We start from the raw sequence: 52,017 nt of genomic DNA, 5'->3' as shown, positions 1-52,017 counted from the left end.
TCCTGCAGCAGTGGGGACACACGTGTGCTGCATGAACCATTAGGCCGATCTGACGAGGGCTTCTATTAGGCACAGAGGGCATGTGGGATGATGTATTGAACGTGGAAGGGGAGGAAGAAGGCAGAGCAGACGATGTCTCCTGGCTTCCTATCTGGGTTTCTTCCTTGGGTTCCTAAGTGCAACCGGCAGGAGTTTCCTTGGGAGCTAATTATATTGAGCGATTATGGAAGTTTGAATTTAATCATATTATTTCCCAGTTCTCCTCCCACCCGCCACACGATAGCCTCTCCCTTATTTCCATGGAGGTAAAACCACATCATAGTCAATTGAAAAATATACCTGAAGGATAAAAAAATTTCAAGAACAATCAAGAGTGGAGGTGGAAGAGAAAGGATAAGAACTAATTTTATAGAAGGATTGGGAAAGTCCCCCCAAATTGCACCCACTTCCCTTTTGCTTAATCAAGATTATAGGTTCCTGGGTCCCTTCACTGCACAGGAATGTACCTGCTGGTTGATTTCAGACTGAAACAAAGAGTAGAGCTTCTGGTTCTTGTTCTAAATCTTGTTATTAAACTCTTCTCCTGGGCCTAAATTTTTCTCAAGCTCTTTGCGTTGTAGGTATGTAGAATATATTTTTCTCTACAATTTCCACAGCTTAAAGTCTTTTTGTTTAAGTTTAGCAGGCAGAATTTCTTAAATAAACTTTAAGCTGACACTATTGCCTGTGTAGGTAAGAACCTCCATCCATCATCTACTGTCCGGCCCCAAACCACTGACGTGTTTCTAGCACCACCACCTGGGAACTGGTGGTATCAAAAGATCAGAGCTACCTGGGCTATGCCTTGGCAAGGAGCACAAGGTGCGTCCTTTGTGAGGCACACACTAGGACTAGGTTTCCATTTCTTTATTTTGAGAGATTAGGTAAACCTTCTCCTCTCCTGCTGACCAGCCCAGGAGGTCTTGCTGTTGAAGAGAAGAAAAGGATGTAGTATCCATAAACAAATGCAGCTAGAGAACAAAAGACTGGGTAAACTGCCACAGGAGGGTCGATATGCATTGACCTAGAAAGAGACAGAATCCCCTCTACATCATCCCTGGAGGTGACAGCTCCCCAGTAGGTTTTCTGTGACCCACTCACCCCCACCTATCATCCAAATGGATTTCCACAGCACACTGATCAAACTTCAGCCATATTTCCCCACACTTAGCTCTGTGCCTCAACATCAGTGACCACGCTCACTCTTGCCTAGACTACAGGGTATTCGTCCAGGTTGCTCTGTATCTTCATCCCCTATGCTGCCCTCAAACATGTGCATGCACACACGCTTACACGCACACACATGCACGCATGAGGACACAGGCATGCATACACACACACAGGGTCTAGCCTCTGGGAGAGGCTCAATGACTTTAAACTTCGTTTAATCCTAAAGAGCAGAGCTAGAGGTGGTGTGAGTTAATGTTAAGTGATTTCATTTCAAGTCTCCGAAAGAGATGGTGGGATTGGGATGGGGGCATATAAAAGATGCTAAACACCCAGCCCAGGAATCCTTGTAGAAGAACTGTTTCCTGGAGATGAGTTCAGCAAGTCCATTCTGCTTGTCTCCTCTCAGACACCAGGAAGTCCCAAAGACCTGGGTCTGGGTGCTGCTGAGTAAATTAGACCTGCCTCCATATCCCTTTCTCTCACTCCCACACCTCCATCCAGGGCAGCTATCAAACTGGAACCCCACTGGGGGCTTAGAGCAATAATACCTCCACAGGTCTATGAGGGCTGCATGGTCACCAGAGCCCCTTGCACACTGCCTGGCCAACATGCTCCAGCCCACAAGATGACAGCTGTAGATGAAGAAACCAAAGACACAGATCACAGACATGATTCTCTTAGACCTGAGCTGGAACTTAACTTTCTTGGATGCCATGCTTTGCTCCTCCTTCTGCATCATCTTGAGCTTGTACCCAGGCTAGGGTAACAAAGGCCTGGGAATTTTACTCTTTCTGATGTTCAATTCTGATTCTTTAGTTGGCCAACTCAAACTGACATGTATTAACCTCCTGAAAAAAAAAGAGAGATCAGATTTTAAAGTAACTAGGAATAGCATAGATGAAGTAGAGAAACAGTCAATAATAGGAGAAAAGACAAAATGTCTGCATAACTATTAATAGAACATATCAAAACACAGGAAAATTTGCATGACATTCTAAAAGTCATCTAGTCCTGCCTCCCATCAAATTATTCTCCACCAAAAGGCCTTCAAAAGATTAGTTGGCACTTAATTAAACACTTGCTGGGCCAGACAGTTGATAAACTTAGGAAGTGCTGCTACTGGCCTGAGAAGAGTGTGTTAGCAACTTCTTCCTTACCTCCTGCCACTTCCACCCACACGTGCTGCTCCCACTCTCTGGAACATTTGGGAGCATGTCTTCATGAGGGACAGCCTTGAATTATGTGCAGGCTTGTGCTCCCTCCTCCAAACTTTTCCTTCCTCAGACTAAAACTCCCCTACTCGATTTTCCATTTTTTAACAGGCACTCTATCTTGGTGCTTCCCAAAGTTTTTGCTTTTTTTCTGAATCATTGCAATGTGAGAATGATTGTCTTAGACAGCAGCATCCATAACTGGCCCCAGCCCTCTGAGTTTGGAGTAGACATGGGCAGGCATCGGCTCCTTGGTGCAGCCCCAGAGACACTCCCCTTGGCTGAGTGCTGTGCTCCAATGGAGGCAACCGTGGCTTTGATCATGGCAGTGAGTGAGTGGGAGTGAAGGTCTTAGTCCCCGAGGATGGAGAATCAGGGAGAGGAGAGGGAATGTCTCACATGTGAACATTCAGGAAGAAGCTCCTCCACTGCTGTCACTGAAGCATAAAAGTTTATCTCCTGTTTCTTGCAGTGTATCATCAACACAGGAAAGATGACCTAGCAGCAGCTGCAGCAGTGCCAGATCCCCTGCCAGTCCCCTCCTGGGCCCCCAATCCCTGCTCTGTATCCCACAGCTGGCAGAAGTGGACTTCCTCCCCATGCTAACAGGAATACCACCAAAGCCAAAGAGGCTCTTCTGAAGCCTCCCTTCCCCCCAGCATCTAGGCAGTACGTTGCTCCCTGCACCCTCTCCAATCTCTTTCTTCCAGAATCACAAAGCCCAGAAATTACCTATCATCTACTGAAAGAGAAAGATACCTTATAGACCAACAATCTGAGAGCAGTTCATCAACTGTCTCCTCCCTGCTCCTCCTCCAGACAACAGCAAGGATTGTACACGTGGGCCATGTTTCAGGCATCTTTCCTGAACAGCAGACCTGCTCTCCATTCTCTATTTTGACACTGTGTAGTCAGGACCAGTCAGTTCATCTAACTGTTGCCTCCACCACCACTACTGCCACCTGCTGGCTCAAGAAGGCATCTCAAGTATGGAGTTTTCCTTCTTTAGCTCTCTGTACCCCTGGGTTCCACTATTTTGGGGGTCTTAAGTAGCAAGGATGATCAAAATTCTAAGAAAGAAAAACTGCTTTAGACAATGGTAAAGTCTTAAGAATTTTCTCTCTCCAATCCTTCAGCTTCAATCAAGACAATTACAATATTTATCACCTCCTCTCCTAAGAAAGCTGACCCCTCAGTCGGCTCCTAAGCCTGTTTTGAACATGCTGAGATGACTCTTCCTTTCCTCTAGAGGCATGGGGACTCTATCTCACTCATCACACACACCTCCTTCCCTCGTGCTCCCACCCTGAGCACCCCACAGCCCACAAGACTCCAACTCTCATGAGCAACAAGGAGAAGACCTTCCCAGGCCACTGGGCCTACACAGGTGGTGAGTGACTCCTCCCAGATCCTTCCCAGAAAACAGCAGGAATTAGACAAAAGTACACTCAGGACCATCCTGGGGGCCAGGTGTGCCGTCCTTCCCCTTCCTTATCCTCTTTTTAAATTTATTTATATTTTTGTGGTAAGAACACTTAACATGAGCTCTATCCTCTTAACAAATTGTAAGTGTATTAATACAATGCAAAATTGTTGACTATGGGTGCAAAGTTGTTCAGCAGATCTCTAGAGCTTATTCATCCTACTTAATTATTTTATGCCTTTTGATTAATAACTCATTTCATCCTCCCCCTGTCCCTGGTAACCACTGTTACAGCCTTTGATTTAATGAATTTGACTGTTTTTAGATACTTGATGTAAGTGGAGTGATGCAGTATTTGTCTTTCTGTATTTGACTTATTTCACTGCATAATGTCCTCAAGGGCCATTTATGTTGTTGAATAAGGCAGAATTTTCTTCCTTTTTAAGGCTGGATAGTGTTCTATCATGTGTATATACCACATTTTCTTCATTCATCTGTTGATGGACATTTAGGTTATTTTCACATCTTAGCTAAAGTTTGATTAGATAAAGCTGCTTATTCTAGCTGCTACTGTTCCAGCCCATGCTGCCTCCTGTGGCAAAAGAAGATCATTAGGGAAACACAGTGCTGCCTCCCACTTTATTAAAAAATATGAAGACCTTGTAAAGCTGGTTAAGAAGTTGACAAGAACTACTTCAAATCATCCGAAAATGTCCCCCAAATTTCCTGACTTTGTGATCCCACACTCAGTGAAGGAAATGGGTCTTTGCTTTTCACTGCCCTCCTTACCTGTGCAAAGAGTTCTCACTTTGTGCCCTGAGCCTGCAGAAGGAACTGTCAACCTGTTAAGGGATTTTCTCTTCATCTCTGCTCTCTCTATTAAGACATATGCCCCAGTGGGCCCCCAGTTTATTGCCCTTGCTGGTAGCTGGGAAGGTGATGGTGTCACAGGACGAACAAGGAAACAGAAGCCTGGTGGGCACCTTAGGAGGAGCCCTCAGGTAGAACGTGGACTCCACAGCGGAGTCCGGTAGAGCTTCACTCAAGAGAATGACTCCCATCTACCCACAGGATCCTCCCCTACTGTGCCTTGCCCAGCTACCTCCCTGCCAAGTCCACTCCATCCCGTGTCCTCCTCAGTGCTCCTGAAGCGGGTCTCACCAGGCAGAGAATGTGTGTGTGTGTGTGTGTGTGCGCACGCGTGCGTGTGTGCATGTTGGAGGGTGAAGAGGAGATGCAGGGCAAGAGAAACCCCAGCTGCAGGGAAGGGGAAATGGACACTCGCTGAAGCTTGAGTCCATCTCTGCTTGGGAGCCTGGATCAGATGGCAGCTGTATCCTGGACAAATCCAACATGATCTGGGATTTTCAGCCTACACAGCCCAGCAGTACCTGCCTCCTGGAATCTCTGGGCCTCATACAGATATATTCATGTTGGAAGCTGACCCTGAGAAACAGATCTCCATCTCCATAAAGCTGGATCTCCCTCCTCTGACAGTTTATTTGATTCTTATCTCCCCTGCTGAACTTTGTCTTGTATATCCATTCATTTATTCCCCAAATATTCACTGCGCATCTATTATATGTCAGGCCCTGGCCCAGCACTAAAGATGCAAAGAATGATAAGAAAGCCCTTTCCTGGATTAGGGCACTGTATGAGACAGAAGACAGCATTGCCCCCTGGCAGAACAGATGGGGAGTCAATCCGTGGGGAGCATGTCAGGCATGTTCAGAGATGGTATCTCTTAACTGCAGCAAGGTGGGGGACCAGAGCAGTCCACGTGGAAGGTGGAATTTTCAGATTGTATCTAGAAGATAAAAAATAAATAAATATCAATAAGGCAAAAAGGAGGGGGATACTCCAGTTAGAGAGAAAAGCAATTGCAAAACTATTGAAATAATATTATTCCATCTCCTTATTGACAATAAGCATTAACTATTGCCTGGCCAACATGTGCCAAGCCACACACTGGACACTGCAGAAACAGAGATTTTAAAAAGTAATTGGTTCCTGATCTCTACACTACATCATGTGAGAGAGTAGATCAGGAAATAAATAACTACAAAATACGGGGATAAAAATTTCAGAATGAGCTTGGCTAAGGCAACTAACTGCCTGGGAAGGTGAGAGAAATCATGCCCAAGGAGAATTTCCTATGAGTTCAAGGCTGAGGAGGAGAGAGGGAGGACTCGGCTGGCTGAGCAAAAACTCAGAGTTTAAAAAAATAAAAAAAGTCTAGCATATTTTGGAAACTGCAAGTAGCTTTACCCCAGAATCTATGGTAAAAGTAGAAGACTGAGCTGAAAGTAGACACCAGATTATTAAGAGTTTTGTTGACCCAACCAAAAGCCTTGGGCCTCATCTTAAATTCAGTAGTAAAATTAAGCTTTTGTTTTATAAAATTCACTTTGGCAATGCTGTGGGGGTTGAATTAGTGGTGGGACTCTTTGGAGACAGGGAGACCTGTGATGATGATGCCACAATAAAGGCAGCAACCATGGCTGTGAGAGGATGGGGGACCAACTTGAGAGCAATGTGCCCTGCAGCTCTCAAACATACTCTGGCTTAGAAGCCTGTGGCTCAGGAGGTAGAATCTGCAGGTCCTGATAGCACATTTGGTGTGAGGTTGAGTAGGAAGCAAGAGTCTGGGATGATCCCAGGTTTCTGGTTAAGTCTTGGTGGACAGGATGCTATTCACAGAGTTGGAGCACATAACAGGAGCAAGAGGGGCATGTTAGGAAAAATATGGAAGGTGTTGAACTCTGATTTTGTAAAATCAGCTTGAGGTACCAAAGTACATCCAATGGATGTTAATATTGGGACCTAGAGCTCAGGGAAGAGGGTGGGCTTTGGGATTCTCTATGCAGAGCTAGTACTTCCAGCAATGGTGGATAATAATATCAGCAGCAAGGGTGAAAAATGAAGGTGCAGGTGATGTTGAAAGGATTCAGCAGAGGAGAAAGGGCTCGGGAAGGAGAGTAGATGAGGCTGTAAGTGGGAGGCTACCCATGTCACAGAGGACCAAAAGGGAAGAGGGTTAAAATATAGGACACAACTGTAACAATTACTGCAGTAAAGTCAAATAGGGGCCGGGCGCAGTGGCTTACGCCTGTAATCCCAGCACTTTGGGAGGCCGAGGCGGGCAGATCACAAGGTCAGAAGATCCAGACCATCTTGGCTAACATGGTGAAACCCCGTCTCTACTAAAAATAGAAAAAATTAGCCGGGCGTGGTGGTGGGCGCCTGTAGTCCCAACTACTCGGGAGGCTGAGGCAGGAGAATGGCGAAACCAGGAGGCGGATCTTGCAGTGAGCCGAGATCACGCCACTGCACTCCAGCCTGGACGACAGAGCGAGACTCCGTCTCAAAAAAAAAAAAAAAGTCAAACAGGATAAACCCTGAACCATGTCCATGAGGATTTCATAGAACATTCTTCCCCCTTTATATAGTCAATGAGCAAAAATACACAAATATCAAGAAAAACTTACCCAATGGTGATTGATAAACAGTGAAAGGGGAGGATGTATATCTGGTTCCCATGGGCCAGATATGAGCCACAAGGGAGGGAAAACTGGCTGTCCAGGTGGTCTAAAATCCTGTCCAGGAGGTGAAGATGAGGAATACCAGCCAAGAGAGGCTGTAGGAGAGCTTGCCAATGCCTAGGTGCTACAGGAGCCATGCACAGCTAGACAAAGCAGACATGCCTGTCATACTAAAGAACTGTGGCCAACACCCAGCCAGCAGGGAGGGGAGAGTCTGTGAAGAACACATTCAAGTTCTCCACGGGAGAAAGGTCAGCCCTAAGCACCTGCCAAGCCCAGAAAGCTCCTATGCCAGTTCACAAAGTTTTCAGGTCTTTCTTTCTCGTTCCTTTGCAGCCCTTACCCAAATGGACAAGAGGCAACTGGGTGAGCAAGGGAATAAAATTAAAAACTTCTAGGAGCTAATAAAGAAGATACTCTTCTTTTCTGTGCAGCCTTCCTTCCTGCAGTAGTACCAAGTAGGAAAGAGAAGGAAATTCAACATTCAAGGAAAGACCTTCTGATTACTGAAATAAGATTTTTTTATGTAAATAGAAGTTATTTTTATGTAAATAGAAGTTTTTTCATGTAAATAGAAGTAAGAAATCATGCGATTTCTTAGCATGATTCTAAAAGTCAAGGGCATTTGCCAAAGATTTCATTCCAAGAGAAAGGGAAGAGCCAGCCCCACAGAAAGGGTTTTAAGAGGCATCAAGAGAAGAAATAGAGTTGCTTTCTGACTATCATGCAGGTTCTGCTTGTTCAACAAGAATTATACAGAGAGATAGAAAAAGGCATGGAAAAAAATAGAAATACTTTGCCAAAAAAGCAGAGAGGGAGATCATAATGGAGCTAAAATTGCTGATACATAGCATGTCCCTGGGCTGATACAATATGCAGATATACAGGGCCTTCAGACACACACAGAGAGGAACCACTGAATGGCCCAGTGACTTTTTTGGCCTAAATTAAGTTACTATCTTTTATCAATAACATTGATATCAACCCTTCCTACTCAAAAGTGAAATCATCCATTAATAGTTAATATTAAAATATCTAATCTTACTGTGAACACTACCAGGAGCTTTGGCTGGAAGGCAGGAAAAAAAAAATGCTATGGAGAAGAGGAAAATATTGAGTTGGAAAAGTGGGATTATAGGGCCAACACCAGAAAATGAGAGAATGAGACAGAAATGGAGACACAGAGAGAGAGGTTCAGCAAACCAATGAAGACACCTGGCCAGCATTGACAAAAACAATAACTAATATGAATAACAAACATTTTTGGGGGGTACTTCATACATGGCATCTCCAGTCTTTACAATTCTATGAGTCTAGTGAGGCACTGTAATGGATAAGGGTGTAGGTTTTGCACTTGCAAATATGCCTGGCATGTTACGAGCAATCGACATAAGTTATACATTATCTTAAGATGACGGTGACATTATATCATTTTATGGATGAGGGAATTGAGACCTGGATTACTAGGAGTTGTTCAGCAAGTAAAGGATGAAAGCAGGACTTTTTTTTTTTTTTTGAGACAGAGTCTCGCTCTATTGCCCAGGCTGGGGTGCAATGGCACGATCTCGGCTCACTGCAACTGCAGCCTCCTGGGTTCAAGCGATTCTCTGCCTCAGCCTCCCAAGTAGCTGGGATTTCAGGAATGCACCACCACGCCCAGGTAATTTTTGTATTTTTAGTAGAGATGGGGTTTCACCATGTTGGCCAGGCTGGTCTCAAACTCCTGACCTCGTGATCCGCCCGCCTCAGCCTCCCAAAGTGCTGAGATTACTGGCATGAGCCACCACGCTTAGCAAAAGCAGGATTTAAAGCCAGAAATCTGACTTCAGGGTCCTCTTCTAACCCTAATCTAGGCAAGCCGAGCTTTGACGTTTATCTCTTCTTCCAGCCTCTCTCATGGAGGCCCAGCAACCTAAGAAGCCTGTTCTGTGTTTCATCTCAGTAGTGGTTCCTTCCAGCCAGCAAAGGAAGTCACTTAGCCACCAAACCCTAAGTGAAAGGTAAGGCTGGTAGCTGGGATACCAAATGTAACACGGCCAGGAGTGCTGACCTTTACAGAGAAGGGTTTTAAAGACTGGAAAGATAATGGGCAAACGGTGTCCTACTGAAAGTCCAGTGACTGATATACTTTCATTCACTGAGAACTTCTTGACCCAGAAATAGGAGAGGGAAGAAAGGAGAACGAGAAAGATAACAATGGCTAGTAGAAATCACTACATTTTTTATATTGCTGTCACAAATGACTGCCATCTCCATATCTAGATTGGTAGCTTTGGTCCAGAGCTGAACATCAGGTGAGGCTGGGTCTCCTAAATTGGGGGTGAGAGCTGCTTCTCAACAGCTTTGAGGAGAGAGAGCTGATGAAAAAAATTATGAAAGAAAGAGGAAATTCTTATGAGAGGAGTGGGCTGCCCCAAGACTATGACTCTATCGTCGATTATTCCAGTGCTGGGGGTTAAATCCCAACCCATTCTCCTCTTTTATTTAGGTTCATTTGAGGTTTAATTGAATATGGCATTATTTATCCTTGTGAATAAACCCTATATGAGGTTTCTCCATCTTCATCTCATGATCTTCTATTCAATAAACACTTGTTAAGCTGAAATGAACTGAAGGCCTCAGGTCTCCCCAGTGACCCAAGGGCCAAAGCCATATTTCCAATAACCACCCAAGAGGGTTCACTCTAACTAAACTCTTCTCAGACTTAAACCCATATTCTTTTAGCACAAATCTGTTCTCCTGTTTCCTCAGCTCTCATTAAAAGTAACACTAACACCCCAAAACCTGGTGAAACATTGTACCAAAGAGTTAAACAAACTAGTGACTAATACAAATTCTTGAGTTTACGTGATGGCAGATTTTAAAAAAAGAACAACTTGCTGAAATGCTGAAACTCTCTCCACTTGTAAGATAACAAAATTGGCTGAAGTCATTGGAGCCAATATGGCAGACTGGAGTCTGCACAGAAAAAGTGTGCTGATGTCACAGCCAAATTTCCACTGCACATTTCATACTCTCCCTCCCCGAAACTGCACACATGACCCATGAGGTAGCATGAAGAGATAACTTCCCATGCCCAAGGACTTTTTCCGGCCCTCCCTTTTCCTTCCACCAATCACCTACTAATCCCAGAATCTAATCCCTAAACCTTTCCAATAAAATTACTGCCTTAAAGCCAGCACAGGGAGACAGATTCCAGCTGGACTCTTATCTCCTTGATGGTCAAGTTGCAGTAAAAAGCTTTTCTTTTCTCAAAAACCTGGTATCATCGTATTGGCTTCTAGTAGATTAGGAAGCAGCCCTCTTGCTCCGGAGTCATCTTCAATTCTTGATTTTCTGCACAGTCAGTAAATAAGTCCCATGAATCTGCCTGTCTAATGAGGCCTTTCTCATGGGCACCCAGACCCATGACTGCCTTCCTTCAGATGTGGATATTTTCATAATTTCTTTAAAACAGTCTCATTCGACTTTTACTTCACCACCCCATTTCCCAATCCATCCTAATATTTAAATACCTTAGGCACAATCATGTCACAATTTTAATCAAAAGTCACTAGAGATTCATTCGTGATGACTGCCAGGATGAACCTCCTAAACCTGAGTTCAGGCACCCTGTGTCTAAGCCTACCCGCCTTTCTCACTCCAGCCTCCCATCGCCACTCCTGACACACCCCAATTCCAACCACAAAGACCCTGGTCAGGCCTTTAAAAAAGGCAAGGAAGGAATTCTGAAAGGCAAATTTTTGTGCCCTAAGACAGGATCTGGGGCTAACCCAATTGTGTGGGGTGGTAAGAAGAGGTTTCAGAATCTCACATTAGAAAAATAAAGAAAAGAAGAATGTCAAAATGGCTGTAATCAATTCAGGGTTGCTCTCCTAGAAAGGTGGGGAAGGGGCAGGTTCAGAGGAATTAAACTTTAGGGGTGGAAGAGGAGCTGGAGACCATGTGTCAACAGTGGGCCAGCTTTTCTGCTCCTAGCAACAATGAGCCTCCCATCCTCAGAGCCCAGGACTCTTCACTGCAGCCTCATTTTACCGGCCTGAATGTTGAGGGGTCTAGGGAGGGGTGGGACAGCCAAAGGGGGTGATTCATCATGGCTCTATTCTGGTGTCCAGGGCTTGTTGTGCTGGGAGCTATGGAGTCACACAACAATGGCCCCTCGATGATGCTGCAATGACCTCATAAGTGGAGGTCATTGCCCCTGCCCCCACCCCCAGCTTCCTCAGATCTGGGCAGAGGAACCAGAGGGAAAATCCACCTTCCCAGGCACAGCCATAACATCCACCTCAGTCAACTGCTTGTCAAGTTCACCACCAACACAGAGGGGTAAGTTGCATTTGTACAGGTGGAAGTGGCCACTCTTTGGCCTCTTCTGTCCTGGGAGTGACTTGAAGTACCCCACGCACTGAGCAGGGTTGGGAAAGTCATGTTTGAATGAAAGTTTCCTGTTATTTTCAGTGGTAAGAACTGGCATGTGCTTCACCTTGGAATACAGTCTCAACAATTTTAGAGTTCAACTTAATAATATGCCTCCCCAGAGAGCTATAGTGATTTTAAAACAAAATTTAAAATGTTATTTTTATATTGTTAAAAGAAATCAAAGAAATATAACCGATTAGATCCAACTTGAAGTATTGTGAGGGACTGAAAATCCCTGTCCATATCTAGGACTTAAACTGTCTGTATAGAAATGCCTAGCTCAGGGCAAAACTCAACAGGGGAGAAAAGGAATTCCCTTCTGAAAATCACATTTTGTGGCTCTATCATTCAGATTTTCAGAAAAATTGGAATTTCATGGTTCATCTCCTGATTTCTTCCCTTACCCTATTATTTATCAGAACCTGGATGGAGGCAAAGGAGTGAGCAGTTCTAGAGTAGCCCATGGGAACGCACTCATGGCAGGGATTAAATTACTTTCCCTCCCATGGCCTCGAGTAAAGAAAGCAATTCTCAAGGTTTGCGGGACTTAGGTGGGACACAAGATTAAAAGCAGTGTCCTAGGCCCCCAAGTCAGCTAATATACCTCCCATCTATCTTCAGAGGAACGAGAATTGGCCTTAGAGGAGCGAAACTTCTATTGTGCCATGAATGCCTTGAGCAATCTAGTCAAACTTAGGGACTCCTTGGAATCACGTTTCTAAATGAATTAAATACAACATATGGGGTTACAGAGACACCAACTCTACTGAAATACAGTTTCAGTGGGGTGGGGGAGGTGGGGGGTCCAAAACCCTAGGTTAAGAACTCCTACTAGAGTCTATGGCATAGAAGCAAGAATAAGTGAAAAGAAAGCAGAGTTAAGGGTGGAGAGATTAAGAAATGCTATCTCAAACTCATACAAGGATGAGGGCAGCCCTAAATGAGAAGATGATCTGGAGCCTGAATGCATCTCAGGGTAAACTTTCTTAAGTACAAGGATAAGCTGTAAGAAGCCTGTAGGTAGCCTCTCCCACCTACAACCCATCTCATATTTCTTTGCAGGGCTCAGATAATCAAGGAACAATGTCGAGTGATGATAAAAGTAAATCAAGTGACCCCAAGACTGAGCCCAAGAACTGTGATCCCAAGTGTGAACAAAAATGTGAGTCCAAATGCCAGCCCAGCTGTTTAAAGAAGCTGCTGCAACGCTGCTCCGAAAAGTACCCACAGGAAAAGTGTCCAGCACCACCCAAGTGCCCGCCCTGCCCCTCACAGTCTCCTTCATCCTGCCCTCCCAAGCCCTGCACCAAGCCCTGTCCTCCTAAATGCCCTTCATCCTGTCCACCTGCTTGCCCACCTCCCTGCCCACCTCCCTGCCCTCCCCCAGAGTGAGGCACTGTGGGCACTACCCAACCCCACCACCACTGCCACCTCCACCATGTACAACGCTGTGGGGCTGGGGACTGAAACCATGAACTGACAAGTAAACGTGTTCCTCTGCTGTGCAAGACTTCTCCTGGTGTTTCTGGTGGGTTTTGATTTGTTTTGTTTGTTGTTTTACAGCACTAAACTACCAACAAGCAATCCCTAAGAAGTGAGGCTAGAACCCTACACTCTCAACAACCTTTGAGAACTGACTTTCCCTCTGACCCCACCTGCTGCTTAGAGGCAGGTGCCCACCTCTAAAGGGTGTACCCAGGTAATGCCAGGCCGTGTTAGAGCAAAGCCTGAGAGATCCATAAATATGGTTGCAGCTGTGAAAGCGTCTAACCCCAGGAAGCAGGAAAGAGATGGTATGAGGGAGAAAGAGGAGTAGAACATTGGTGAAAAGTCCAGGAAGGCTCAGGAAAAGGCATTGTACTACCTTTCTGTTAGTCCTGTTGCATAATGCTTATGCAGAAGGGCTCTCAGTACAGGCTGCATGGGTTTAATGAAACTCTGTCTCTGCTCCCTAACACCTTGTAACCTTAAGCAAGTTGCTTAACTTCTTTGTGTCTCAGTTTTCCTCTCTTTGCAAAAGGAATGATGATGCTAACACTACTGCTGTTATGGAGTTGTTGTGAGGCTAAAGAATTAACAAATGCCAGGCCAGGCGTGGTGGCTCATGCCTGTAATCCTGGCACTTTGGGAGGCTGAGGCAGATGGATCGCCTGAGGTCAGGAGTTCGAGACCAGCCTGGCCAAAATGGCAAAACCCCGTCTCTACTAAAAATACAAAAATTAGCTGGGCATGGCACACGCCTGTAATCCCAGCTACTCGGGAGGCTGAAGAAGGAGAATCACTTGAACCCAGGAGATGGAGGCTGCAGTGAGCCGAGATCGCACCACTGCACTCCAGTCTGCGTGAGAGGAGCGAGACTCCATCTCAAAAAAAAAAAAAAAAAAAAGAGTTAACAAATGCCAAGTTCCTGGTTTACAGGGACATAGTGAGTTGGTGAAGGAGCACCCCACACCCACCGCAGTGTAACACTCATCACACCTGAACCTCATTGCTTTGTGTAATTCTTCTTAGCCTGTAAATCTCCTGACCACAGGAGTCAGGCTTTGACATCTGTAATCATACAGTTAGACATTCTTTTAAAAATATTCAAAAAGGAGTTATGGATTATACCACTATCTGTTACCTGGCTCTAATACTGAACTATAGTTATATAACATGCCACTAGTGGAAGAATCCCAGTGAAGGGTACATGAAACCTCTATTTTTGCAACACTCTGTGAATCTATAAAATTTCAAAATAAAAACTTAAGTACAAAAAACTAGATATTGTACATATCTGGCACCTCAATTAGGAATGAATAGGGAAAGCATTCATAGCTGACGTGTTAGTGGAGATTATTTACAAGTAGCTAGAGAAAGTCCATGTCAAACTAGCTTAATTCACAAAACAGAATGTATCAGCTCATGCTAAGAAGGGTTTGGGAACAGGGCATAGGATTAAAGGGAGAACTGTAGGAATCAAGACTTTCAGGCCTAGGATAAGTGACCAACTCCACCATCTCAGCCACTCTCATCTCTCCAGCCTCTACAATGCCTCAGAATATGACCCATCCTCTCCTAGTGCCCCCCACCCCGCCATTCAGTAAGGTCCTGGGCCAGTTGCATACCCAGCTTGTCGACAGGTTGGGCACAAGGATATTCCCATTTTCACCAAGAGAGGAACCTGATTGCCCAGAAGGCCACGAGCATGCCCCCATGGCCAAGCAGATGAGAGAGCTTTGACGCACAGACAAACCAGTTGTGAATTGTTTCGGTGCACTGCACATAAGCAGCGACACAGTGAACAGCATTTAAGGATTCCCTGCTATCATCGTAATAGATAACCAAAGAGCCAAATCTGGGATGGCTCCCTACGGAACCATTACACAAAACTAGCTCTCATCCTTCTGAGCCTGAAGGATGGTTCAGACAGCGAAGGGTGTGGCAAGTATAGAGAGTCCAAAATGTGTCAAAGAAAAAATGACTGGGACCCCACCAGACTGAGGCTGTACAGTCAGCTGGTGACAGAGCAGGCTTTTAGAATACGTGAAGTAGGCGGAGCATTTAAGGCACCACCCCCTAGTTTTCCAGGTGTGACATGAGAAGACCTTGGGGTCTCAGGGTCTTCTGAGGCACTGAGGTTCCCATACTCTAGATCCCTGCAGAGAGGCACTCACTGGATGCCAGGAGCCTCTGAAAGTCTAGTTTAGAGCACTGGGGACTGTGGTAACAGATGGAAACCCCTTAAGCTGTGGGTAATAGGTCGAAAACCCTTTGCCTCACAGAAAGTCAAAAAGGAGGAGGGACAGAAGAAAGGGAGAGAGACAGAGAGATAATAGAACAATAACGTGGCATCTTCATCCATATTCAACAGACCATCCTCTATTAAATGGTCACTTTTAAATAATAAATCCCGAACCCAGTGCTAAAGAGTGTGCTACAGTTGGTGGGAATATAAATAGACAAAAATCCTTTTAGAAAACAATTCAAGGAATGTGGGAATATGTACCATCAAAAGCATTAGATGATTCAACTCTTTGGCCCAATGGGTCCACTTCATAGAACCTATTCAAAAAAAAAAAATTGCAAAATGGTGGGTAGGGGAGCTATATAAATAAAGGTGATTGTCACAGCATAACTTAGAAACAATTTAAATATCTAACAAGGTTTGATTAAGTAAACTTGAACCTATTATATGATGAAACATTGTTTTAAGACATTAAATTTAATAATACGTTAATAAATTCATCACATTAAATTTAATAATTTTAAAACATTAAAATAAATTTTAATTTAATTTTAATGTATTAATCTATTCAATGTATTAAATTAATTTAATACATTAAAATGAATTAAATAAAGTAAGGCCTCAATTGAAAATATAACATAAAGCCATTATCTTTAACCAAAACCTTCCTTGATAATAATGGTAATAATAATAACAAAAGGAAATTTGTGGATATTTTCATTATTTTAAAACAATGAGGTTATGGGTAACTAGTAGTTTATTTCTATTTTCATCTGGATTTTCACATGTTTTTGTTTTGTGATGAGTTAAAAAAGAAATAATCATGAAATAATCAACAATTTATGAAATAATCATGACTACTTCAGAGACCCCCAAAGTCCTTTATTTTACTCGGTGTACAAAAACAGGGAAGGAAGAATGTTTTAAGGAGTATCCACCACATTGAAGGCACCACATTGAAGGCACCTCGCCGTGGATGCCTTCCCTCCAGGGGCAGGATCTCAGTCCCAGGCCAGGGAGTATGTGTCAGGGGGCTGTGCCCTCCCAGGTGGTTCTGTGAACTCACAGCCTGAAAGGAGGCAGCTCTGGGAGCATGAAACCATTCGTTGCCAATTTAGGTCTCGTTTCTCCCATGTAAATGGAACCAAAGATAGACATCTAATTTTTTTTTGTTTGTTTGTTTGTTTTTTTGAGATGGAGTCTTGCTCTGTCTCCCAGGCTGGAGTGCAGTGGCGCGACCTCGGCTCACTGCAAGCTCCGCCTCCCGGGTGCACGCCATTCTCCTGCCTCAGTCTCTGGAGTAGCTGGGACTACAGGTGCCCACCACCACGCCTGGCTAATTTTTTGTATTTTTAGTAGAGACGGGGTTTCACCATGTTTGCCAGGATGGTCTCGGTCTCCTGACCTCATGATCCGCCCGCCTTGGCCTCCCAAAGTGCTGGGAAAGTCTCGCTTAGTGCATTGGGGACTGTGAGTAACAGGTGGAAAACCCTTCTACCTCACAGGAAGTCAAAAAGGAGGAGGGACAGAAGAGCCACTGCGCCCGGCCAAGATAGACATCTCTTAATGGCTACTTTCCCAACAAAAAGCTGGATCAAAGGCAATTCTGGGGAGATGGCTGGGACATGATGAGGGTGCCACCTCCCTGCAGAATGCCATAATTACTCCCAGCCCCAGCGGCAGTCACCAGGGTTCTTCCCCAAACAGTAGAGGGCTGTATAAATAAGCAACGCCTCAAGAGTGGCATCACAAGAATCTGTGTAGCACCAGGCTCGATGGCTCCCAGATAACAAGACAGGCAGGACCAAGACCTCTCCCTTCATGACAAAGCAGTTCTGAGGATCCATTAAGATGGTCACAAAAGGAGCCTGCACCACAGACCCCTTTGCCTTGTGCTTTCTTGAGAATCAGGCAGAGTACAGCTAGCCTTCTAAAAGGGCTTCTAAGCCCTCCCAAATCAGGCAACTGGCTGTGAGGTGGGCTGGCGCTGTGAGGGCTGGGCACAGAACCTCAGGGATGTCTGGCTTTGAAGCCGAAAGGAATCTTAGAGACCATTTTCCTGCATCCTCCACTTCCACGCATGAATGGCAACTGGGGAGAGGGGAGGAAGTAACCAGTTACCAAACATCCTATTTTTCCTGTCCTGTTCCCACAGGACCAAGATTGCAGCTCAGCACACGAGCACAGGCAAATTCTAGAAGGCTTTATTAGTGATAAGTCATAACTGCTTCCATGTCACAGGGGTTGATGCTCGCAAAGAGATCAGTAAAAACACTAAGCCATTTGCCAAACACGTAAAGATTTTAAGATACAAACTGATCGTAAAACGCATACCAGGATATTTTCAGCTGTACCTGTCTTCCAAGTGCAGGAAATCTCATATGTCTCATCTCCAGAGCTATATGCTCCCTCCCAGGCTCAAAGGAAAGTCTTCTCAGACTAAGGAGTCATGGCTTTTTCCCAGAAATGCGCTCATCATCTCTTACCTACACCATTCAACCCTCCTAACTGGCTTTTGAAGTTCACCTTCCTCCAGTTCTTACTCCAGTGGAAGCCAGCCAAGGCAGTCTTGCTAAAATTCACATTTATACATGATGTCCTTGCTTAAAATCCTTGAGTCTCCCCTTTGCCTAGAGGGCAGCTCAAATAACATTCTGCCATGCAAAAGCCTTCAGGATCAAGCCCCTGCGTCCTTCTCCAGCCATAGGGCCATTTCTCCATCTCCTTCTAGAACTTTACAGCCCAGTAATCGGTAACTGCTGGCATTTCCTGGCACACAACACAGAGTCTCTGGCCTTTGTGACTTTACACCCCCTTCCCTATCGTTTTGCTCTGCCTCCACTGAATCTTCCTCTGAATGATCCACCTGGGCAAATCCTCACCCTTTAAGTCAACTCAGGGGTCACTTGCTCCAAAAATCTTCCCCACATCCGACCCCCAAGCTGGTTAGATGCCCCATTCTGTGGTCTGAGAGCTTCCATGCCTTCCTCTCCTTATCACTCCACATTCTGGCCACGTGTTCATAACCTGACTCTCCCACCAGCCTGCCCTTTGAGAAGGGGCAGCCGGACACACATCGCAGACATGCAGTAATAACCAATGATTGGATGCTCAGAGGCTGCAGAGCCACTTTCCCAAACAAGAGGGGATTGCTCTGGACTGAGCCCCTGTCCACTGTGCTCCTTAACCTCGTGGCATGGAGTCATCCCCAGAATGCGACAGTGGGGAGAGGGGAAGGGGGCTCAGCATGAGTGGCCTGGGGCTGAAAGGCAGCCCTGGCCCTTGTTGCAGTCCTGTCCTTGGCCACTTTCCCCTTCGGCCACAAGATGCAGATCCTGCCAGCCCTCCTCCTGCCTTGCCAGGAAGATGCAGGCTACCTCCGTGTGGGTCTCTCACCTCAGGCAGCAGCAAGGAAAGGGAAAGGGCTTGGCATCCCACAGACATGGGCTCCAAGCAAGCACTGCACCAGCCAGCTGTGGAGCCGGACGAGACGCTTCGCCTCAGTGGGAGAAGGGAGGTCTTCACCTGAGGAATGAGAAGAAAAGTCTCACCAAGGGGCAAAGTGGGGCGATGAAGTGAGATAACTTATGTCAAGCCCCTAGTATGGGCAACTGAACTTTGGAAGCCAAGATGCCAACAGTACTCTAGTTTCTGTGTACACACTTGGAGTCACAACCCATCACCTACTGCAGCAAAAGCTTCCTGCTATCTGCTGTGCAAAGCAGTGCATTTGATGGAGAAACAGGGAGTTCCACAAATGGATGACAAATATCTCTGAAGGCAAGTAGAGTTAGGGGCCACCTCGCCACCCCATTCCCAGGTTGGGCCCACAGTAGGAGCCAGAAGGAGATGCTTGTATTGCTGAATATCAGAGCTGAACGTGGCATTTAAAATATCCTCAGTGTCTACATGAGGAAGCGAAGGTCCAGAGAGGGGAACAACCAAAGTCACAGGGTGTCGGTTGTAGAAAGCATCCAGGATTTCTAATCCTGATTTAGGCCAAGGAGCTCCAGAAATCAAACTCAAAAGGGAAAAAGTTGAAGATCTACAACAAATTTAAGTCACTGGGGAACATCCTTCCTCCCCACCATCTGTGTTGGTGGTCTTTGACCTGGAGTCCCTGAACACCCTATAGATGACGGCATGTACATACGAGTATTTCCTGTGATCCCAAACTGTGAACAGCCACTGGCTGGTCTGCGTCTTTGTTGTCTTCCCAAAGCTTATAAGGAATCCCCAATACACTGGTCTGCTAGGTGTTTTTTATGTGGACCATTGCCCAGACCAGACTTGAGCTGACCACGTAACTTTGAACAAGGCCTTTGACACTTTTGTGCCTCAATTTCCTCATCTAAAAAACGCAGTCAATAAATAGCTCTGTGTCTCCTGTTTAAAGCACGTGCTGGGGCTAAAACTAGGAGATAGAATCAGGTGGCCTCTCAAGTCCCTTCTGGCCCTGAGGGCTTGTGATTTACAGCTCTTTCCTGAATTCACACCTCTGATTCAGACCCCCTGTGTGGGTGACACAGGAGGAAAGGAAGGGAGAGGGGTGGTGGACATCCCCCCAGGAATTCGCAAGCCGCCCAGGGGCACCCGCTCTGCAGGAAACCACATTCTGCACCATTCAGCTCTATCAGAGACATTGCCCTGTAATATGCAGATGAATGGATCAGAGGAGTCTGAGGACTTTTAAGATCTGAACAGAGGAGATAGTTATTTGATGGGAATGGGAGAAAAAAAAAACTGTCTTGCACACACCTGAGACTCTTCTGCTGATCCTGTCTAATTATGCCCTGGCTCCCAATAATGACAGCTCCAGAAGTCTAAAATCTTAAATCTCAGATGTCATTAAATCAGATTAACTCCAATCTTGCTGGAGGGCTGGGGATGGTCACAGAAACAACTTAGTCACCTTATCTTAAGATTTGGGGTGAGACAATTTTTCCAAAGCTTTCTAATCCACAACCCCAGATACTGGGCCACCAAGATTGATTTCTGAGGACTCAGACCCCAAATACTCCCACTCCACACTTAGGAAAAGACAGGTCACCTAAGGTCAATCAGCCACTGGGTGAGCCACTGCCACATGCCGAAGACAGAAGACTGGGTCTTCCTGTGAGTATATTACAACCTGACCAAGGAAAAAGTGCCCACACACATGTGTCCACACACTACATAGTTACCCAGGCTAATCATTCATGATCACACTTACAGTATCACAGAATGTCAGAGACGGGACGGACCTGACTGAAAGTCTAACTTTCATATTTTAAAGACGATGAGGCCAGGCCACTTACTGAGCTGAGGAAGACTGTGGTAGGAGGAGTTTTTGAGGCAAGATCAGGAGTTTGGCTTTGGGCATGTATTATATGTTCTGTGACACACACACGTGGAGAGATAAATATATGGCAGAATTTGAACCTGTTTTAAAGAAAAATGTGCAGTGTCTCACGCTTGTAATCCTAGCACTTTGGGAGGCCGAGGGGGGTGGATCACGAGATCAAGAGATCGAGACCAGCCTGAACAACATGGTGAAGCACTGTCTCTACTAAAAACACAAAAATTACCTGGGTGTGGTGGCACGTGCCTGTAGTCCCAGCTACCTGGGAGGCTAAGGCAGGAGAATCGCTTGAACCTGGGAGGCAGAGGTTGCAGTGCTCCGAGATCACTTGCCACTACACACCAGCCTGGCCGACAGTGCAAGACTCCGTCTCAAAAAAAAAAAAATCAAGTCAAAGACCAAGTATTGGAGGGACAGAGCAAAGGACATAGAACAAGAAGAACCAGGGGAATCAAGGAAGGCTTCATGGAGGAGGTGAGTCCTGAACTGATTCAGATTGCACTAATATTCATAAGTAGCTTGATGGCCCTAAGTTTTGGAGCATACGTTCTCTAATTTATTCCTCACAAGAAATCTGTGAAATAGTATTTTCCTTTCTCAACAAGAGGAAATTGAGATTATGAGAGGTTAAATCAGTCATCCAATATTGCATATACTCTATGTGATAGTCAACCCCAGATGAATGGGATCCTGAGTTCTTTCTCCATGTATCTCAGTGGCTCTTTTTTGTTGTTATTTTGTTTTGTTTCGTTTTTTGAGATGGAGTCTCACTCTTTTTGCCCAGGCTGGAGTGCGATGGCAAAATCTCAGTTCCCTGCAACCTCCACCTCTTGGGTTCAAGCGATTCTCCTGCCTCCGCCTCCCCATTAGCTGGGATTACAGGCACCCGCCACCACGCCCAGCTAATTTTGTATTTTTAGTAGAGACGGGGTTTCACCATGTTGGTCAGGCTGGTCTCAAACTCCTGACCTCAAGTGATCCACCTGCCTCAGTCTCCCAAAGTGCTGGGATTATACGCGTGAGCCACTGTGCCCAGCTCAGTGCCTCTTTATCAAAAGCTAGCCTTTGATTGAGGATGCTGACATGACAAGTAGGAATACATTTAAATGAGGGAATGGTAAATGAGATTTTATTCTTCATCTGAGGCTTCCCTCCTCAAGAGCTCCCAAGAGCCTCTAGCACTGAGAAGGTTATTAGGTTTCTACTGCTTCTGTGACAAGTTACCATAAATTTAGTGGCTTAAAACAACAAAAGTGAATCCTATGACAGTTCTGGAGCTCAGAGGCTGACAGAAGTCTCACCGGACTGAAATTAGAGTGCCCGAGAAGCTGCACCTCTTTCCGGAGGTCCTACTGGAGAATCTGTTTCCAGACTGTAGAGGCCGCCCTCATTTCTGGCTCGTGGACTCCTTCCATATTCAAAATCAGCAATGGCCGGTTAAGTCTTTCTCAGATCACATCACTCTGACAGACTCTTCTTGCTTTTAAGAGCCTTACGCTTATGTTGGCCCCACCTGGATAAGCAAGGATAATCTCCCTATTTTAAAGTCGTCTGATTAGCAACTTTGATTTTATTCACTACTTTCAGTCTCTCTTGCCAAGTAACCTAACGTGTTTACAAATTCTAGCGATTAGGTGGAGAACATATTTAGGAGGCCATTATTCTGCCTACCGCAGAAGGACTTTCGGGTCAATTTCAAGATTGTTCCACTGTAATGAATCAACTCGATGGCAGCAGGCAGGGCATCCAGTGAGAGGAGTCAAACTCTGGGCTCTACCTAACTGGGCTCACCTCCCCTCCATGAGAACATGATCTAGTCTCTTGTTCTGCACATTTCTATTTAGTCTCCTTGTCCTGGGGCTTAACCAAAGTCATAGACATACATGACATGAGCAAGGTCATCTCATGCATCCTGTCACAGGAAACTTCCAGAAATCCCAGCTAAGAAGGTCTCTTTCCAGAGTCTCTTGCTCATTCCCTTCCTAAGTCGGCCTCCATCTCTCCTTTCATTATCTCTGTACTTCAACAGCCTCCCAACAAGGATTCCTTCCTAGAGGCCACCTGGAATGCCCTTGTCCACCCTGCTTGCCTGGGTAATTCCTACTATCCAGTAAGACAAAGCACAGCATCCCCTCCCCGAAGGAGCCTTCCATGACCTTCCACCCAAAACCAAGGAAGGGGCCTTCTTCTGGAGCACAGGGGCTTACCTCTGGCCATATTCTCCATGAAACAGTGAGTCATTTTGGAAGGGAAAGGCATTGACATCACACAGGGGCCATGAGTGACTGAAAGAACATATTATTAAACTCAGTGATGGAGAATTCCTTGTTTTTGAGGACACAGGAGAGTTGCTTTGTCTCTTCAACAGCATTCTAAGAAAAGATAAAAAATACAAAGAGGAAGAGAATTGAAAGGAGGAGATGAAAAAAGGAGAAAAAGAAAGATGAGTCTCCCCACCCTACACCTACTCTCCCAGATGCCCCAAATGACTTTGTCTCTTCAGATATATAGCTGGGTATTCCAAGTCCTTCCACACCCAGGCCTCTGTCTCCTGCCAGGACACCAATGGGGCTCATGGTGATGTCACATTAACCTCTGAGAACCAGTCTCAGAGGTCAAAAATGCTTCCTGGTCTCCCCAGCTTACCTTTTAAAAGCTTTTCAGGTATCAAGCATCCAAAACCTATATAAACATTTGAGACATTTCTGATTTTAGCCAAATATTCTTCTTAGGAAATGACTTAAACCTACCCCTTCAAGTTAAGAGGTTGAACATAACTTTAAATTAAGGAGAAAGGAAGGGAACATCATCATATTTAAAGACCCTTGAATTTGGTCAACTTCAGCAAACAAACACAGAACTACCACTTTAAGGAATTGGGGGCTTCTTTCAAAGTAAATCTTTTCCCATTTTCAATTAAATGAGAGTTTCCTCTACTCCCAGCTCTCCCACATCCACCTTCTTCATTCCTTCATTAATACATTTACCCCATCAATAATCATTTGTCTTCCATCATCTTCCACTTACTATACCAATGGCATAGTACCTATCCTCTAGGAACTTATAACCCAGGAAAAAATAAGACCTATATATAAATATCTGGAAAGTCCTAATTTCAATAGTAAATGTCTCATGAATAGTATAGACAATAGATACCATGGGAATGCATAAAGAGGTGGATTCATTTCTGATTTAGAGTAATCAGGAAAGGCTCTCAGAGGGTGGTAGACATGAGTAAAGCTTTGCAGAATGCTTAGGATTTCCACAGGCACAGGGAGAACACACCAGGTAAAAACTAACAGCCCAAACTAGAAAATAGAGGTAGAGGAAACTGGGTGTGTTTGCTTTGAAACTTTTCCTTTCATCCCCTGACTTTTATTGAGCTGAATTCTAAGAAAACGTTTTCCAGAAGGCAAAGAGACAAGTTAACTTTGTTCCAGCCTGTTCTCCTGGTCACTATGAAAACTCTGTGAGTAACTCCACTTTCAGAAGGGTGTCATAAATAAAGGTTGAGAAAATAAAGATTGTCTGCCTTCTCCTTCCTCTCTCTTCCCCTTCACCCCACTTCACAACCCAAGAGTAACAAATGAACCCCAATTTCCCTCAAGCCCACCATGCAGGAAAATCACCCTCTTCAGCAGGCTGAAAGCCTTTTGTTCCCTTGGAACCACAGGACAAGCCTTCGTTCTTGCATCTGAAGGGTGACTTTCAAGGCTTGATGAAGAACTGTCTGCAACAGGCCATACAAGCCCTTGACCCAGAGAGGCCCCAGGCCTTAGGCATAAAGTCTTCCCATTGGTGAAGATGAGATGAGCAAGGTGGATCTTATCTCTCACCACATCCTGCAGCAGTTTGGGCAGACAAGGAATCCTCGTTGAACAGACTGAGATAACACTTTATGAACATTCTTTTCCTACTGCCTCTGATGAGAGGGATCTGAGGGAAGCCCCTCCCTGCTGAGGTCTGGTGAGGACCCACAGGCCAAAATGCAGTCTGATTAACAGGCATCCCAAGCAGTGACTCAAACCATCGGCAATTTCAGAGGAAGCTTGTTATGGTGACTCCACAATTAGTACCACAGCCCATGTGGCCAGTCAATCCCGCGGGAGGCTGGACTAAGCACCATATAAAAGTCCCGCCTTGCTGGGCTTCACAGTCCACAGCCTTTGTTGAGTCTTGTTGAAGATCAGGTAAGTGGGGCATCTGTGCCCTCTCTCTTCCTGTTACTCTGTCTTTAGGCGGCCACTGTTCTTTTCCTCCTCTGAACCGTACTTTCTACTGATTTTTTAAGTGGTTTGCCATTTCTTGGGCCTCACAAACTATCCTGTATATTCTATCCAGACCAGAATTTTTCTATCTAGTCTCTTGCACCTGATTTTCAAAAGGATTCGTAGACTAGAAGAGAAGGGAAAAAAACCTGTGGTAGGACTGGGGTTTGGAGCTATGGATATCTAGACAGAGGCCATGAGAATACTCCCACTTTGGAGACAGGTACCACAGGGAGCTGTGGCCAGGATAGAAAAGAGAAAGAGATAAAAAGCAGCCAAGAAATTAGTTCTTACTTCCACTCCTCATTCCACTCCATTAGTTCTTCCATCCACTCCTCATTCCTCTTTCTCAACCCTTCATTCCCCAGTTCCCATGCTGATATTCTTAATGCAGATAATTTCGAATCTTGTGTCTTTTTCAGGCTCTGCAAATCACCCTAGGATGTCCTTCAGTGAGCAGCAGTGCAAGCAGCCATGTGTGCCCCCTCCATGCCTCCCAAAGACCCAGGAGCAGTGCCAGGCAAAGGCTGAGGAGGTGTGCCTCCCCACATGCCAGCACCCCTGCCAAGATAAGTGTCTAGTGCAGGCCCAGGAGGTATGTCTTTCTCAGTGCCAGGAATTAAGTCAAGAAAAATGCCCACAGCAAGGCCAAGATCCATGCCTACCTCCATGCCAAGACCAATGTCCACCTCAGTGTGCAGAGCCATGCCAGGAGCTATTCCAGACAAAATGTGTGGAGGTTTGCCCACAGAAAGTCCAGGAGAAGTGCTCATCCCCTGGCAAGGGAAAGTAGCTGCTCATATGTCATCTGGGGTCAAGAAGATGGCCAGCAGATGAAACCCTGACCCCAGCCCATGCTCTGGTGACCTTCTTCTGTGGGTATATCTGTGTGCAATGTACCTTCTTGCCTCCTGGCTTCCTTAGCATTCCAGGACTTGGTCTGTGTCTCTGAAGATGGTTCTTTCTGTATTTCATCATCCTCTGTGAATAAGCGTTGTTCTCAGCAGTCTGATGGAAGGTCTCAAATGTAGGAATGGTGTGGTTGTCAGAGGAGACCACAGAAGCCTAGCACAGCTTCCTTGGTGCAAAAATTCACCCAGCTCTAGGTGTGTAACAGCCAAGGATGCCTTCCTTCATCTTTCAGAGTTTCAGGCTCTCAAATGAGCCTCAAAACAAACTGAATTCTGATGGACTTTCCACTTATCACCACCACCACCACCTCCACCACCACCACCACCACACGTGTTGAGACAAAGCGGCTTGCGGTGTTTCAAAAATCAAAAATTGGGTGATTTTTGTCTCTGTACATTAAAAAGAACAGCAAATTATTGAACATTGAAATGTTGGTTGTGCTTTTTTAAAGTGAACCAAAAGTATGTAAATGATTGAATCCAAACAACCAGAAGGGAAAGATGAGATGGATGTTTGGTGCCCCTGTCAATCTCTGTGCTTCATAGCTGGTCTAATGTGGGCCCTTAGTTCTCACCATGTACACTCTTTAGAGATGTGATTTGTGTCTGTCTGATGCAGGCTGGTCTGTTGTCCAGCTTCCTTGCCTTCTTCTCCCTGGTGAAGGTAAAATACATAATAAAGCTGATCCTAAGGCTGATATCTGACTTGACGTGTGCTCTCTTTTCTTCACCATCAAACCCCTCATTGTCCTTGTGACAACTGTCTCCTCCTTTTGTGGGGGAGGGGAGTAATCTGAAACAGGAATAAAATACAGACCTCACCGGTGCATAAAACAGCAATTCTGGAAGAGGCCTCCTGAAGGTCACCGAGACCACCCCATCCACAACATATCCTAGGTTCACCCACTTGTGCCCTTCACACATGAGAAAATCCAGCAAGGGGCTAGGACCTGCCCACACTCAAAACCTCAGGTCCAAGTTCTTTCTACTACAGCATCTTTCCTCTCTGATCCTTGCTTTCCAAAGGGAAGGGCTGAAACGGAAAGGAGGGGAGATGTGTGGAAGAGGGATCCCAAATCAATTCATGACACCTAGAAACATAGCATCTGTGTCAAACGAGAGAGCGAAGCATGCCTCTGAGATGAATGCAGATTCGAGGACCAAAACTGTCTGCCCTGCCATCTGGCCAGGTTTCAGGTAGGCCTGGGGCCTGGGTAACTGGCCTGCTGCCCCCCACCCATGGAGGAAACACAGGCAGTGGCCACTGGGCTTTGTGAACGGGTGGAGAGGGCACTGTACTGACATGAAATAGCCACAGGCTGCTCCCTCAGCAGTGCCCCAAGTTCCGACCTGAGCCCAAAGGAAGCTACGCCAAGGACCAGCTTCCTAGTAGGGATGTAGCTTCTTACCCATTCTACAGGTCCCCCTCCTTCCTCAATCCTCATGAGGAGGAGGTGGAGGGCCAGGACAGCCCCTCCTTATAGGGCGTGTAGAGCTCTATGTCTAAGTCGTTTGGCTAAACTGAGGGTCACTGAGTCTGTGGGTGACATGGACCAGGCCCTGAACTCCATGAACATTCTCTACGGGGATTCTAACAGCAGCCTTGGGGAGTTCCTGTGCTGCCCATTTGCTTAGGAACTTGTCCTAAAGCCAGTAAGTGGTGAAGTCAGGATGCTAACCCAAGTCCCTCTGACTCCAAAATGGAGCTCTCACTTTTGTAATGAAAGTGCTATGGCATACAGAAAAGATTTCCAGAAACTGTCTTCTCATTCATTCATTTATCCACCTAAAACATGCTCCCTGACACCTACCAGGTGTCAGGCACCGTGCCAGGTACTGGAGAGACAGTGGTGAACCAGGCAGTCAGTATCCCTGTGCAGAGCTACGAGCTGTCTCTTCTGCAGGCCACATGCACCAAGGGTACCTTTCTGAAAATCTCCTGGATATCTCAAGTCCCCGAACATCTCCAGATGTCTGAATCACAGTTCTCTTGCTTCCTTGCCTAGTTGAAATAGGTTTTCTCATCCATTTTCCAACCTTGGAATAAACCAGCTGCTCCCCAGGGCCAGCAGCTCCCGGAGCTCCATCCTGCGGAGATGGGCCAGAGAGGCCTTCCTATCAGTGAAGCTTCTGTACACAGACACTTCTCCAGCTTGGCTCAAGTCCAAGAAACACTTTTGTTCTCCAGCATCAAAGGCATGCACAGATTGGAGTCCAAGATCAGACACCCAGGCATTAAAGGAAGCACGGGGCTAATGAACAGGGAGAGTCCAAACTTATCAGAGAGAGGAGAAATCTGCTGATTAAGGGGAGGCCTCTATGGTTAGGAAGCGGACAAGTCTGCAGATTGCAGATAGGTGAGCAAACACCAAGTAGCCAGCAGGCCTTCATCTAGCTCTGTCATAGGAACCTCCATATCTCATCGTGCTCACAGAGGTCTGCCCCAGCCACTGCCTGGGCCACTGCTGCTGCAGCCTGGTCTCTAAAGACACAGACCAGGTCCACAGCCACAGAGGCCACAGGGACAGCTAGGACACAACATTCAGACTTCCCCAGCTGCCACTTCTGTGCTGAGCCTTTCAGGAAGTAGGGAGGGGCCTTACCAAGGACAGCCCCAGATGTTAGGGGTTTTAGCTACAGTTAAGTCAACGTTAGTGGATCTGTGGGCCCCACATGCCAAGAGGAAAAAATACAAACTGACAGGAATTCACAGGAGGAGCTGTGGATTCACTCAGTCATTCAAGATATTTATGGAGAAACTACTATTCCAAGCCAGACTCTGGAAACCTGCGATGGTGCCAGGAGGCGGGCAAGCAGAGCAGTGGCCTGAACGACTTTCACATCAGGAAGTGTTGAAAAATCTTTAGCTTACAAAAGAAAATACCCGAGGGAGTGGGACAGCTGAACTCAAATATTTTAAGTGCTTTTATGAGGGAGGAGTGAGATTTTTGTGAAGTGCCAAAGAACAAAATTAGGACCCATGGGTAGAAATCATGAAATTGGGCTCAGTTTAAGAACTTTCTTATAATGAGATCTATTGGACTGTGGCAGGAGCTGCCTTTGGATGTGTTGTGTCCCATGAACTGGAGGTTTGCAAGCCAATGGATGACAACCAGCTCCTCCCAATCCATCAAATACCGTGACTACTCTAACTGTAACTTGTACGTGGAAATGCAACCCAGGGGCAGGGAGCTTCCCGCGAAGGGGATTCAGAAGACCTGACCGCAAGCTCAGGAGACAGGAAGTTTCCCTGGCTTCCAGAACACTGCTGGGAGGCTCTTCGAGGGGGCCCTAACTTTTGGGGACCAGCAGAATATGTGACCATGGCTTGAAACTAAAGGAAAGGAGGAAGACAGGTAAGTCATGGGAAGAGGCTCCCCCAGATTTGGGGTTTTCTTAATGTTTTTGGACCCACAAATGCTTCAGCCCTAAGAAGCACCCTACAGTAATTCCTCACTGCTTTCTAATCTCGTTCTTCCCAGCTGGGTTTAGTGTGCTCACTCCCTTTTACATCTCATTTCTTTACCATCCAGATACACTTTCTCTTCTGTACCATAGTGATCCGCCTGTTCTTCCACCTGACAACCCATCGCAGATTCCTTTCTGCCTGCACCTTCCTCTCTCCCACCCAGGGCTCTCCCGTTTGTCTCAGCCAAACCAGGGGTCTCAACCTGACCTCCAGGAAGCCCTCCATGGTTTCAGCCTAGCTCCTAAGTACTGCAGCTTGGGCTCTGTGCTGCAGTGGCCCCGGGGTTCTGCAGCCCTCTACCAGCTGCCCGTATGTGAATGACACATGTCTCCTGTCGGCATGAGAGCCCAGATGACAGCTCCTGGGGCTGGCTGTGTTCCTGCCTGACTTCACAGGGCCCATCACACTGAGGTCTGAGACACCCGCACAGCCAGCCACCCACATGCCCCCTGAGCAGAGACAAAGGAGGGTGCTGGCTTCCAGACCACCTGGACAATCTCTTTTATTGATAGGGTAGCCAGCTCATCTTGATTTGCCTGGAACTGTCCCAATTTTAGCACTGAAAGTTCTGAATCCTGGGAACTCCCTCAGTCCCCGACAAACTGGGATGGCTGGTTGCCCTAAGCACCTGTGTGTGTTAGACATGATGCTTTGTTCTGGGTGGGGGAGCACAGAGGGAAAGCAGACGAGGCCCTCTATGCTGGAGGAACTTATAGCCCAAGGGATTTTTCTGGAAAACTGTAAACCCAGGAGGCCTAGTTCCCACTGCCTGCCCCCTCCATAGCCACATTCTCCATGAGCAGGGGTGGGGGCAGCAGGGGCTGGTGAGGGGTGATCAAATACTAGATCAATGAGCAGGTTCCCAGCCTAGGCCTGTTTCAACATGAACTGGCAGGTCTTGACCAGGAGAAGTGGTATCACGGGGGCCACCACCCCCATTCCTGCTCCTGTCAATAACACCATGGGCAGCAGATCTGGACTTGTCCACTCCTGCTCTCCTTCTCTCCTACGGACACCTGCCTCACATCTGAAAATGGTTGAAAGAAAAGAGGTGGTCAGCTGGCAGGGCCTTCTCAATTCAACCTCCCTCATCACCCAGTTCCCAAGCCAGCCTCATAACCAGTCCCCCCTCCTTTAGAAGCCGCTGGGGACCCCTTTTCTCTTCCCAACAGCACCACCTGCTGGCCGTAGAGGCACTTGGCCTTCTGCTAATCACACCCAGTCTGGCCTGAGTTGGAGATGGCGGCACACACTCGGGCCGTCAATGCTATGTGTGGAGAAGACAAGAGTACAGAGATGCAGCATCTAACAGAGTCAGAGGAAGGCTACATGTGCAAGACAGAGTTACACTACTTATAGGGTGGGGGCAACACGAATACTGGTTCAGGACATAGGCTCAGGAATCAGACTTCTGGAATTCAAATCTAGACTCCACCACTTCTATTGTTCCCTTAAAACAAATTTCTCCTATGTGAGAGTATGACACAGAATCTCCTATGTGCCAAGCACTGGAGTTACAGCAGCGAACCAGATACACAGAATCCCTGCCTCCCAGAGCTCACAAGAGGAGGAAGACAGACAAAAAGCAACTCAGCAAATGCATAAATAAGAAAGTGAAAATGAAGAAAATGAAACAAAGTAGTGAGGAGTGACCAGGGAAGAGGGGTGCTCTTTAGCTTGGGTAGCATGGAAAGGCCGATCTGAGATGGGGATGTCCGAGTAGCGACATGAACAATAGGCGGAGCCATCCATGTGGGATCAGGGGTAAGTATCAGCACAGAGAGAACAGCAGGTACAGGGAGTACTGCAGGTCACATTGCCCCTGGAGCCTTAACTCGGATGCTGCATTTGAAGGTAGACACTGGCCAACTTTTAGTTCATCCAAATTAATGTGAGAAAAAGGGCGAGGTCTCTGGGCACCTTGTCACATGAGCTGTGGCTGAAGGAAGGGGGCATTCCTCATCAGAGATGAGGAGACTTAGGGACACAGAGTGGCTGTCTTCAGGCCTGTCAAATGTCAAAGAGAGCGGCAGTGGTTATATTCTTTGTGATCCCAAGGAGAATAGCATGGATCAGTGAGTTCTGGGCACAGAAAAGGGGATTCTGCTCATATCAGGAATAAAATAGCCCAGCAAATGAAATGAGCTGCCCATGAAGTAATGATCCCACCATCCACGAAATATGCAAGCAGAGGCAAATAAGTAGCTGAGATTATAGGAAGTGTGGATGCAATGTTTTTAATCTGTAATTATCACCTACTCTTGCACTTGAATTGTTTATAGGTTACCACAAGATTTTGCTTCTCTCTCAATACAGTAAAATAGCCTTTGTCAGCCAGTCACTGAAGGGATGTCTGCCCCAGGGTTAGGGAACATCACAGCAGGGCAGGAGAAAACTGGCTGTTGGGTACAGAACACACTTCTTGTCAAACCCAGAGCAGACTCTGGCAAAGATGAAAAGTGGAGGTCCTCACCTCCCTTTCATATGCTCCCCTTTTCTGCCCCAGCACCAGAAGATGAAACTTCCTTTTCCTTACAATAGTCTAAGAAAAAACTAGTCTAAGCAATTAGAGAACATATCCTACTCTTCCCAAATCCTAAAAGTTTTTATGTTGCACACCCTGGTAATAAAAATATTTCAGCCTCACCAATAAACATATAAAAACGGTGTTCAACCTGTCATTATTCATCAGAGAAATGCAAATGAAAACCTCAAAGAGATATTACAACACACCGACTGGAGGGGATAAAAGTAAGAAGACAGAATCACAGTGTGGGTGAGGTTGTGGGAGTGCAAATTGGTGCAACCACTTTGGAAAACTCTTTGACGGTCATTACTAAAGTAGAATGTATACACAGCCAATGACTGAACAATTCCTCTCCTAGGCATCTGCCCTGCATACGGTCACCAAAAGTCAAATATTAGAATGTTCATTCTAGCTCTCATCAGGCATCCTTGTGAAAGTGGCATCACCTTTAAACCCTGGGTGGTAACCCCTGACACACTGCCATGCTGCCCAGGGAAGACAGGGCAGCCTGGAAGACCAACTACTTCCTTCAGATCATCCAATTTTTCAATGATTATCTGAAATGTTTCATTGTAGGAGCAGTAATGTGGGCTCCAAGTAGATGCAGCAGATCCACATGTCCCTCTGAGGGAAGGCCGTGGTGCCAAGGGGCAAGAACACCATGATGCACAAGGCCATCCAAGGGAACCTAGAAAACAACCCAGCTCTGGAAAAATTGTTGCCTCATATCCAGGGAAATGTGGGCTTTGCGTTCACCAAGGAGGACCTCACTGAGATCAGGGACATGCTGCTGGCTAGTAAGGTGCCAGCTGCCGCCCATGCTGGTGCCATTGCTCCATGTGAAGTCACTGTCCCAGGCCAGAACACTGGTCTGGAGCCTGAGAAGACCTCCTTTTTCCAGGCTTTAAGCATCACCACTGAAATCCTGAGTGATGTGCAGCTGATCAAGACTGGTGACAAAGTGGGAGCCAGCGAAGCCACACTGCTGAACATGCTGAATGAACATCTCTCCCTTCTCCTTTGGGCTGATTATCCAGCAGCTGTTAGACAGTAGCAGTATTTACAACCCTGAAGTGCTTGACATCACATAGGAAACTGCATTCTCACCTCCTGGAGGGTGTCCACAATGTTGCCAGTGTTTGCCTGCAGATTGTTTACCCAACTGTTGCATCAGTACCTCATTCTACCATCAATGGGTACAAGCAAGTCCTGGCTTTGTCTGTGGAAACTGATTGCACCTTCCTACTTGCTGAAAAGGTCGAGGCCTTCTTGGCTGATCCACCTGCCTTTGTGGCTGCTGCCCCTGGGGCCACTGCCACCACTGCTGCTCCTGCTGCAGCTCCAGCCAAGGCTGAAGCCAAGAAGAGTTGGAGGAGTTGGATGAGAATATGGGATTTGGCCTGTTTGACTAATCACCAACTCAGCCAGCTTTCTTTGCAAAACAAAGAAATGAAAGCTTACTTCTTTCAAAAAAAAAATTTTATTCTAGTGTTATTCATAATATCCAAGTATCAGAAAGAATACAAATACCCATCAATGAATAAATAAACAGTGGTATATTCACACAATGGAATTCCATACAGCAGTGTATACAAATGATCTACAGCTACACACAGCAATATGGATGAATCTCACAAACATAAAGTAAGTGGCCAAACAAAAAGACATACAAAAAAGCATTAAGATGAAACATACGAAATTGCCATTTATGGAGGTCAAAAACTGTTCATAGGGTTCAACATAAAATACGCTGTATAGCTCCATTTATATCATTTATGTACAGTACAAAAGCTGGCCAAATAAATCTCCGTTGTAGACAGTAACAATGTGGTTGTGTGTGTGCTGGTTGTAGTAGCATGGTCATTGGATGGGAGGAGAAGGAAGGCTTCTGTGTTGCTGGTAACATTCTATTTTTTTATCTGGGGGCTGCTTATATGGTTGTGTTCAGCTTGTGAAAATTCATTGAGCTGGACATTTACGATATATGCACTTTTCTGAATGCATATTTTAATAAAGAGTTGGAAGTTTTATTGGGGTTCATCATATAATACATATATATTATTTAGAAGCAATAGATATGTACTGTCATTCTAACATCATGTAAGTTAAAAAACAAACACAAAATACAGACAATTTTAAAAGAAAAGATAAAAATACATAAAGAAGAAAGTTCAAATTTTTTCTTTCTGCTCCCAGTGAATAGTTTTATGCACCCTCAGTGAACATTCGGCTCCCCCTGGAGATTTTTTGTAATGAAGTCTTGGATTACTTAAATGCTGCATGATCTTTGGCAAATCTCCCAGCCTGTTTCTGCATCTGTAAAATTGCACTGATGATCACCCACCCATCCTAGATGGCTGTCCTCAGGGTCAAATGAGGTATTTGTGGAAGTATTTAGTAATTCATAAAATGTGAAGGGTTAATATGATTATTACTATTAGCAGATAGTTACTATTAACATAGATTTACATTATAGTGAAGCCAATTCTATAGTAAATAGTTTGGATTTCATTAAAAGTAGCTAGAGATTTCAAGAAGAGTGTTCCCCATCACTAGGATGGCAAAACTATCTGCCAAAGGTATTGCAGAGTGATTCCTGCACCAGGAAGAGAGTGGAAATAATATTAAAAATGATAATAATGGTGAATACTATGTGGCAGATACTTTCTAAGCACTTTATGTATATTAGCTGCTATTATAACCCTTATAACAAGCAAAAGAAGGAGGTCATATTAATATGACTATTTTATAGACAAGAAACTAAGGCTCAAAGAAATTAACCTACACAAGATCTCAGAGATAACAATTGAGATAGCCTAGTTTAGATGCTCTTCACATTACCCTCCAAAGCTGATGTGAGCATTCAAAATCTATTCCCATTCAGCAAAGCTCAGTCTAATATCAAGGCAAACTTCCTTTCATTAATCTATTATTCAGCAAGTATTTTTGAGCCCCTATTACATGCCAAGCTCTATACTGGGGTATTGGGTATGCAATGGTAAACAAACAAACACAGTCCGTGCACTCAGAGCATATGATCTAGTAAAAGAGGCAATCAATATAAGAAATACACAAAAATAAATACATAATTCTAAATTTTGTTACATTCAACAAAAGAAAGTTCTAGGTTATATAAAATAATGAATTGGAGAACCTAATTTAGACTAGAGATCAGGAAAATCTTCCATGAGAAAATAAAATTTAATCTGAAACTGGAGAGATAGCAGGAGTTGTCCGGGTGACAAGACGAAAAAAATTATAGTGAAAACAAAAGATGGTTCTGATATAGGAAAAGCCTGATTGTTGTCTCAGACACAAAGATAGGGAGTGAGAGGGACTGTGTCCCCAGACAGGGACAGGAGGTGTATGGGGAGGAGCAGACCCCACAAGCCTCTGAGACCACGTGACAGGTTTTGACTTTTGCCCTAAGAGTGAAGCATTAAAGATTTTTAAGCAGAGAGTGACAAGATTCAATTTGCAGATTGTAAATACTGCTCTAGTTAAAGTGTGGAGAATGGATTAGAGGAAGCAAGCAAGAAGTGAAGCGGGAGCCACTGGGGACACCATGGCTATAGCCAAGTCTCTAGAATGACCTCTGTGCAGCAGCAGCCACCATTTCTAGAAGCAGCTGGGAAAGACTGAAGGAGGAACAGGTTTGGGTGCAGTCCAGGTAAGAAGGCCAGGGGCTCACTTTTGAACCTGTCAATTTTGAGATGCATATAGAATAACCCAGCAGAGATACAAAGTAAGCACTTAACATCTATGAGTCAGGAGCTCAGGAAAAAGTCAGGAATGGAGATCTACACTTGGGAGCCGTCATCCTAGGGGCAGCATGCTAGCTTTGGGGTGGATAGATCATCCAGTGACAGAATATAGATTAAGAAAAGAAGGGAACTTAAGACCATGCCCTGAGAAACTTCAACAGCTAAAGGTTGAGAAGAGAGAGAGCCCTTGACAAAAGATTAAGAAGCAGTCAATGATTTAAGAGAAAAGTCAGGAAGGAGAGAGTGTGTAAAATGCTGAATGCCACTGAGGATCAGGAAGTGCCCACACTGAGTGACAACATGGAGAGCAGGCATGGGGGTGGGAGGGTCCAGCCAGGCTGGTCACCCAGGGATTGCTCAAATACAGGAACCTCTTCCCACCCACTTCTCTTCTTCTAAGGCACAGCGGTTTGCCATCAGATCCTGGTACATGGGAATAAGTGAGTGAATGAATGATAAATGATCTGAGGACCCAAAAGGTCTAACAGTTTGACCAAGATTATCCGGCCAGTAAGTATCAATGCCAGAGCTGAAACCCAGCTCATCTGATTCCAATGCCCATATTCTTGGTTTAAAAATACAAGCTTTAACCCAGGGGAAATACCTCTGATGACACACTCTCTGTCATGTTTAATATCATACTTTAAGTACTATTATACTTATCTCTAAAACTGAATCTATGGCTTAGGAGTTCATCAAAAACTGGGGTAGGGAGTGAGAGGCATCCCCTAAGGTCGCCTATCCAGGGGATAATGCATGAGGGAATAACCTTTACACTAAATGAATGTATAGTTTGGGTTACATCCTTGAGACCCTGTCTCAACTGACGAGCATGTGAGAGTCTGGCCACTCGCCCTGTAGGGCCAGCTCAGAGGGGAGCTTGGTGTTCTGGAGTTGTGGGTCAGGGGTGATGGTGGTGACGGTAGTATCGCAGGGGCCACCACCGCCATTCATGATTGAAAGAAAAGAGGTGGTCAGCTGGCAGGGCCTTCTCAATTCAACCTCCCTCATCACCCGGTTCCCAAGCCACCCTCATAACCAGTCCCCCCTCCTTTAGAAGCCGCTGGGGACCCCTTTTCTCTTCCCAACAGCACCACCTGCTGGCCATAGAGGCACTTGGCCTTCTGCTAATCACACCCAGTCGGGCCTGAGTTGGAGATGGCCGCACACACTCGGGCCGTCAATGCTATGTGTGGAGAAGACAAGAGTACAGAGATGCAGCATCTAACAGAGTCAGAGGAAGGCTACATGTGCAAGACAGAGTTACACTACTTATAGGGTGAGGGCAACACGAATACTGGCTCAGGACAAAGGCTCAGGAATCAGACGTCTGGAATTCAAATCTAGACTCCACCACTTCTATTGTTCCCTTAAAACAGATTTCTCCTATGTGAGAGTATGACACAGAATCTCCTATGTGCCAAGCACTGGAGTTACAGCAGCGAACCAGATACACAGAATCCCTGCCTCCCAGAGCTCACAAGAGGAGGAAGACAGACAGACAAAAAGCAACTCAGCAAACGCACAAATAAGAAAGTGAAGAAAATGAAACAAAGTGATGAAGAGTGACCAGGGAAGAGGGGTGCTTTTAGCTCGGGTAATGTGGAAAGGCCAATCTGAGGTGAGGGCAACAGAGATGATGGGTTACATGATGGTGGCGATGGCAGGGTGCTGGAGATGAGAGGAAATCTGAGGGAACATTTTCTTTTTTTTTTTTATTATTATACTTCAGGTTTTAGGGTACATGTGCACAATGTGCAGGTTTGTTACATATGTATCCATGTGCCATGTTGTTTTGCTGCACCCATTAACTCGTCATTTAGCATTAGGTATATCTCCTAATGCTGTCCCTCCCCCCTCCCCCCACTCCACAACAGTCCCCAGAGTGTGATGTTCCCCTTCCTGTGTCCATGAGTTCTCATTGTTCAATTCCCACCTATGAGTGAGAACATGCAGTGTTTGGTTTTTTGAGGGAACATTTTCTTGAATGTGAATTGACTGACAAAAGTGTCACTGAACACGTTACCTTTGATTTCTAAATAGCCAGAATGACAAAGCCTATCTATAGATTACTCATTGTGTTCTCATTCATTTATTTATTTTTTCATTCAACAAATCTTTGTTGAGTAGCTACTGTATGCCAAGCTTTCCTTTAGGTGCTGGAGATGTAGCAGTAAACAGACCAAAAGTGCTGCTTTTGTGGAGTTTACACTTAGAGGACACCAAAAGCTCATTTATTCATTCACTGAGCTCCTGCTGAGCACCTAATGCCAAGTGCGATGCCAGACACTGATGGGTCCCAGACCCTAAACAATAGGGCTATCTTGGGGTGGGCACATCATGGCCAAGGTGAATATGCACCTGCATCTGTTTAGGTTTGTTCACAGGCATAAACACACACCTGACTGAGCATGTATCCCATCAAACATCAGACAACATGTATATACTGTTCAGATGTTATTCAAAATGCATCGGGAAGACCCCGAAGGGGTCTCAGCAGAGGCTTTTTATTTGATTCAAAGCTTCAAAAGATTATTCCATCTGCAAAATGGATAAGACTGGATGTTGGAGGAAGCATGAAAGAGGGAGAGGAAGGACCTGCTACTGGAGTTATGGCTAAAGGTGGCAGATGGCAGCAGTGGAGACAAAGACAAGAGGGTGACACTAAGTGTTCTGGAGGAATAACTAACAGGAGTAGCAGGGGGACTCAATGTGTGGGGTAAAGGAGGAGAAAGAAGGCAGAAATACTCCCAAGTTTATGGCTTAAGCCATTAGGTGGATGCAGAGAGGTGAGGACTAGGAGATATGTGGGCACATGTCTGAAGCTCAGAGATATCTGGGCCAAAAATGTACATATTTGAGAGCTGTCATCACACAGAAGGTATTTAAAGATATGTGAGTGGCTGAGATCACCCAAGGAGAAGAAGAGAGGGCCCCACCGAACCGAGGACACCACCAGATCTCAAGGTTGGACAGCGCAGAAGGAGCCTGTACAGCCAGCTGACAAGGAGCGGTCAGTGAAGGAGGAGAAACTAGGAGGGTGGAGAGTGGAAAGACAAGAGAAGATAGGTGTCCAAGAAAGGAAGGAGAATCAATGGAGTCAACCAATACTAACTGGTCAAGAAATGCAGAGTGGCTGGTGACCTTGATGAGGACACCCTGGGTGAAAACAGAGGCCAGAATAGAACAGAGTGGACTGAGGAGCAATGGGAAGTACCAAGCAGGGCAGCCTGTGGGGTTCCTGGATGCAGCTGGATTGGTTTGCTGCTCAAAGAAAATCCCAGCTCAGACCTACTCTGGGACAGAAGAGGCCTTCATGAAAGATGCCTGGCTGCAGGTGTCCAGGTGTGGGAAGGCAAGTGGGAGGAGGCAGAACTGAGCAGCACTTCCCCAAACCAGGAGGGAAGCCAACACCGAAGCCCAGGCTTCCATTTATAGAGTTTCCACAAGTAGACCTGGACTACTCCACCCTGTTCACAAAGCAACCTCACCCAAACCTTTGACACCAGAGGCTGAGTCAGGCCCAGATGGCAAACACACTTTAAGCCCTAATCAGACTTTGCATGGGTTTACTCAGCCCACGCCTGCCTCTCTGCCCCCACCATGTCCTCCTGGAAGAGGGAGCACCTCTTTGCCTTCATCCCCAGAGCCTCACCTGCATGAGGTTCACACACTGCACTCTCTCACACTATATACCACACATGCACACACACACATACATACACAGAGCCAGTGTGATGATTCCAGATGCTGGAACCATGCCTCCCCTTGCCCTTTGCCAAATGCCTGCCATGGTGGCCACAGAGGCAGAAGGAAAATGACAATTCTGCCCTTTTGTAATGCATGCTACTATTTTTGTCCATCACAGGGTCCTCAATTTGAGGCCCGAGTTTCCTAGACTTCATCTGGTGTTGGAGGAAGCCCTTGCTGCCAGGGAAGCCCCAGTGTGAAGACAGGACATAGCAAACCTCAGGGAGACCCCGGGATGAGGAAGAAGACAGCCCCAGGAATGCAGTGGAGACACACAGTCCTGGCCTTAAGGTTCTCACCAGTTTGAGGAGAAAGAAAAGGTCCCTGGCCTCAGAAGATCCCCAATGCTAATGTCCCCACAAAGTGTGAGGTCTCCATCCTACGCATCTCTGTCCTCACCCTCTCCAGACTTGGATTTTTTTAAGATATAGTACAAAATACAAAATGAAAATCACATCCAACTTATTCACCTTTAAAGAGCCCTGATCAAAATATGACAAGTGTGTTTCTCCAGTCATATGTTGAGTACTCACCTGAAGTCTAACCCAGGCTGGAGTTAAAACATCGACTCTGACACTCCAGTCGTTTTATCATCATATCTACCACCAACACATCACCCACGTTTACCTTGACCCAGTTTCAAATACAAGAATTTTAGATTCAGAGGCAGAGCAGGGCTCAAGAACTGGCGTAGAGCCAGGCTCCTCAGAATGTGGCCTGTCCCTGTTCACACGGCCCAGGCAAAGCCTCACCAGGGAACCATGCTCCAGCTCCCTGCCCCGCTCCAATCCTGCAGACCCCAGGTGACATTCCTGAGGCCATACAGCCTGAGTAATGACACAGCTTAGTGGAGCTGACTCATGGAAAGAGTTGCCCCATGTGCATTTGGAGGACAAGGACAGTTGTGCAAGGTGTTTGTGACAGGCCATGAGGAGGGGCAGGACATGAGGCAGCAAGAAGGACCAGTTGGTAATTGTCATTACTTCTACTAGAATCTCAAGGTGACAAATCTACCTCAGTGCCCATAGCCCTAGATGTTGCAAAGCAAAGCAGCACTTCCACCCACAGCATCAAAGAGCATTAAAGAGTCACTCTGCTTCAGCTCACATGAAATCAAACCATCAGTCCCATCTGACTGCCCTCTGGATTGCAGCTCTTGGCTAAGTACAAGAGCTGGGGATATGAGGTCTTTTCAGCCCCCTTATCTGTGAAAGAATGGAATTGCACTAGATGCTCTTTATGGCCTCTTCCACCTATGACATCCAGTGGTTCTAAGCAGGTCTCAACAGGGACCCTGGAGTATGTCATACATATGTGACACAAGAGGGGAACCCACCCAGAGCACCCAAGTGCAAGGTCCCAAGAAAGGAAGGCCCAGTCTCCAGCTCCATACTACAGGCTAGTGGCAAATCCCTGGCACAAAGAATGTTGGCAGTCAAATACAAATGTGAGGATCGTTCAACAAATTGGCATGCTGTGTCCATTCATCTATTCACTCATTCGATAAGCATTTAATGGGAGCCTTCTGTGCCTGCTATGGAGCCAGCTACTAGATATGCAGAAAATAATAGACAAAGCCACTCCCCTCAAGGCCCTCAAAGTCAATTAGGAGAGGCAGAGACAGAAACAGGAAGGAAAAAAAAAGCAACATGCTGAAAGAAATACAATGCTGGAGAAATGTCCAGCTTAAAGGGGGCCAGGAGAGGGATTGCCAAGGTGAGGAAACAAATTCATTGAAGACATAGTTCAGCTATTAACACTTAAAAGAAACTGGACTTGGAACCCCCACCATCAACTTGGCCTCTAATTCATGACATATATGACCTTTGTACTCTCTGTTTCCTGACTTATAAAATGAAAGTACCGAAGTATGTACCCAAAAAGCACAGAGTTCTGAATACTAAAAAAATTAATATAGTAGCTCCAAGCTTAAGCATGGACCCAAAAACAAAATATAATTCAGTCTCTACAGGTCAAAATCAGCCATGGACCCAAGCACTAAGTAAGCTCAATCCTTAATGAGTGGTAACATTCAAATCTCAATACAACTGCAACATTTTAAGCATTTAAGTGTTAGTAAATGTCTTAGCATTTCCTTGATAATTATACTAATAACATAATAACACTGTTAGATTAAATGGATTTGTGCCTTCCTGCCATGCATAATTGAAAGACAGATGATGTAGCTCTATAGCATGATTCAAGGTCTCAAGGGACTAGATCCTAGAACTTAATTAGTCAGAGAGTATGGGTCAACAATAATTGATAATTCATGAAAATGGCTACCTTGGGTAATTTCCTCCAAAATTCAATTGACTCAATAATTCCATGGAGCAAACCTGTACATTGTCCTGGAAAGGGTGGCAATAGAGATTGTAATGGGAAACCATTTGCAGCTCATTCAAAACAAAGGAGTCCTGAGAGAAACCCTCAGCTCATGATCAGGGGAGCCTTGTACAGAATTTTCTGAAACCAAGCAAATGTTTTGCTTTCAGGACAAAATAATCTGTTTGTGCTGTGAAGCAGGAGATTGGGGATTCAGCCAAGGACCTCTGTAGGGGACACAGCTGACCCTAAGCTGCTTCTTACAGAAAGCCCAACCCTACCTGTGGGTGGCGCAAAGGCCTGGCTCCATTCAGAGGCAGGTAGCTGTCCATCTAGATGAGCGCATTGGTTTGACTTCTCAATTTTCATACTAGATTATCAACCGTGCTACCTATTCATTTGGTTTCCAAAGCATGTGTAAATACATTCAACAGCATCTTCAAGAGCTTCAGGCATGTATCTGCAAGTGTAACTCCTAATCCTCATGGGTCCAGAGCTCATCAGAAGGCTCAACTGAAAGAATAATGACTACTTTAACTAACAGTGTTGATTATTTATGATGTGCCATCTCATCTAATTCATACAACAGCTCTCTTCAGCAGGTACAATCATCTCCTCCATCATGAGATTAGGACACCGCCCTGAAGCGATGTCAGTGTCAGAGAATTAGAGAAGAGATGTAGACAGGATTTGAACCCAGCAGTTTGACTCCAAGCCTTTACTCCTAAACACTGGGAATGGTAGTCTAAGGAAGTCACTATCTATATACTAATTCTTTCCTCTAAGTTCTATCCGTGAGACAAGTTAGACAACTGTAAGACTAAATAGTCAACTGCATTAGCCTAGTTGCTCAGAAAATGGCCTTCCTTGGACTGAAACTTCATGTGTTGACCTGAGATTTTATGCTAGTATTAATGAAAATTGGCCATGAAAAACTATTTCCACATGTTACCACACTCTTGATGGATACTTGGTATTCCGTGGCACTCAGTGTCTCCTCTGTAAGGTCCTACTGGTAGATATTTCTTAGGGAGAAAAAAATAACATTTTCCCTAACTGCTGTGAAAGGAAAATCCTGGGGCCTCAAAATTACTAAGCTAAAGGAAAAAGTAAAGCTGAGAACTGCTCAGGGCAAACCTGTCTCCCATTCTATTCAAAGTCATCCCTCTGCTCACTGAGACAGATGTATATCTGATCGCCTCCTTTGAAAGGCTTATCAGAAACTCAAAAGAATGCAGCCATTTGTCGCTTGCCTAACTGTGACCTGAAAGCCCCCTCCCTGCTTTGAGGTGTCCCTGCCTTTCTGGATCTAACCAATGTACTTCTTACATATGTTGATTGATGTCGCATGTCTCCCTAAAATGTATAAAACCAAGCTGTACCCCAACCACCTTGGACACATGTTGTTGGGACTTTCTGAGGTTGTCTCAGGGGCACATATCCCTGGCAAACAAATTTTCTAAATTAACTGGGACCATCTCAGATATTCAGGGTTCACACTACCATGACCTAAAATCAATGTCTCATCCACTCGTAAGAAAAAAATAAGACAAACTCAAATTGAGGGACATTTAAAATACTTGGCCAGCACTCTTCAAAACAGTCAAGGTTATTGAAAATAAGGAAAGTCTGACAAACTGCCACAGTCTAGAAGAGCCTCAGGAAATGTGACAACAAACATGGTATTCTCAGTGGAATGCTGGGATCAATAAAGGACATCAGGAGAAAACTAATGAATATGAATAAATTATGGGCATTAGTTAATAACAGTTGGCCCTTCAACAACAAGGGGAGTAGGGGCACCAGCCCCCATCCCCCCTTCTCACAGTTGAAAATTCACATACAACTTTGACTGCCCAAAAACTTAACCACTAATAGCCTACTGTTGTTCAGAAGCCTTACACATAACATAAATAGGTGATTAACACATACGTAAACTAGTATCTACCCATATTTTATGCATTCATGTCATACCTAACATTTTCTTAATTGTTTAGCTATTTCTACGTTACACAGTATGCCTGAGAAGTTTTTCAAATTCTCAAAAATCTCCAAAATTTTTCCAATATATTTATTGAAAAACATCCACATAAAAGTGGACCCATGCAGTTCAAACTGATGTTGTTCACGGGTCAACTGTATATTGATAGATTCATTGGTTGTGACAAATGTACTACAATAGTGTAAGATATTAGCAATAGGGAAAACTGTTAAGATATTAACAATAGGGAAAACAATAGGGAAAAAATAGTGTAAGATATTAACAATAGGGAAAAATATGGGGTACACAGGAACACTATGCCATCTTTTCAACTTTTTAAAAATCTACAGCTCTTCTAAATGTCTTGATTAATGTTTCTACGTTTCTAGATAGGAAAGTGTAAAGGTGGTAAAAATATCAATTTGCCCTAAATTAATTTGTAAAATGAATGCAATTCTAATCAAAATCAGTATTCTTAGAAATGACAAAATTATTCTTGAGTTTATTTATAGGCATAATCAGATGATAAAGTATCAAGCCAAAAAAAATTTCTAAAAAAAATAGCAAAAGTGGACTTGTATCACCAGATATTAAACTATTTTATAAAGACTTCTAAAAAGGAAAATATGAGCATAGGAAAAAATAGAGAGATTAATGGAACAAGGAGACAGCCAAGAAACAAATCAAAAATATATTATTTCATATATAACAATTAATTGATAAATAATTAAATAAAAAGTGGAGGAATAAACTATGTACACTCTAAACTGATTTCATTTGAATTCAAAAGTTAAATGTAAAAAAAACCTGTAAAAATTAAAAATTGGAAATACATAGATAACTTGATCTCATTTTAGGCTTCTAAGTATTCAAACACAGGCAAGAACAACAAGAAAAAATAATAATACAATTTCTATGTTTACAAATACAAACAAAATTACACAGAACAAGAAAAACTTGGAAAAAAACACATTTCAACATACACAACTAGCAAGACTTATATTCTTAATATACTAGCGAAGAAATCCATAAGAAAAAGATGAACAATCTACCAGAAATGGAAAGATCAAGAACAGGAAATTCACAAATGAGTAAATAAATACCAATAAAGACATCAAAAAAATCATCACTAGTAATCAAGGAAGTAAAATTAAAGCAACAATTTTGCTTATCAGGTTGGCAAATAATGAAATAGTAAAAGGAATGATAATACCCAGTGTTGACAAAGATGTGTGGAAACCAACACATACAATGTTTGTGGGAGTTTAAATTGGGACACTCTTTCAGGACAACAAGTTGGCAACAATAACAAAAATAATAATAACAATAATAGCTAAGAGTTTTGAGTTCACTGTGGGCCAGGTGATGATCCAAGTACTTACCATGTATTAAGGCACACGCACCTCATAGCAATTCAATGAAAGAGGTACTGTTAGCCACATTCACCAGATGAAACCATTGTCCTCAGAAACCCCTCAAGGCCATTCAGCTAGCAGGTGGCAGACTTGGGATCCAATCCTAAGTGGTCTGAGTCTGTGTCTTACATGTGCATAAAACATGATAGGTGTACTGTCATGCTAGGAATTTAGCAAAAGAAAACAGTTGGCAATGTTTACAAACTTAGGTGTACGAAGACATTTATTGTAATGATTTTATAAAAGCAGGGGAAAAGGCAACAATCTAAATTATCACCAGTAGAGAAGAAATTAAATAAATTTATGTTTTCTATATTTTACCAATATTCTAAGTAAGCATGTATAGCTTTTATAATAGCAAATTAGATACTTTGTTCACTTTTAAAAAAAAAATTTGTCCTTTGGGTTTTGGGGTTTTTTTCTGTATTAATTTATTTCTTTTTTATTTTTTAATTAACAAATATAAATCTATACATTTATAGTATATAACATGATATTTTAACATATGTATACATACATTGTGGAACGGCTAAATGAAGCTAATTAACATAAGCAAAAACCTCATCCTTTTGATTCCAATACCTGCCTTGTCTTCCTTTCCTTAGTCCTGATTTTCTTTCTATCTCATAAGCCTTGTAACATATGTACCCTTTGCTATGGGTATATTAATAAACAAATAATATATATAAAACAAACAGTATATTAATAAACAAATAATATAATCCAATGAAAGATTCTTGACTTAGGCATTTGAAGGAGCAGGAGATGACAGTTCATTGAAAATAAAAATTAATGAATTAAGAGCTAATTAATGAAGACCCTCCAACTTTCTTCATGTTCTTGTGCTTCTCAGACTTTTGAGCACAAGTCCAGGCAAACAAGCATTCAGGATCAAGAGGACAGGGGTTGGAGAGGGGCTCCTCTGCTCACCCCAGGATGAGGGGACTACCAAAGACCTGACCTTTCTCTGCTGAGCACCCTGCCAGTCCTAGGTCAGGCCCTGTGGAGGGAGCTGGAATATGTGAGTGGTGGATGGTTAAAATTGGGCATCAGTGTTGTGGTCTATCTGATCCCCAGGACGTTGAAGGCTAAGATACCCAGTCTCCGAGTTGAAGTGTTGTGGCAGAGCAGTCACATGTGACAGATGTCCAAAGCTTTCTGGTCCACATGGGGCAGTGTTACCCAACTTTTGCAGTATGCTGAGCCTTTATTCCTGCTGGAATGTTTGTTCCTAGAGGCACTCGGCACTTTATGGTCTATCAAACACATTCATGCTCATTATCTCATTTGAAAGATTCACTGCTGCTGTAACGGGCCGTCGCCGTACTCCCTGCTGTCTCCCCAGAATGCAGGACAGTGCCTGTCTGTGTGCACTGAGTGGCAATGGCCATGGCATCAAATGGGCACCAATGGTAGTGGACATCACAGATTTTTATCTGTAAAATGGAGATATTAGTACCTACTTCTGAGGGATATTGTGGAGATAAAATCAAGCCCTAGTTGTAAAACTCTTGGAAAGCCACTGACTCATTGTAAGGGGTAAACAAAAGCATCTGAAGAACCAAAGGACTGAAGTGTGGCGCTCAGGAACCTAGAGAGCATCCCACCTTCCTGAACTTGCAGGCTGTGGCTGCTGAAGAGTTCTTGAGACTCAAGGTCTTGATGTGGTGGGAAGCCTTGCAGGGTGGGGTGGGGTTGTACCCCATTTCACCATAGCCCCCTCCACCCATTTATTCTTACAAGGAGCAGTGAAGAAATCCCTTTTTTCTTATTGCCTAAACTGTGCAGAAGAAAGGCAGCACTTCAGGGGCCAGGTTGCCAAACTGCCCTGCTGAGCTTTGCAGGCTGAGTCAGGCATGGCCTAGGAGTAGTTTTTCCAGAAGGAGTGTTGGATTTGTGCTGGTCTGGCCCTTCCCTTGTGATGAAAGCCAAAGGGCCCTCATGCCTCTGCAAACCCTGCAGTCTCACCCATGCCTCCACCCTGGGGGAAAGAGAAGCAGCCACATCCCTCCTGCTCAGAAGAACATCCAATCATCACCTCAGGCACCCATTGGGACCCTACAGGGCCACAAAAGGAGTCCTTACTTTCCGTAGCTTCACAGAGTGAGGCTCCGTCACAGCATAACGCACTCTGCACCTCACTTCTCCCTGCTTTCTGAAGACAGCTGCATGCAGCAAAAAAGTCCCGGACTGTGCAGGAGCCCACATGGACACTTGAGCACTTACACGCTATGTGGTGTGCGGCAACTTCCTCAGCTCCTCTGAGCCTTCATCTACTCAACTGCAAGATGGGAGTAACAACAATGCCAAATCCACAAATTATTTTAGGAATTAAATGAAACAACTCTGTGACTCCTGGCCAGAGCAATGGTATTTATTTGTTTGCAATGATTTATTTGTTTGTTGCACATGACATTGTCACACAGACCAATGTAGCTAGTCAAGCTCAATCACTGTGACTAAGATCCACCTTCTAATATTTTCCAAAACTACTGCCAACACCTGCCCAATTCCAACTGATTGATCCCTGCCATGCTCTTACTCCAACATGCTTGCAAAAACCCCAGGCAGCCCAGCTTTTCTTCAGGATGCCAGTGTTTGAAGAAATAACTTATCTTGGGAAAATCAAGTCATAATCATGTTTCTTTCCAATCTAAATAACCTTTGGTAGCTGCCCATATCTTTTAAGCTAAAAGTCAAAACTCCTTGATGTGGCTTTCAGGCTCCCGAGTGATGCGGCCTGTCTCCCGACTCCCCCCGTCCTTCCTAACCCTTGCAATGGCCTGCACATGCCCACTGGGCCACTCCACACCACTGGACATGCTCTTCCATCTGGCTCCATTCCTTCCCCACCCATTTTTGTCCCCTACATATCCTGATGGATTCTAGCTCAAGCATATTCTTCTCTAGGAAGACCCTATTGGTGCCCCCACCACAGTCTGTGTGCACCCCTAGAGTGTGTCCACATGTGTCCCCTGTCTTGCAATCATTCATTCACATTCTGTCCTCCATACTACAGTATGAACTTCTTGGGGGTAGGGACTGTGTCTTGTTTGTCTTTGTATCTCCAGTTCTATCGCAAAGTAAATACTCAGTGAATGAATGAATGTCGTTTCTTTCTTGCTCCAGCACAATTTTCTGGATAAGAAGGAAATTGCTTTCCAGTCTGCCTCTCCACCTCACCATCTCATACCAGCTGATCTCTCCTTCTCAAGTCTCAGGTCCAAGGTCTCCCCCATCTTCGGCCCCCTCCCAGTCTCTTTCCCTAATATCCAGCATGATTCAACTCCCCCATCCACCAGTTTCTGCTCCATCACAAATAAGTATTTATATGTATCTACATTTTGCATTTAACTATATTTGCATTTATCTCATGTGTGTTGCAAACACCAGGGGTGCTACTTATGGCAACTTTATCAGCAGATCCCCCAAAGTTTAAGAAGGTATTCTGTGGCTGTAGAGTAAATAAAGCAGATTGGTCAATTGGGGCTTGAAACCGGTTTTGTTGTTGCTGTGTTAAAACAAACTAAATGGATGTCCCAGAGATGAGCTCTATCACAGTCTGACAGTAAAAAGGGTAAAGTGATAATAATTCTATAGCTGTAATAATTGTCAATCAGCCCTACAAAAATACTGATACTAACATTCACTGATTGTTTCCTGTGCGGTGAACAGAATACTAAGAGCTTTACTGACAACACTCACAACTGTCTAAAGGATCTATCGCTTATGGCTGTGTGACCTTGAGTAATTACTTTGCTTTTTTTGCCTCCATTTCCTCATGAGTAAAATAAGTATAGTTACCGTACCTAAGCCTCATAATGATTAAATGAGTTGTTATATATAAATGTTTAGAGGAGGGCCTAACACATAGCAAGCTTCCCAAAAATGTGATCCCTCCCCACCCCCAAAGTTAATCTGAATCTGAATTATTTGGTCCTGGGGTCTTCTACCTCAGAGTTTGCTGTGTGGCTCAGGCTGCCAAGGGAGTAGAACTAAAACCAACGGGTGGAAGAAACAGAAGGCAGCTATCTACTCATTATAATTGTATCTTTCTAATAAAGCCTTTAATGTGACAGAATTCAGCAATTTTACTCCTTATCTATCTTTTTTTTTTTCTTGAAACAGAGTCTCGCTCTGTCGCCCAGGCTGGAGTGCAGTGGCGCGATCTCGGCTCACTGCAAGCTCCGCCTCCCAGGTTCACACCATTCTCCTGCCTCAGCCTCCCGAGTAGCTGGGACTACAGGTGCCTGCCACCACACCCTGCTAATTTTTTGTATTTTTTTTTAGTAGAGACGGGGTTTCACCACGTTAGCCAGGACGGTTTCCATCTCCTGACCTCATGATCCACCCACCTCGGCCTCCCAAAGTACTGGGATTACAGGCATGGGCCACTGTGCCTGGCCTATCTATCTTAAGAAACTATCATTCATGTGTATAACGAAGCATATATAAAAAAAATATGCTTGAAGCTTTGTTTGTAATAATGAAAATCAGAGCAACCCACATGCCCATCGATTTAGGAGTGGCTAAATAAACTGTGGCAGATCCAACCTATAAATTACTAAAGAATTGTGATAAGGAATAATGTTGCTTTATGCCTGTCAACAGTGTGTGCAAGGCAGGGTTCTAAGTTCTTACCTAAATTTACTCATCTAATCCTCACAAGACCCTGTGGCTATAGGTATACCACAATCCCAATTTATAAAGGAGAGAAACTGAGGCTGAAGGGTTTAAATAATTAGTATCATGCAACTAGCAAGTGACAAAGCTACGATCTGAGTCCAGGCAGTGTGGCCCCACACTCCATCCTCTTACCCTTCATGCTAATTTATTGCTGAGTGGGGAAAAAAGCAAGCAGCAGAAGGACACACAAAATATATAATACTATTCAGGTAAAATATACACACAACACAGTACATTGTTGTTTCTAAATATGTACATAAAGGTGAGAAAACGATCTGTTTTAACAATCAAACCAATTTACAGCATTGGTTGCCCACGTGAAGGTGCTAAAGGAACAAGGATTGGCAATGATGACCAGGAATAATTTCACCCTGACATATAACATCTTAAATTTTAAAACAAAATGTGTTCCAGTATTATAGAACGACTTAAAATTTATAAAATAAAAATAGTCAGAAGGAATCACCTACTTCAGGATTAAATGAGTTCCCTAATATAAAAAGGATTAGCTTAGATTTCTACTCTTAAGGAACTCTTCAGGGAGGGATTCAAGCATCAGTGAGGGATTGGACAGGAAGACCACCCCAGCTGGTTGGTTACCAGAGAAACTCAACATGCTCCCAATTAAACTCAGTATCTTTTACCCTCAAACTTCTTAGTCCTCTGGTCTCTCCTAGTTCCATAAGACATTGCTTACATTTACCCAATGTAATTATAATTCTGTATAAATTCTGTCTGTTATTCTAACTCTAACTTCTTCACTCACATAAAATAACTTTCACTATTCTTCTGAAAGCCTTTAATAATGTGAAGATGGCTATTTATCCCTGTCTTCTCTTCTCCTAGTTCCACTTCTACCACCATCACCACCACCACCACAGCCTCTGCCACCTCCACTACCATCATTTCCACCACCACCATCACCACCACCACCACCACCATCATGCTAGTTGTGGTGGTGGTGATAAGAATTAGTGGTAATGGTGATGATAGTGGCTGTAGCAGTGGTGGTGATGATGAGAATGAATCAAGGTAGCAATGTGATAGATTGGTGCTGCTGATGGTGGTGGTGATGGTGGTAGAAGTGGTGGTGGCGAAGGTGATGGATGATGGTGGTAGTGGTGATAATGGTGGTGGAGGTGGTAGAGGTGTTGGTGGTGGTGGTGATGGTGGTAGAAGTGGAGGTGGTGGAGGTAGTGGTGATGCAGGTAATAGTGGTGATGACGGAGGTGGTGGAGGTGATGGCAGTGGTAGTGCTGGTAGTACATAATGGTGAAGGTGGTGAGAGGTGAGGATAGTGGTGGTGGTAGTGGTGGTGGTGGGTGGTGGTGGGTGTTGGTGGTGATGGTGGGTGACGATGGTGGTAGTGGAGGTGATGGTGGTGGAGATGGGGGTCGTGGTGGTGGAGGTTATGAAGGTAGAGGTGGTGGTAGTGGTGGTGGTGGAGATGGTGGGGTAGTTGTGGGTGATAGTTGATAGTGGAAGTTATAATCATGGTGATCGGTGATGGTGGTGGTGGTAGAGATGGTGGCAGTGGTGGTGCTGGTGGTACACGATGGTGGTGGTGGTAGAGGTGAGGCTAGTGGTGGTGGAGGTGGGTGATGATGGTGGTAGTGAAGGTGATGGTGGTGGAGGTGGTAGAGGTGGTGGTGATGGTGGGTGATAGTGGTGTTGGTGAAGGTGGTGGTGGGTGATGGTGGTAAAGGTGGTGGTATTAGTGACAATCAGAATGAGTGTCAGTGCCATGACAGTAGTTGTGGTGATGGTGACGATGACACTGCTAGTGGTGATGGTGGTGGAGGTCACAAAGGAATAAGAAAACAATCTATTTTAAAGAAAAACAAATCACTGTACCTACAACACAGTGCAGCATGTTGACATGGCAGTGATGACAATAGTAGTGATGGTGCAAAAGGTAGTGGATGTGATAGTGGTGGTGGCAATGGAGATGGGGGAGGTGGTGAAAGTGGCAGTGATGGTGGGAATAAGTGAAGATCAAAGTGGCAGTCCTTGTGATTGTGATGGTGATGGCGGTACTGGTGAAGGTGA

General features: G+C 44.8%; 2 protein-coding genes and 1 pseudogene across 2 annotated transcripts; all 3 read left to right on the top strand.

The window, feature by feature from the left end:
• The first annotated feature begins 11,609 nt into the window (after positions 1 to 11,609).
• Positions 11,610 to 13,312, top strand: LELP1 (late cornified envelope like proline rich 1). Its single transcript, XM_004089899.2, has 2 exons — positions 11,610 to 11,711; positions 12,867 to 13,312. The coding sequence occupies exon 2, from the start codon at positions 12,888 to 12,890 to the stop codon at positions 13,194 to 13,196; it is 309 nt and encodes a 102-aa protein (XP_004089947.1). The 5' UTR covers positions 11,610 to 11,711; positions 12,867 to 12,887; the 3' UTR covers positions 13,197 to 13,312.
• Positions 13,313 to 25,026: 11,714 nt separating this feature from the next.
• On the top strand, positions 25,027 to 26,749 carry PRR9 (proline rich 9). The gene is made up of 2 exons (XM_003259288.2): positions 25,027 to 25,062; positions 25,563 to 26,749. Exon 2 carries the CDS (start codon positions 25,583 to 25,585, stop codon positions 25,931 to 25,933), a length of 351 nt encoding a protein of 116 aa, XP_003259336.1. The 5' UTR covers positions 25,027 to 25,062; positions 25,563 to 25,582; the 3' UTR covers positions 25,934 to 26,749.
• A 5,780-nt stretch (positions 26,750 to 32,529) lies between these two features.
• On the top strand, positions 32,530 to 33,459 carry LOC100600340 (annotated as a pseudogene).
• The last annotated feature ends 18,558 nt before the right edge of the window (positions 33,460 to 52,017 follow it).

The sequence above is a fragment of the Nomascus leucogenys genome, chromosome 12 (genome assembly GCF_006542625.1).
Source record: "Nomascus leucogenys isolate Asia chromosome 12, Asia_NLE_v1, whole genome shotgun sequence".
In the NCBI taxonomy this organism is placed as follows: domain Eukaryota; kingdom Metazoa; phylum Chordata; class Mammalia; order Primates; family Hylobatidae; genus Nomascus; species Nomascus leucogenys.
This window is presented reverse-complemented; position numbering and strand designations above follow the sequence as displayed.

Bases quoted from the DNA above. Each gene is read 5' to 3' on its own strand.
- LELP1 (XM_004089899.2), top strand. From the start codon at position 12,888: ATGTCGAGTGATGATAAAAGTAAATCAAGTGACCCCAAGACTGAGCCC.
- PRR9 (XM_003259288.2), top strand. From the start codon at position 25,583: ATGTCCTTCAGTGAGCAGCAGTGCAAGCAGCCATGTGTGCCCCCTCCA.